Here is a 72,089-nt window from a genome sequence, read left to right on the forward strand (position 1 = left end):
CGGTGTCAACTTGGGTTGAATATACTGATGTAATGGTGTCAGCTGTGGTTAAGTCAATCTGTATTGTGTTGTATTTTGTTGTGAGCTGTTGTGTTGCTGTGTCTTTTAAAGGTGATGTGGTCCCGGGGGTCGTTCCATTTACTACAGTTGTTGTACCAATCGTTGGCATCGTATATGTGGACATCATTGTGATGGATTCTGTCATCATACCAGAAGTCAATATCGTGTCCTACCAAGAAAATCAATTTGACATGAATAGATGATGACTTTCTTCAAATAAAAGTACTGATTTTTTTGTAAGTTATTCTAAATTTCTAACGAAACGTACTTAAGGTCAAGATCTAGTAAATGATTTTAGAGCGTGTTTTCGGTGCTCAAACCATTATGACGTCATAATTGATTTGAAGAATTTTTTCCCGTACTTTACGGCTTAAAAGGTATGTAGAAATATTATGTTGAAAATTAAACAATTTTTTAAAATTCATGTTAAATCATGGGAAAAGTAATCCCGATACCTATATTCAATTTGACCTCATTTTAAAGAGGAGGTCAAGAGCTTCTTTATTTCCATTTTGGGGGAGACTGTAGGCATTCTAGACGTATTTTATTAGTCAAAAAATGGACAAAACTCCGAAATTTGTTCCTCAATTTCTTTATATTTCATTGAAAATGACAGTTTAAAACGTGATTTTTCATTGTGTTTACCAAAAATTTTAGTCGCGGTACACCATATCAAACAAATCTATTGTTATTAAACGTCATTGAAAAAATCTATATCTTAAATTTTATGAACCTGTAGGCACCTTTCATTTACTAGATCTTGACCTTAAATATCTTATGTTTTATTGAAAGTGTTTATCAACAATTTTTGACAGTGTCTTAATAGAGATGTCGCTAGGATTTCCACATACTAATTTTTTTATAAATGGTTTGTACATATTGGAACAGAAAAATGTAAATGTAAATATTTCCCCATTCTTTAAGCACGCGAAGCATATAAATTTTCCATGGAATAAATAGTTCTTTCCACAAAACAATTTATTACATTTTTTTACATAAAATTGTATATATATCAAATTATCAAAGCATGATTAAAGGTAATGAAAATATCTTTAAAACAATCTTAGAATTTACTGACTAAAATTATTAATAATGATTAAATTCTTGAATATTTTGCATGAACTTTCTGGTTTTGAAATCATTTAAAGACAAAAAATGACTTAGGCGTAAATGCTTTTTCAAAAAGTACTGTAATCTATATATATATATATATATATATATATATATATCTTAAACGTAAATAAAAGTTAACCACATGAAAAACATATATATTGTTTCAATTTGTTGCAAATTGGAAAATTTGAATTTTTTTTTATTGCTTACTCTGGTAAACCTATTGCATTCTGCTAAATGGGTTCCATTAGCGGCCATCTGTTGGTCAAATGGTCCATTCCAAAGTCTACACAAACTGTTTCCTATATTGCAGAATTCTATGCCGCGACATCCGGGGAATTTCTTGCACTCGTTTATGCACCACACAGTTGTTATTCTTGTAAAACTTACTTCCTTGGCAACAAGAACACTTGATTCCATCGAAGATGTCCCAACCCAGGTAAATGTATCTTCTCTAAATAAATCGTTTGCCAAACTGATGGTCGAAAATATCAATACACATATTAATTTGGAATAAAGATGAGGAAGAAAACAAATTTCCATTTCTCCTAATGCTTGAGAAGTACTATATATAATTTGTAATTATCAGAGAATATTATCGCATAGTTTTCTTAACTAGTAGCCTAGAAGATTGAAAATGAAATGTGTTCAAATTTTAAAGATGTATACTAATAAATCGTGATGAGGTTTATAATACGATGCATGATAATGGTTTTCTTCAAGATTAACGCCACTAGTAAAGAAAGCATGAATAAACCCAAGTACATTAGTGAATCAATTTTGCTTCTTTTAAAATGCAACGATTAACAAAGTTCTTTGAAGTTGAAATCCAATTCAATATGCAACTCGTAAATCACTACAGAAAAAACACTTGAAATTTGGAAGAAAATTGATTATTTGCTGGTCTTCAGTTTGCAAAATCGTTACGCAAGATCCATTTATTGACCAAGCTTGGGCTACCGGGACAATCTGTCAGCTCAGGACAGCAACACAGCACTGGTGTGTGTGTGTGTGTATATATATATATATATATATATATATATATATATATATATATATATATATATATATATATATATATATATATATATATATATATATATATATATATATATATATATATCAGGCTTGGGGTAATGCTAAATGTAATGCTAAATGTAATGGGAATGCATTCCAATGCATTACATGTTTTCAAAGTAATGCTAGTAATGTGTAATGTCACAAATTTAGCATTACAAGTAATGGTAATGTAATGCATTACTTTCCACAATCTAGTGTTATACTGGCATTACATGGTATTACTTTGCATACATGCGTTTCATGCATGTTTATTTTAATAGAACTTGGATGAATTGAATAACTGAAATTGTATTTGATTAAAAATTGTTTTAGAGAAGAATAATAATTCTTGAGTTAAAAAAATTAAGTTGTATGATTAAAATAAAAATAAAAATCCATTTTTAAATTGTCAATATAACTAGCTATAACAACACAATTTTATAACATTTGAAGAGTGTTGTTATTAAAAAATTTTATGTCATTCGAAAAATTTACTCCAACTAGTTGTGCATTTAAACTGCCTCACTACACGTTGAAATAGTTTCTCAAATAAATCAGCAGAAAATTACTTGATAATGATAGAAAGCGTGATGGTTAGAAGTATATATGTCAAATAGGCGACAAAATGTGCAATTTTAGATAAAAAATGATATTTTCAAAAATGTCATTCAGGAAACATAAACAAAAGCCCCAGGTGGATTCAAACTCATGACCTGCGGTTCACAAGCCTTATACTTTAACCACTGCGCTATACGCAGTATACGATATACATCTGAATCGATTGATACAAACAGTTTAACAAAACACTTATATCGCCATCTTGTGACGTAGTGTCTTAAAAAGTATAAGTCTCGGTGTAGTGAAGTACCTTAATGAATTCTTTACTTTGAAGAATGTGTTAACAGCACACAATGCCCCAAGGATAATATAAGTATCAAAACAATCTATTGTTTTAAGAGGTGCTAAACACCCCAATCCCTACCCTTCTCTTGGCTATGTTGCATTAGAATAGAGAACAGACATACACCCTTAAAAGCAAAAAAGAATGCACTTAAGAGAATGCACTGTCCAAATATGATCTCTGGAAGCTTAAACTTATTTCTAGTATTATAACCCATCTGAAAATAATCTCTCTCTCTTTCTCTCTCTCTCTCTCTCTCTCTCTCTCTCTCTCTCTCTCTCTCTCTCTCTCTCTCTCAAAATATCTGTGTTGTATATAAGTACAATATTTTGGACTGAGAAAATAAAAGATTCATGTATTTTTTTCTATTATTGCCTGAACACTTATATCTTAGATTTTCAAACACGACATGAGTCAGTTAAAAGATGAAACCTTTGAAACTTTGATGATCATAAAGTGTAACAGCAATCTTGTACAAGTCATTGAATTTGAACGTGATAGTGAACATGAACCTGTAAATATGTTTAATCGTGTTTTATATATGAAACGTTTACAATTTTTTTTTCACCTTTTAAATTACTTTTTAAAAACTAATTGACTTTTCACAAAGTTATGGTAATGGTAATGCATTACTTTACTCGTGTAATGGTAATGTTATGCATTACTTTAAGAAAATTTAGTAATGGTAATGGTAATTTAATGCCCAAATTCTGAAGTAATGGTAATGCAATGCATTACTCTACAATATTATTCGCTCCAAGCCTTATATATATATATATATATATATATATATATATATATATATATATATATATATATATATATATATATATATATATATATAGGGAGTTGTGGTATCCTAATAAGATTTTTTGTTGCCATTATACAGTTTCCTGATCATGTGTAGTTAAATCAGCTTGCGTTTTTTGTAGTTCCAATATCTTTGTTTGTGGCGATAAGCATCTGAAGAACCTTCCTTGCTTTAGTAAATATTATTGGACGACAAAAAATTACAGTCAGGCTTTCCAATTTTATATACCAGCACACATTTTGCAAGAGTTCTTGCTGGGTATAAATCACCTGTTCTATTTCTTGCTTCCATTATTAAATGAGACAAATATGAGTTCAGAGAATAAGAACTGATGAATTACGGATCCTTTGCTAGAGGAACAGGAGGCTAAACCATTTGTCCATCACTGTTCCTTGCACAAGGCTACTTGTCCCAAGTAGAAATATTCCACCTGGTGTTTTTCTCGTATTTTTGAAGTCGTGAACATCTTCTATTTCTTGAAAGTTCAAGCAACGATTAGGTCTTCCGTCGTAGCTGCGTCATACTTGTGACGTAATATAAAAAATTGATACCTGACCATGGTACAATATTAGATGTATAAACACTGAGTAAAAGAAACAAAGTACTATACTACATGTATATAAGCAAATAAAGATCTTTAAAAAGTTGGCTGTAGTTTGATTCGCCGATTGTTGTTTTTTGCATGTGCATTTTATTTTGAGAAACTTATTTAATCACACTAATTGAATTATAATATAGACAGAATATGGACGACGATTATATTCACACAGTGGGTATGCCAGGTATGAAGGTAAAAAGACCAAACATTTTACACGTATTTTTTATCGAACGCAAGCGCCAATGAATCTTATAGTATATAATTTATGCGGAGATCCTGGAAATTTTACAGGGGGTTTTGAAGAAGAAAAAAAAACGTTTTTCGAGGAGGGGAGCATCGCGCGGATCAGAAAAATTTTCGGGGTGGAGGTTGAGGGTTTGACAGTTATCAGAGTTTGCCAGGGGATGTCCTAGGCATATTTTTGGTAATTTTATAATGTACATGTAATTAAAAGAAATTTTTGGGGGTGGGATCTGGAACCCTCCCTCTTCCCTTCTAGATCCGCGCATGGGGAATACCGATGCCGGTAATTTTATATTTTTATTTAATTAATCATTTTCAAAATTATCGGAATGCCAATAGTACCTTTAAACGCAGTTAAAGTTAAAATACAAACCATTAAGTCTCGGTGAGAATTTGGCCAACATGCGTCCGCGTACGAAAGAAATGGCAATATTCAAGAAATTCGGATGGACGATCTCGGTCCTAGGTCGTCCATCCGATTCTTTTTCAGACTAAGAGCTACAGACCAGTATAAGAGATTGAGAAACTCTAATGGATTATGTCAATTTATTTTGTCTCAAAGAATCAGGGTTTTTTTTAATCAATAAAGTTTTACTTTTAAAAAAAGCATTAGCATTTTACTATTTAATGGTCTTATAAAATTTGGCATGAAGTTTCAAGATACAACTTTTCATTGCTTTATCCGAAATATTGCATGGAAAAAAAGATTTACATGGCATTTTCTCAACTTACAAAAGGATATGCAAATAACTTAGATTAATCGCTAACAAACAAGCATAAAGAGACTGAGAACTAATTTCTCTCTTCTTTTCTTTTTTTTTTTACATCAAAAGAAATTCAAAAATAATCAAAATGTTTTTTTCTTTACATGCGTTAATGAATATGTAGATTAGCAAGGGGTTCTTTGTCGTGCAAGCATCTACTTAATAGTTTTTTACACGGATCTACAACGATGATAAATATCGAAAAGGCAATATTGTGGGTGAAGGATGAATGTGTATTATGTTTTTGAGGTTTATTTTTGATACATGTAATTATATTTATCTGGATCAATTTTTTGTTGTTGGTTTCTTTTGTTTATTAAAAAGGGGAACACAGAAAATGAGTAATTTCCGATATGAAGTCAAGCATATATTTTCTCATTATCATAGACTTAAAGCATGTTGGAAAAAGAAATACTGTATCAAGCAGTTATTATGTGCAGATCATCATGTTGGAAAAAAGAAATATTGTATCAATTAGTTATTATGTGCAGATCATGCATTCCTCTATGGTTTTCACTATTACATGTATCAGTTACTACACGTACGTACTTAAGGAGAAATATATTTCCAAAGAGATGATATTAGTAACATATAGTTAATTTAACAGTTAAGTTCCAGCTTGTCTTCTGCCAAGCATGTGCGTAATCCTGATTTAGAAATAGGTATCATGGCCGACACAACTACCCAAAGTTCAAGCTCTAGTTAAAATGGTTCTATGTGTGCTTAAAACTTCGAGGATAACCTTTTATTCTGTAAGTCTTACCATTTACAAACAGAATGATGGGGAGGGAAGGTTTAAAAAAAAAACATAGGTCAAAGATTCATTTAAATCATTGATTACATATGAAGATACATTGAATACATTGTGTAGGAAATGGGTTCAAGGGAGAAAAGCAAAAAGCACTTTAGGAAAACCGTTGTGTTAAAGATAAACAGTGGCGGAATATTTCAGGTACACAAAAAGATTAGAATAAAGAACCAGTGCAAACACTACGATCAATCTCCTGGGAATTCAAAATTTACAAAAAATAAAAACGAATCAATCAGAACTATTCAGCCTCTTCCGGTACATCTAAATTCGTTTCTGGACTTTATCGGAACCGGAAATATGTCGGAAATATTTGTGTGGTTAATTCAGAAAAATCAATGTTATCTCTTTGATATGATATAATTTTTGAGAGGTTCCAACAGATTAGTCTTTGCGATGGATGGGTGGTCATGGCGACTTTTTGACCATATGAATAAAAATAAACTGCCTTTGTATCAAATATAGGAAAACACATGTTAAAGTAAAAATATATGGATTTTTTCGCTAAATAATAGTTTGAAGGCAAACAATTGATTTTAAAAAGTTAAAGTTTATTTTATGTTTATAATTTTTTTCAATTCAACCTCTTAAAAATATGGCGGCCAATTACGACAATTATCAATATTTTAAAAGTTCGTCAGAATGTACGTACTTTTGTTAAATTCGTCTGCACATGCAATAAATGTGTGATCAGGTATCATGCGCGGATCCAGAAAATTTTTCCAGGGGGGGTCCGAAGGATAATTGTGTTTGCCAGGGGGGGGGGGGGGGTCCGAGGCATATTTTCGCGATAATTTTACTATGTAAATTTAATAAATTTTCATTTTCCAGGGGGGGTCGGGACCCCCCCGACCCCCCCTCTAGATCCGCGCATGGGTATGGTCCGGAAATTCTTGACCATAAAAAAAAAGGTTCGCTCCTGGATAAAAATTTTTTATGAAAGGTTGTTTAAAAATTGCTTTGATTGTTTTACACACACGTTTAGTATATTTGATGAAAGTGGGCGTTTGTGTTCAAAGAACGATAACCGATCTCAGTTCTCTAATACACAAGCGCGTACAAGAACTGTCCTACAGAGCTTTGTGTTGGGTCTGCTTTCAGATAATGATAACCAACACTTTAGTCCGATGTCAGTTCAACATGTATTTACAATGAGAGTTCCACATAGTTTTGTGTTATGTCTTTTCGTCAATTAAGTCTACCTAATAGTTTGTTTAAATGTCATAAAAACTCCGTTAATGTAGAAACTAAACCGGGAAAAGGTTATTTTTTCTCCAATAGTTAATAGCGTTATAATTGTAGATGGAATTAGATACAATAACGTGCCAAAAGTATGTCAACTTTTCTTTTTTCCCTATATATATATATATTTCATTGAAAACAAGGCTTATGTTTAAAAGGGTTTTTTTATGTTAATTTTATTTTTGATGAAATTTTTATTGATTAAAGTAGATTCAATTTGCACTCTTTGACATACAATGAAATAGTTTTTTTGACAACTCATATGCAACATTTCATATTTCAAACACAACACGAAGATATTTTTCAAGTGCTCTACTATAAATATAATTCCTTTGCAATATTAGAGCCGAAAAATCTTACTTTGGATTGTAAACATCATATCTCAAGAACTGAAGGTGCGTGGGAAAAATAATTAAATATGATGCCAAAAAAGTCAGAGAAATTTTGAATTTATCAATCCAAGTCTTTTTAAAATCGGTCAAGGAGTTATTTTTAAATGAGTCTTTGAAAAAAGTTGGTTTTCAATGAAATATATAGTGAAAAGAATAATAAATTGACATACTTTTGGCACCTGTATTACAGATATTTCCTCTCTGTCAGTCCATAACCCCTCATTTTAATTCAGAAGACCTCTACTCAACAACAAACTCAAAACATTGATTTTTGAAAGAAACACTTCGAAATTTCTCAGCACAATAGACTACCTACAGTAAATTGCCTGTAAATTTGGTTTTTAACGGTAGGTATAAAGAAAGATCATTATTAAATTATGTTTTATTTAGGTTTTTTTTTCAATTCATATTAAAGAACATACATTTCAATTATTATTTCAATTTACAATGCATACATCATGTTTTTTTTCAACTCACAACGTATACATCAAATTTTTCTTCAATTCATAATGTATACATATTTTTCTTAAACTTACTATGTATACATCATTATTTTCAAACTCATGTAATACAATTATGATGTATACATTTACTTAAAACACTGTATACATCATAGAAAATACATATCCAAAAAGTGTTTCTATTAGCACGTAAATCACGGGAAGCCATCAAAGTCTTCGTCTGCGATTTCTTTAGCACTCTCTAGCTCTTGTTGTTCTCTCTCCCGCCTTTCTTCTGCCGATTCTAAATCCTTGTTGTACGATTTCGGAGGAAACCTCATGGCCTTGATCGAGTGATTATGAATGTCGAGGCAAAATGTGATGCGACTGTGGAAGGCGGCCATTGGTTCGCGGGTCGTGTAAACATCGCTGGTTTCTCGTGACTGCACGAAACCTTTCTCGTGGTCAATGTTGGCTTCGATCACCCCATCCCGGATAGCTTTAGCAACGATGTATTCCGCATCCTCCGGGCTATCCAGCATCAGTTTCTGTGCAATATCAGTGAGGGATATCCGCGAGTAAGACAGATTAATCATTCGGATTCCTGTTTTGATCACATTATGTCTCAGTCTAATGATCAGGGTGTAGGTATCCTCACCCTGGAACTTGGCACCAAACTTGGCCAGGACTTCATTGAACTTGGCTAAATTTCCTGTTCGCACAGCCTGGGTCAGCTGAAAATAGGGTGCCAGGGTTTTCCTCATTGAAGGTTGTCTGAACAGGTGTCGGTCAGGGATGTCCCCCATCAATAGCTCTACCGTGATGCAGAGCTTCTGAACAATTTGCTTGAATCCTACAGCACTGTGCTGTGGTGCTTTTCTGAGTGCCTGTTGCAGATACTTCTGTGCCTCTGAGTACTCTAGCTGGGCAGCCTTGATTCGGCCCATGTAGTACAGGAAACGTGCCCACTCGTTATTGGAGGCACTCTCAGGAAACGTGGACTTAGACACAAGCTTATCAGCCTGTTCAAATAAGTTGAAGTTTAGGTAGTTTCTAAGAAGCAAGTTTAGGAGCATAGCTTGGCCCTCAAAATCTGACCTTAGAGTAGAGGTCCTCAGCCTTGCATGTAAAAATGTTCGTATCTTATCAAGTTGCTGGGTCAGCTCATAAGCTCTTGAGTAGTAGAAGTAACACTTGGCAGCAAGCATGTCTAGCGTCCGTCGATTTTGAACTGACACTTTCTGAACTAAAGACTCTGCACACTTGACAGCTTCTGCATATTTCTTCAGATCAATGAGGTAAATCACAACAAGCAAGTGAAGATAGGTTTCTACCTCTGGGAGTAGAACAATAGCCTTCCCTGACTTGGGTCTAAACGGAGTAACTCCGTTTGGTTCTGGCCCCGAATCTACCACAAATTCTAATAATTCCTCTTTCAGAGCCACATTAGAATTCAAGTATCCTTGTAGAAGTTTCCGCAAAACCACTGGATTTAACCGCCGCCTGATTGAGACCAAACCGCGAATGACACGAGAAACATATCGTGGTTCTTTGGTGGCAACCGCTTTCTCAATGTGACGGACATGCTCTCTGATGTCCTCCAGGGTCAAAAGGTCAGGATCCTTTTTGGGCTCCTCTTCGCTGACTCCATTAGAGTTTTCTGTTTTCTCTGCATTCTTTTTGGGACTAGAAGTGTCCTTCATCTCGACATCCATATTCTTAACCATTCTGTCAACAGACTGAAAAAATAAGAAGTCTACTAAAGTTTAATGTTTTATCATTGTAATTAGACAGTATAGTACATATTATTTTTAGGTTACATGTAAAATGTTGTCTATTTTTGGTATATAACTTTAAATAATGTTGTTTTTGAGAATTTTGAATGCTGTGAAATAAAAATTATTTTGGTTCTTTAAGTTCGGCTGAACCCTTCGAAATCAGAACACAAAAAAATTAAAAGATTGGAAAAAATTTAAATTCTTAATCAATCCTACTAAAATCAGCATTTCCTATAAACGAAGGGGTAAAACAAGGATTACTTTAAACATCATAAGGTTTTCACAAAATATAATCTTAATTGCAAGATTCAGTATATCAGTTATCATTACATAGTTATTTTACCTGCTACCATATATAACTGCGTAAGGGGCTAAGCAGGGCTAATTAAAAATGTTTTATTTTAATGGGATTTTATAAAGTTCTAAAATCATGTTGAGAATCTCTCAACTCTTAGGGATTAAACATTGTGGATGTGAATGCCTATCCCTGTATCCTATTAGTGTATACTTTAGAAGTATAGACATGGAATTATCAATGAAATACTGTTAAAAAGGTTGGGACTTGGGACCAATCACCTAAGTGAAATACAAATTATACAATAGCCCATTTGGGATGTTATATGCCAAATGGGATATAAAATTAAAGTACTTATTTACCATAATATACTGTTATTCACAAAACTATATGTACATGTAAATGTATATGTAAATTCCAACCTATTTACCATAATAATAAATATACTGATAATTCACAAAACTAAATGTACATGTAAATTTTTTGAAAATATTGTTACACCATTAATCAAGCCTTCTCGTAATTAACTGCCCTTGTCACCAATTATGAACACTTGATAGACTCAAGACTCCAAAAGATGCACTGCATGTATGTTTAAAAGTAAACGTATTCACTATAGGTAGGGTACCATAGGCAGTTTAGTGATTTGAGTCACATTTGGTGGTTAAATGCCTTAATAATTTACCTATTATCATGATTATACCCATGAAACTTTTTTTTTTCAACTTGGATTCTGTTTTTCTGGATTAAAAGTGCATCATCACATGATTACTACCACGGCAAGTACTTTGCTTCATAATCAAACCTTCATTTAAAAAAATTCTATATGCCAATTTTCCCCATGTGTAAAACTGTTTCAACCAAAGGCCAAAATGAAATCTAACCCAGAATTCGTGTATGAACAAAGTGTTTAGTCTTCAAATAGATACAGTCGTTTTACCGGTAACGAATCAGTATGCGGTTTCGTCGTGCATGCGACTATTATTATCGGAATTCCAAATGTTTTTATTTTTTGTTTAAATCAAATTTCTTTGTCCTTCTTAAATGCAGTATCCGAAAATATAATTAAGGATGAATTACGGAGATAGTAATTTCAACACCCCCTCCATTTTCCTAGTTTCGAATTCGTTTTCCAGTATCGAATCAAGTGCACTCTTTTACTTCTGGCCGAATATTTTGAGGCGAATTAATTTAAAAAATGTACTAGAGGTACATGTTAATAGACTTATAAATGAAGAAAGAAAAATAATTGTGGGAATATGTCATTTAAACAAATAATATGACCGTTATTTTTATCATACCGTTTTCCCGTCAAATTGAAACTGGACTTAAACAGTTTTCATTTGCATTACTTTATGAAACTGAATTTCAATGAAAACACACTACAATAGTAATTGATGATAAGTAGTTGCCATTTGCCTTTGTTTTGCCCGTATATCTATCAATATATCCAGGCAAATAATGCTTCTATCGCAGTGATCCGAAACTAGGAAAACTATACATGGTTCTATTTGAAGTCGTAATTTCATTCAAAGCTCCTTTATTATTTAATATGATGCCTTATCTTATTAAATGGATTATAATTACTAATTATCCACCAAATAAGGGTCAATAACAAACTTATTTTCATAATTAGGCTTAATTGTTTTCACACTTTCGTTTTTTCTGCCTTGCACTTCCGGCAGCTCATACCTGGGTCACCTTTTTAATTTGTAAACATTTCGGTAAATAATTGAGCAAATGTCAAACAACTTCACACACTGATAAAATATTTATTTCTGTATTATAATTACATAGCTAGGATTTTTTAAAAGCTAAACTTCGTCTTTTACCAATATTTTTTCTAAAAATTATTCGATACTGGCAAATATTCGTTACCATTAAAACGACTGTATAGATAAATTTTATTTAAAATTTGAGATTGCCTTATTCCTTGAACTCTTTACTTTCAATTTCTATCATCCAAGCAAATGAAAAACAATTGCAGCGAACCAAAACAATATCATTCAGGCATTAAACCACCAAATGGGACTCAACCCACGAAACGGGGGTTGGTTCCCAACCTGCAAGCTTATGAGACAAGGTGTCTTACAATCTGAAATCAAGTTGTCAATGGGCTGTATATCCAAGGACTGAGGTGCCTGACTACTTCATGACAAACATTTACCGGAGAACGCATGTTATTCTGGTCTATATGTACAGAATATTACGTTAGAGGAGATTTTTTTTGTCATTGTCAATAACACATTTCACTTTCCCAAATTGAAAACAATTGAGTACTGTACCAAATGGATAAACATATCAAAAATTATTCATCAAGGAAGAATAAACGTTCATAATGTCAGAAATTCATTCTAAATGTCGATGTTTACTCATTCACATGTGCGTCTTATCCCCCCCCCCCTTTCATAACCGTGGCAGCTTTTAATCTATCATATTCCCATACTTGTATATAATGTTTTCCAAAATTGGATGGTTAGTTAAATATGAAACTTTTACACACAAATAAACTTTAAAAAATGTATAACACCTACCCAAGGCAATGGCTTATCAACCACTTGCCGTCGGTATGAAAAAGCACAATTGAAAGTTCAAACCGGAAGTGGATGAACAGTCGTCCTTCGAATTGAAAATTACTGCGCAAATCCTATAGAAAAAGTTTTTTAAACAAAACAATAAATACAAATTTTTTGATGTTTTATGAGGACAAAAATTTTAATTAAAAATATAACTAGCCTTCGACATTTGTTTGAACTACATTGTACCTCGTAATACCATCAGCTGTCACCGCCGGAAGTTGTGATATTTACTCATAAGTTGTTTTCAGAAATAAGACGTCAAATCACCATTGTACCTTCAAGTGACATCGGGAAGAAAAAAGAATGTTTTTCAAGATGAATATAGCGCTAGTGTTCATTTTCATGATTTTTGGCAGCGTTTCAGCGGCTGGAAACGGTACGGCAGATACTCCAACCACCTTTAAACCAACCACCCCCAAGGCAGTACCAACCAGCCAGCCTACCCCAGTGTCAACCCCTTCACTCCAAGAAGGTAAAAAGTGTAACACTATCAATAGATGTACACTTGTTAAATCACATTATAACAAGTGAGCACCTTAAAACAGGTATACATATAGGCATATAGATATGAACAAAAAGTGATAAGTGGTTTATATAACTTAAATCCTGAAAGTAAAACCTTTTGAACATTTGCAAGAGTTTTATTTTCAGTGTGTATGAGCAGAAATTCCAGTTGTGAAACTTGTTTAAAGGATGCTAAGGTATTTATAATTACTGTACAATTAAAGTCCTTTGTTCTTGATAGACAATTAATTAAGACCATTTTAACAAGAGCTTGGACTTTGGGTAGTTGTGTCAAACATTGCTGTGAAATAGGCCTGTCTATTTTATTGTTGGCCACTCAGCCATGGCTCGTTCTTTGCAACCAACACAATTTGTCTGCTTTTTGAGCTTAGACTACACAATCAGTGTGCATATTTCGCATTAATCCAGCGTCATTTTTAACTTCTTTTAAAGCAAGAAATAGATAGATACATCGAACAGAAAGTCCAGGGTCTTTTGTAAATGGTTTTATTAAGATTATGCTTCTTAGATGTTAGTCGGTCTTTGTATGTTTGGGGGTTTTTTTTTTGACATGAAGGTTTGATTTGATTACCACACTATCTTTTTAGTGTCTTTGGTGCAAAACCAACAGTAAATGTGTTCCTTATCCAACGGGAGATGTCCTGCCTAAATCATCCTTATGTTCTCTCTCTGAGGCTCGCTGGGGAGTATGTTGGGGTAAGACTATGACCTGTCTCTCCTCTCTCTCTTTCTTTCTCTTCTCTGTCTCTGTCTCTCTCTCTGTGCTTACTTTGGAATGTGTTTGGATAAAATTAGCTTCCGGTCTGAAGCTTCTGATATGAACAAATTTGGATGGACGACTTGGGAGCTACAGTGTCTCCCAAGTTTAAATAGTCCAAAACTAGTGCAATTTTTTGTGCACTGTAAATTTCAGTTTTTTACTTTGGAGGCACTGTAGCTCCCAGGTCGTCCATCCAAATGTTTCAGATTGGGAGCTCCAGACCTGCAGCTATAATAAAATGTCCGCTCTCTTATTTACTATTGCGATAAATTGTCTTTCTATCTCTCTCTGTCTGTTTTGTTTTTAGATTTTGACACAAGAAATCAACAGTTTCTAAAATATAACCTGAATTGTAAGACAATTCTTTTTAATGAACCGATAGTGACCAGGATACTAATTTCTTTCTTTTGTCAGTGAACTTTGAGGCGCTGATCATTGCTATGGGGGTGATTGGAGGAATCATCCTGCTGGCTGTGCTTGTGTGTATCTGTTGTTGCTGCTGCTGCAAGAAAGACAACAAAAACAAGTAAGTCACTGTAGACAACAAAACATATAAGTTACGTAGATGACAATAACATTCCCTTCTATTTATTGATGAAGTCAAATTGCAAGCAAAACTTTGTTGGTTTTATTTGTTATCCCCCTGCATAACTTGTTGCAAAGGGGGATATAGCATCACTGCAATGTGTGTATGTGTGTCTGTTTCAGCCTTATGACAAGATTAAAAAAAAAACCTTGAACACGCCCCCTTCCCAATGTATACTTATTTGGTATCCTCAATTACATGATGCATTTTCCCCAACAATGTTTCAGGTTGGGAATGGATGCTCCACTTTTCGGTGCCCTTGTTAGAAATTAAAATCAACCTTTCAGTATAAAAATAACAATTAAAAGAACAACATACCAGGCATATGGCATGTCCACAAAAGTTTAAAAAGCTTACACTTTTTCATAGGTATGCCAAAGAAGATGAAAAGTGGGATAGAAAGAAGAAAGACAGACAAGAAAAATCAGCAGAAAAGTAAGTATTTATAATATATTTATAGAATATTTAAAGTTCAATCTCCCTCTAATAAGTATTATTTGGTCGTTTTGTTATGGGTATCATTTCAATCAAATTTTGCTCCTGAAAATAAGTACAGTTAGGTCAACATAAAAACACATTTTTTTTTTCCCATAATTTTATCCATTTACAATTTCATATAACACTAAATGGATTTGTCAATGCATGGTTTTTTTGTCATTTTCAGGCGAGCAGAGCGGAAAGCTAAAACTGATGAGATTCGCCGTAAATATGGTAAGCTAAATAATTGAAGGCTATGTTAATGTGATTGTCAAGGACAAAGGATTGATGAGAAGTCTAGGTTTTATTTCACACTAAGTCTCTTTAAAAAATCGTGAATAGTGTAGATAGGGAAAGGACATTGAAAAAAGTCGTGACAACCATTTTGAAAATTTATTTTAGACGATATTTAAAAAAAGAGGTTAGGAGAGTTTGTAATGTAGGCTTACAAATGAAAATGATTTTAAAGGGATCTGAAGTAGAATTAGTGAATTTCATGAAAACTGAACCTCCACATGATCTCAAATTTTATTTATTAAATCACTAATCCTGTTGGCATATGACAGCCTGACCTTGCTACACAATGTACAAAAAAAGTTTAATTCCTAAAATAAATGAATCAGATGATGAATTCCATCAAATAAATAAACTACAATAAAATGATGAAAAACTAAGTTACTAGTACATGTATATGTTTCATGTTTTAATATATGATTTTTGCCACTGCTTTTACTTCACCCCAGGAATTTCATTCAAAGGTAAAATGCGATGCAGGGAATGTTGTTGTATTATACCATTTGTTTTAATACATTTCTTTTGCCAAGAAATTGGATTTATCGTACAACATATGTACTTCATTTCGGGTATTATTAGTGGTGGTATGGGTTTGTTTTTAATTTCTTTTTCACACAAATCAAAACTGTTCAATACACAATAGGACAATTTCACAGATGAAGGTGGGGTTTTTTTTCATTAAAATTTATTTATTTTAGCATGTACTGTAATACTTTTTATCCCATTTTTTTTCTCTGATTCAATATCCCTCTCATTTACCCTGCAAGGTGAGGAAGATAAATGCCATATGATACCTGTAAAATACATTTTAAGCTTAGATTGATTTTTTTTAAGCCATTATATGTCTTCAAGCCCTTTCATAGCTAGTTTTAATTTTGAAAGGAATGGTTATAATTTTTGTTTATTGAATGTTGTCTGTCAAACGGCTCTATTACGGTATTTGAAAAAAAAACTGTTTTCACGATTAGATGAGAATTGTTCTTGCTTCTTGTTTACATGTACATATATCGATGTATAATAATTTACAGGTACTTAAGGTTGTAAAAGCTCTGTTTTTATATAAATAATTATGAAAAAATGAGAAAGGATGAAGAGTCGATGTGTCCTGAATCAAGGACAACATTTAATTTTAGCTTTGGTGTACTACCAGTATTTATCATATAGTTTCTATGAACTTCGGGAAACCTAATTAAAAGTTGTTATTGGGAAAATTATAATTTTATTTCCATTGATTCGATCAACTTTAAATTTGAATTTCTTCAGACAGAGTTTTAATTAGTTACATTGATTGGTGTTAGTACAAAAAGGTTGTAAATGCAAATTTTTAAATATTCAATATAAACAGTAAAACTTGTTTAGTACGTGCATGGATGTAGAGAATTTTAGGATATAGCAAAATTTTGTGGAGCCCCCAGCAAAATTCTCAACAAATCCTTGTGAAATTTTACAGTTATACATGTAACAAACTTTGTTACAAAGAATTTACAGATATAGCAAACTAATTGTAAGTCCTGTAAAAGTGGAAAATAGCAAATTTTACATCCTTTTTTCAACGAAATGACAGAAATGTTTAATAGATTATATTTTCATGTATATGTATCAAGAGGTTCAAATTTTTAAAAAATAGTTTTTAAAAAATGCATTTATATATTGCCTGAATAAACAACAAATGGTGTTCATGACATAAGAGACATGTGCAAAAAGAATTTGCTATATACTTCTTACTAGTAATACGATTTTGTTATTAATATATGGTTAAAAGGAATAATTCCTTTTAACCATGTATAACAAAATCAAATGGTTCCTAGGAATTTGTCATAACTGAGTTTTTCTGTACCTTGAAAGGTCAATGTATTTACATAAGTATTATTACTCTCTATTTATAGGGCTGATGAAAGATGACAATTATCAGAGATTTGATAATGAGGAAGCCTAAGTAAAATGGAACACAAGCTGAAAGCCAGGAGAACTCCACAACATTAAATCGAAGAACAATTGGTGTTGTGTTTAATGTTCCAACTGAAGGAGAGACGATGCAAGAATTTCTATAAAAAAAAAGTTTGGTAGAACTCTGAATTTCTCTTGTGTGATTTGCAATTTTTTCCTGTGTTTTTGGTTTTGATTTAAAAATAAAATACATTTAACTTGACATGAAATTAAAATAACATTGATGTTTTTGTATGTTTTTGAAAAATGAAATTATTTTTGAGTTATCATCACCTTTACAGGGTGTTTTTAAAGTTCATTCCATGATCAAAATCAGTGGAAATAGAATCAAACCTTGATTACTGAAAAATTTGAGATTTTGTTGTCAATTTTTTAAGTTTTTTCTTTTTTGTGGAATTTTTTTTTGGTGGGGGGGGGGGGGTTGTTCTTGAAAAATTTATTGAAGCATCTGTTGTAGAGTTTTGTTTTTTTTTCAATTTTGATGTTGAAATGTAGATATTGATCCTCACCCTGTACATTTATTAGCCATTATCATTTACACCTTAAACATCAATCATTTTCCTTACTTACCTAATCAACATTTATGTATGGTCCATCAGTTTATATCCATTTGCACTGATATTTTTATCCATGAAATGATTAGTTTTTCTTCCTCTGATGGTGCTTTTCTGATGTAACAAGATTTATTTTGCACATGGGTATATTTTTTGAAAAACAGATGTTATTCAATATACATGCATATGAATAAATTTAATTTAGAAAAATGGGAAATATAATGCTCACAGGTGGATAGTGAATAGTTGGTTTAATTTTGTAGCATGTCGGTTTCATTTACCGGTAGTTAAACAATTTATTTTAAATTGTATCAGATTCTGTATATACTTTTTGAATATGTACATGTACCTATATTTTTGTTGTTGTCTATGGGAAAGCTGTTTATCTTTCTCTTCAGTTTTCAGGGCCATGTTTTACAAAATAACTTTCGACTTACGACCAGATACCTCTGGGTTGATTATACATGTATTTATGAATTGATTAAAGTAAATAAAGCGGCCATGTAAATCCATAAATGGTACCAGTAGTTTAAATATTTGCAAAGTTTTCTGTTAAGTTTCAGAATGACAACATTTTAATTTTAACTTGGGTTACTTAAAAATGCGTCAATCAATTTCCAGCTATATATGTTTTGTTCCAAGATACAAACTTTCATCCCAGTGTATATAATACATAAGTGTAGGAGTCGCACCCTTCCTTAATTTGCCCACATTCCGCATTGATTGTGCTTTTGTAGCAACTTCTTTTTTTCAATTTAAACTGGTCTTAGTATTGTTTACTTGTGTTGATGTGATATTTAAAGAGGATCGGTTGATTTGTAAAATGATATTTTCTTGATAATAATTTTTCATAACTGAGAAATGTTTTAACCTGTACATACAACAGATTTTATTTATTATTTTCTCCTGACCAAAATATCAACCAAGAAAAATCCAGTGAAAGGCATGAGGATTATCTAAATTTGTCTTCTAATATACTAGTTTCCTTTTTTTTCCGAATGTAAATTTGTGAATAGTCAGGTGTTGCACAGAGAGAGAGAGAGAGAAAGAGAGAGAGATTGTGTGAATTTTACACTTGTATAATTTATTAAATTATCAGTAAACATTTGAACTTTTTTATGAGAAAAAATTTCCTTGTGTCTTAGATTTTTAATGGCTCAAATTGTCTTTCCTATGAAATTCTATCTGGTACTTTATGAAAATTGAAAGTAAAATTTAAAAGGGATACATATCTTCATTATAATTTAAATATTTTACAATGTAACAAAAGTGATGACATTTTTTTTTTCTTTTTGATGATTTATAATATTATCTCAATAAGAAATAAAATTTAATTATCACCTTTACATGTATCGGTATTTCAAATTGTGAATAATTTTCCTCAAAGTACATTTTTCTAAATGTTGGTGACTTTCTGTGAAATTTTACTTGATTGCGAGTTATGATCACAATAAACATTTTCATCATTTTAGTTCTGAGTTTTGTTTGTGGGTTTTTTAACAAGGATTTGGGCCTCAGGAATAGTGCAACAACAGTACAATGCAGATTCTTTTATGTATGGTTTGCGTATGAAAAAAAAAAATTAAGACAAAAAGGAGAATTAGGAGCAGTTTCTTAATATGTGCCCTAAAATTCATAAGTTGTTTAAATCTCATGAAAATACATATACACAATCAGGAATCTGTGGTAAAAAGTGCCAAGTTTTGCACTCTAAAGCTTTTATGTGATGTCGCATGATATGTTAATTAAATATTGATGTGAATTTCATTGTGGGCGATGGCTGCAGAGGAAAATACAGAAAAAGGCACTTTTTATGAAGATGCAATTCTCCTTGTTAAAGTCTAAAGGAAACTCATTAATTTATTCTTAATGTTTGGGTATTTGATAAAATTAATGCTTCTTTTATTTTTATTTTTTTTTTTATATTCCTAGAAATTGACAATAAAAAAAGAGTTCTGATAGATCTCTGAATTTAAGAATATTTTAATTAAATAGACATTGTTTTTTTTATTATTAAAAAATATACTATGATAATGAATAAAGCACAGTGTCAACTGTCCGTTTCGGAGAAAAAAAAATCCGGAAAAATATGTTCCGTCGTGAAAGTTTTACTAATTATAAACAGCATGGCGGTACGTACAGCGAATGCTTCCTTTGAAAAAGCAAAATGTTTAATTCTAACTCTTAGCAGCTTGTAATTCATGTTAAATACAATAGATTTATTATGTATATAGCCATTAGAATTAGAGATAAGTTTTATTTTGCCTTGTATGTGGTATAAATATCGTGTACCGAATCGCTGATTTTTTTTGTTGTTAGTTAGAATTTCCTCAATTATCCAATAGAATGGGGTAAAGTCCAGAGTTATTTCTGACCACATTTTCATATATCGAGAATTATTTTTTCAGCAAAACAACGGACCTCCGGGACCGCCAAATCCTATGATGAGGCCTCCACCTTACGGGGTAAATGTTTATTTACACTTTAAACAAATGTAAATGCAATCAGACAGGGAATTATTATCATTATTTGAATAATCGTGTTGTTCATATCATTGAATGTTGAGAAATAAACCATGTAAGAAATGCAAATTGGAATTATCAACCATGTGGCCAAAGAAAGTTACTGATGGCCCCAGATTAATTAAAACATTGACTGTTTTTTGCTTATTTCAAACACTGGAAATACATTTGCTTTGTTAAATGTTTTGTTATCCCCGACTTAATTTGATGAATGACCAAGTGCTATCTGCTCCATTTATTTATTCATCTACTAGTCAGTTTATTACCATAGTCATTTTCTACATTAAACATGTACTTGTGTGATCACTGATGGTCAGACCACTTCAAATACTGGCACTAGGTAGCTCAGCTCAGTGGGTTAAGCATCTGACTAGGTTTTTGGTTCGCACATGTACATGTGTTGATGTTCTCACTTGTTGATCAATTTTAGATGCCTCCCGGGGCGAACTTCATGCCCCCACCAATGGGAGCCCCAGACATGCCAGCTCCTCCTATGATGGGAGGGCCCCCTGGTATGTATATGTTGTGGAAGAACATTTTCTTTTACCTTCCATCCATGTAAATTTTTGTGGTACATGTTTAAAAATAATTGTGATAAAAACATGAAAATGGGAACTTTAAATAAATTATTGAAAAAAAGAGAAAAAAGGCACAGATATATCTGTATTTTAAAGCAAAGAAACAATTTTTCTGATGAGCAATCCTTATACATTCATATTTTTTAAAAGAAATGTGTTTGATACATTTATTAGGTTTCCAGCCTCCATCAGGAAATATTCCACCCCCTCACTACCCTCCCCCTGGGGGTATGCCACCTATGGGGATGCCTCCAGCCTTTCCAACCCCAGGAGGCAGTAAGTAAAATGATAGGCACTGACAACTTGATGATGTTGCTTTCAGCTTTTTATTTGAAGGTGTGCTCATTGTTAGCACTGTCAGCTTGTTAAATTATTGACACTGTCAGCTTGTTAAATTATTGACACTGTCATTGACAATGTCAATTCGTTGTTGACACTACTAGATTATTGATTGTTGATATTGTCAGCTTGTTGTTGACACTATCGGCTTATTAGTATCACTGTCAGCTTGTTGTTGACAGATCAGTCCGCGTTTTGTTGAATCTGTCAGTTGTGGCATTATCAGCTTGTTATCGACATTTTCAGGTTGTTGTTGACACAGTCAGCTTAATTTTGACATTCAGCTTATTGTGTGACTGTCAGCTTGTGTTGACACCATCAGCATGTTATTGACATTTTCATCATTGTCAGCTGTTATGACATTATGTTGTTGATGTCTTGTTGTAGGTAACCCACAGGTCCAGTCTGTTTCTCAGTCCAACTCTGCCTCAAATTCACCGCTAGGAGACAAACAGGATAAGGTGAGTTCTTTTGGACTTACAACAGCCATAAATCACAATAACATTTGTAAACAGACCTGTAAAGAAAACAAAAAAATATTTTTCTAGAGGGAATTGCTTTTCATCTTAATAAGACCCTAAAAGGGATTTGATTTAAAAGTGTGATAAGCACCATTAATTTATGCTATGTATTTAATTAAGAACTGAAAGTTTATAAGCCTACGTGGAGAAAGCATTGATATTTGCAAATTGTGTCTTCCACTCTGGTACATGTTTGGTTTGAACATATTTTATTGTATATATAATATACAAAGGGTTCGAACACAAGTTCTTGCAACTTACTAGGTACATGTATGAGTAAAGTTTTTCAATAATAATTATACTGTACTGTATCCATGGTTACAGAAGGTATGGACGGAACACAAGGCCCCCGATGGTCGCACATACTACTACAATCACATCAGCAAGCAGTCCAGCTGGGAAAAACCTGACGACCTGAAATCCAAGGCAGAGGTCAGAGTTCAATTCCTTTTTGTCTGGGTTATATTTGTAGAGGTCAAGGCTAAAAGTCAATCGTTTGTTTTGTTATAACCCTGACCTTGGCAGTACGAAATGGTGACATTTAGATATAAAAACCAGGAATGAGACCATTTCACATGAATCAAGGTTCTATTAAAAGGGCTAGATGTCAGTGACCATTTTTAGACAATATTAATTTCCTTTGAAAGGAGAGCTCCAGCCTCTAAGTACTGGTTTTATAGAAAGAGGTCATTTTGTTTGACCTTGACATGCTTTGTTTTACAGCTGATGCTGTCTAACTGCCCCTGGAAGGAGTACAAGTCAGACTCGGGCAAGATCTACTTCCACAACTCACAGACCAAGGAATCCCGCTGGACCAAGCCCAAGGAACTGGAGGAGTTAGAGGGTAGGCTTGATCTCACCATAATATAGTGATGGCCTTTCCTTAGAAGTCAACCGTCTGCTGTTAATCAAGTTCATTTTTATCTTTATTTCTGAAACGTAAATGTGAATTTTTTTTTAAGAATAATAGATATAACCAAGCATTTTGTTTGAAATCATTTAACTATTGATATTGTTGTAGAAATGGTGGCCAAGAAGACACAAGAAGGGTAAGTTTGATCTTATAACATTTTGAAAAGTCACATGATATTTCACTGTACAAACTCTGATGAGCTTGTTTTTATTTTCCTGATTCTTAATTGTACATAATTCTTGCAGTTCAAAACTTATCAAATTGCTATTCTCTGTGTAACAATAAACTTGCAAATTTCAGCCATAATACATTGATTTATAGATGTAAAATTTTTTTGTCACTGCCTGTTTTAGTGCATTAAGCAGCACAGATCCCGGTCCAGTGATTGCAGCACCCCCCACCACAGTAGCACCGCCCCCTGCAGGCAGCATCACGTTACCGCAGCAACCAGCCAAACCATCGTCCGCCATTCAGGCTGCCATGCAGGCAACACTGGCCTCAATCAAGTTACCACCCCCCACTCCTACAACCAAGATAGAGAAAGAGATGAAAGAAATCAGGTAAGATAAGGAGATCAGACAGGTTTGGTTCTAATTCTGTTAATCCATACTTATTAAAAAAAAAAAACCCACCCCTACCCCCTCATAATTCCTTGCCTATGCTATTCCTCAATCCACCTTCTACTATGACAAAGATAGAGGAAAATGTTGTTATAATAAACATTCATGTGCATTACTACGAGAATTTGTATCATGGAATTGAAGTCTTTTTGTATTGTCATGCAATTTTACAATGACAAAATATTAATGTAATCATCCAATCTCAAACTCTAATGATCATACATATCAGATTGATATCTCATTTATTTCTAGACCTTCTTCATTTTATTTGTTAACTACATGTATATATTTTGCAGTGATGAAGAAGAAGAAAAGCCGAAAAAAGAGGTTGTCCCACTTGTGTTCAAAAATAAAAAAGAGGCGATGGACGCCTTCAAAAGTCTGCTGAAGGAGAAGGTATGTTTATTATTATCATTAAAAAAATTCATATTTGGGCATCTTTTAGTGTTTTGATTTTGCTTAACTTTATCATAGTTCACTGCTAAAAAATCATACCTAAGATTTTAAGGTAAATCTTATTGGTAATTTGCACCGTTAAAGACCAATTTCATAACCGTACGGTTACCGAAAAGTAGGCGGGGCTAAATTAAAATAGGTGTTATTTACCTGAAGTGACCAGGGTCTGTCAAGGTGCTAATAGCTATACACAATGTCATACTCAGAGTGTAAAAAATATTTAAACTATGTAAATTGTGAATAAATTTTATCATCATTTTAAATCTCAATAACAATTTTATTATAAATTCCAGAACATTTAAAACATTGTGTTTGAATTAAATTAACTTTCCCGTTGTTCAGGGTGTGTCCTCCACAGCGAGCTGGGAGCAAGCGCTTAAGCTGATAGTGAACGACCCTCGATACGGGGCGCTCAAACAGCTCAATGAGCGGAAGCAAGCTTTTAATGAGTACAAAACTAAAAGAGCCAAGGAGGAAAAGGTAGGGGCTTAGTTTTGTGTGAATAAAATCTTTTCAAAGTTTCAATTTTGGCATTCAAAACTGCTAACAAATCACTCTGCATTATGTTTAAAATGGACATTTCATGTTTCACTTTATGTACTGCACATTAACTACATCGCACCTAGCTGCAATAATGTAGCCCTCTCCCGATTTTTTTTTTTTTTGGGGGGGGGGGGGGGGGGAGAGGGCTACAACTCCATAGGATCTCCGTAATGGTGCAAGTGCGGGAGTGATTCACTCCCGCAACGATTTCGTCTCAAATCGTATATAAATGACAATAACATCTGCATTTCTTACCTGAACTCAAACATTGTAGATGTCTATGGCATAAATTAATCCAAAAATATCAAATATAGTCCATACATCGATTATTTTTCACGATGTCAACAACACAAGTTGAATTTGTCCGCCATGTTTACTGACCTTGACCGGTTTTATTTTGGGACAGCCAATGAGAATTCAGGAGCGGATCTTGAACTGAATATAGGAATTCCCCTATTTTAAACATAATTAACGCGGTAAATATGAATTTTCCATTATATACCATTTCCTGAAACGATGTTTTAGTGATAGAACGAGGTAAGATCGATTATTTACACTGTCGTTCACGTTATCAAGCCCATCAAAACTCCAAGCGTACATCCCAAAAAATCACGCGAGAACTGTCATGGCTGCTGAAAAAGACGACTGGTAAACATGCTGATGTGTTTTATCTGGTTTTGATTTATATACGGTGAATTTTTTCAACCTGAATTAAAAAATCGTTTTATCTAAAGGAAGTCAAATATAAAATCGAAATTTTTAGACCGAAGTCAGTCGCATTAAAAAATTAATTTTGCACCATTACGGAGATCCTGTGGAATTGTAGCCCTCTCCAGTAAACATCAGATATAAAAAATCGGAGAGGGCTACATTATTGCAGCTACATCGCACCTTGCATTAAAGCTGAACACCGCTCGTAAATAGGCACTGTCCGCCATATTTCTCTTTAATCACTGCTGTCCCTACAACCCTTATATAAGGGACAGACCTCTAAACAGTTCAAAGTACTTCGCTGTAGAGGTCTCACCTGTGTGGACGTACATTTTGTCTCGCCGTGTTACTCGGTTGCGATGAAATTATCAAATTTTACGCACCTTTTTGAAGCCAGGAGAATACTAACATCAAATAAATTGGTCAATGCATTATTTACGAACAGAAAATGAACATAAGATAAGAAAAAAATGCATGAAATCTAAAGAGCACAAAAGGAATACTACATGTCGGCCACGAGGTTCAGGTGTGCAATCGGGTGTAACGAAATTGAAGGGTTTATATACCAGGTATCTGTGGGACGGTGCCTATTTACGAGCGGTGTTCAGCTTTAAGACTTGTCATATTTACATGTAATCAACAAAATTTCATCGAAAAAAACCTCATTTAATATGGGAATACTGTACAATTACTACTATTAAAATACTATAATACCTTCTGACTTTCTAATCTATTTAAATGGTCCCTTTTTAAAGATTTCTTTATTAATTCTGAATTTTTTTTATTTAGGAGGAACAAAGATTAAGAGCAAAACAAGCAAAAGAAGACTTGGAGCATTTCTTGTTGCATGCAGACAAAATGAATTCAAGTGTCAAGTATTGGTAAGTGGTTAAATTAGTAATCCTCTCTCTCTCTCTCTCTCTCTCTCTCTCTCATATAAAAAGTTGTAGTTATAAGATTTGTGAAAATGAAAGTAGAAAAAAGGGTTTGCATTGATTTGTATGCCAGTTAATATAGCCATGCAGATACTTTTATGTATGTGACTGTGTTTATGAATGTACAAGATGGAGATTTGTATTGTATCATGTCGTTTCTAGGAAAGCTGACGACCTGTTTGGAGACCAGGATGTGTGGCGACGAGTTGACGATCGGGATCGGCGGGAAATCTTTGACGACGTTGTGCACATGCTGGCCAAGAAAGAAAAAGTGAGGAAATTCTTTCAGTGACAGCCTTTGAGTTGTAGTTAAAGTTAGGCTTTGGGAAAGAAACGAATGAACTTGCCTCATATGAGAAATAGCTAGCCATTAAAAGTTTTATATCTTTGATTTTGTTCCAGTACAATTTACTTTATTTAAGTTAGTGACTACTGTATACAGGAAAATATTTGTCCATGTTTTATTTTCGCCCTTGTTTGTCAGTGGGGGAATTTAAGACTGGGTGAATTTCAGGGTTTTAAATTACTTCTTTTTAAACATACTGTGTCTGGGCAAATTAAAGACAGGGCGAAACTTTTTGAAAGCATAGAGGGGCGAAAATAACCCTGTATACGGTATTATTGAACTGGCCATGCCTTTACCAAAATTTTCAACTCGCTCAAATTATTAAAAGAAATGCATAAATAAATACTTGGACGTGAGGCTGTGTATTGATTTAAGGAAGGTTGGAGATGTTGGTGCCCTTATTACTGCCTTAAGTTGCTAAAAAATATAGTGTGTATAACTCTTTCTGTTTACCAGGAGGAATCAAAATCTTTGAGAAAGAGGAACACCAAGGTGTTTACGGAGATTCTGGACAGCATGCCGAGTCTGACTCACTGCACTACGTGGTCTGAGGCCTCACAGATGTTGCTGGACAACCCAAGGTTTACAGAGGACCCCGATCTACACAGTGAGTAAAAGTTTAAACAGATATCATAACACAAGAAATGAAGTAGATATCTCAGAAAGTAGACTAAATTAGGATATCAAAGATATTACTGGACAACTCTAGGTTTACTGAGGAACATGATCTACACAGTGAGTAAAGGTTTAAACAGATATCAAAGATAACACAAGATATGAAGTAGATATCTCAGAAAGTAGACAAAATAAGGATATCAAAGATGTTGCTGGAAACCCAAAGTTTACTAGGTACTCCAATCTACACAGTGGTAAAACAGATATCTAAAAAAAAAAACTCAGAATGTGTCAGAGATATTTCAGAAAGTAGAACATAGGTGTATGGTGTTACTAGACAGACTGGATTTAATGTTACATTATACAAATTTTGACAGATATGGACAAAGAGGACGCACTCATATGTTTCGAGGAACACATTCGACTGTTGGAGCAAGAAAATGATGATGAGAAAGAGAGAGAGCGACGGAGAGTGAAACGACAGCAGAGGAAAAATAGGGAGGGATTCCTGGTCAGTTGTCACTTTCATAATCAATTTTGGATGATTTAATGTACCTATTACAGATTTTTTTCTGATCTAATGTCATGAGTATTTGGTCTCTTTTAATTATTCTTTTTGATACTGTAAGTTGTCAAGACGCTTGTAATGTCAATACATTCTATCAATTTATTAACTTTTTATTACCAATCTGAGTTGTTACTTGTGCTTTATTTTGAGTTGTCAGGCCTTTCTTTAATTTTACCGTAGTTTCCTAATTAAGCATGAGGAATTAGTTTCCGCATTAAATTGCAAAAAGCACACCTCGCGGAATTTAAAATCTTGCTTTTATTTTTAGGACATATGTAAAGTAAATGAAACTATGCCAGCAATTCAGTGTTTGCGATTTAATTTTTCTTGCTATTTGATGCAAATGGGTTAAATCGCGGATTTGAGTTATCGCGTAAAATAAGGAATATACAGTACTGGTACTAGTAAACAACTGTATATGAGACTATGAGTGTTCCAAAAATCTCCGCAAGGACAAGGATCAAATTTTGTTTGGTTGGTTAGCTATGATGTATGATATTATGGTAGCTGACCAATTATTACATGGACTTCATTAGAATCTCTCTACTATATTGGGCAGGTTCTACTAGATGAGCTGCATGAGCAGGCAAAGCTGAACTCCATGTCTCTGTGGATGGACCTCTACAGAATCATCAGCCAAGATGTCCGCTTCACCAACATGTTGGGACAACCAGGTAAGAGACTATTGGTCAACCGCAAGGTCAGGGGTCAATGTTATTACAGGGTCATGTTATTGAAAGAGGTCAAAGGTCAAACTGCTTGATGCAAAGCTTTTTAATACTAGTATTTTGAATTCTACATCCCCTAGTTAAACCTTACAGATTAAATATTTGACAATTTCAACATGGCTTTTAATATCAAACTTATTAACAAGATTATTATTTTTTTTTTAAATCTTTTTTTAGGATCCACACCCCTGGACCTCTTTAAGTTTTATGTTGAGGATCTGAAGGCTAGGTTTCATGATGAGAAGAAAATTGTAAAAGAAATTCTGAAGGTAAGAAAAAGTAGGTGACCAAGGGAATACATGTACCGTATTTTCCCGATGACTCGTCGATGCGGACGACTCGTCGAATTGCTCATTTTTAGCCAAAATTTTAACAAAATCCTACGATACGTCGTTTCAGACGACACGTCGAACTTATCGCTTCAAAATGGTGTATAAAACTGCAGTAACATTATCAGTGTATGATGCCACGATGTCCCCGATATTGCTACCAAATATTATTAATGATTAACATTTAAACAATTACTCTTTATACTTATGCATCATATTTTCAAATACCGACAACATCTACAAAGTCGCTTGCATTGTTAAAAATTCCCGATATCGCGTGTTATGCAAAATTAAACTTACTTTGATAGAAATATTTTATTCCCATGCATTAAAATAATCACCCACTCTGACCATCGCCTGTGTATTCGCCATTACGTAACCAGCCACCTGTTGACTCGGCGCGTGGTCAATGTTTGTTTAACAATTTCCGGTGTCAGAGGCATGCACCTGTCTCGTGTCGGACTTCAAAGGGGGATCTCAAGTGCAGAAAGCTTAGCAATTACTATGATTTGATGAAACTTGTTTACTTTGTATCCAGTAATACAGTTACACGCTATTATTTTAAAGAGACACTGTTAGAATAGATCGATCATTTGTACGACTTGATAATGACGATATACGACATACATACGTTTCCTAAATTTTTTATTGAACAATAATCAAAGAATTGGACAATAATTAAATAATGAACTATAATTACTCTTATAACGGTACTCTTTATGTACACAGTGAGTGAAATTGCCGTATAGATGTCAGCCTGAGCAAGATTATTAACACAACCGGGATCAGTCTACTGTATAAACAATAGAGTTGATAATTGCCGATTACGTATTTTAAGATTGATTTTGACCATAAAATATTTTTCATTTATACTTTCCACTAACAACTCTTTACTAATAAAATAATAAAACTTTAAAACATTCCCCGGACCTACTGCAATATTTTTTTCCATCCAGGTTTGGTTTCAATTTTACTGCGCAATATTATCTTCCCACTATAGTGATATATGGAATCATGTGACAATGTGTTTATAAAAACGGAACGGTAAAACTTTTAATTGATTAAAAATACACCATTGTTCAATAACTATTATTAATATGTATTCTAGTGTTAACAGATGAGTGAAAATGATAATAATTAAAGATGAACATTGAATTCAACAACGTAATTTTCAATAACACAGCCAGGTCAAGATGATTAAAATCAAGATTTTTAATTTTTTTTTCCACAATTTTCTGACCTCAAGCCTTAGACAAGTCGATCAAGACGATAAGTCGAGTGATCTGCTTCAGAGAAAAAAAATACCGACTAATCGTCGGGAAAATACGGTATATACAATGGAAACTGCAGCTTTTCTGTTGTATTATGGGAAAAATAATTCTGGCTTTAATTTCTTGTCAATTAATATTGCTTCTTTTGTATTTTATTTGTTCCTCTGTTCTATTCTTGAAAAACTGTAAATAAAATATTTTCTTGTTTAATCTTTTTTCAAAGACATGAGGAAATGTCATTTTGAAGTTTTAAGTCACAAATGCTTTAATTCAGAATTAATATCAGAACTGTTTTACAAAAGCTTGTTCTTCTCTATTGTGGTGCCACTTGGGTTTTGACCACTGACATTTTGCTCTGTTCCAGGAGAAGGGATTTATGGTAGAAGTAAGCACAGTGTTTGAGGACTTCGCCTCACAGATTGCGTCAGACAGAAGAGCCTCTGGTCTGGATACAGGGAACATCAAACTCACCTTTAACAGTGTAAGTCAGAAACACCAAACTCATGTACAACAGTGTGAGTCAGAAACATCAAACTCACCTTTATCAGTTAAGTCAGAAAACATCAAACTCACCTTTATCAGTTAAGTCAGAAAACATCAAACTCACCTTTATCAGTTAAGTCAGAAAACATCAAACTCACCTTTAACAGTGTAAGTCAGAAAACATCAAACTCACGTACAATAGTTGAAATCAGGAAAGACCATTATAATTTCAAAAGTTATTGATAATCTTGAGTAATGTTGGGCATTTTGAAATGTTGAAATGCTGAAAGGTTGCATTCATTATGAAATGTGTATATGTTCTATGTACATGAGCATGTATATAATGATTAATTTTCTTGTGGTTTTTATAGCTTATAGAAAAAGCAGAAGCAAGGGAGAAAGAGAGATTGAAAGAGGAGGCTAGGAAGGTAATGTCCTCTTGTTGTAGACACATTTTAATTCTTATGTCTTATTTAATATCTTCATTTCATTGTATGCAATGAGGATTTTTTTTTTAAAAAAATTACCATTGAATGATCAAATAAAGAGTTAGAAAGCATTCCAAATTCAGTTTCTTTCAATGTTGTTAAATTGGAAATATAATGCGCTTTAAGTTGAAAACCTGAATTATGTTGAACCTACCGTACATTAATTACACTTTGTGACGTTTTTTTATCAGCTGCGCAAGTTGGAGAGTCAGTTTAGAACAGCCTTAAAGCAAATCAGCCCACAGATTGAGCCTGAATCTAAGTGGGAAGATGTGAGTATTTCATTCCATCACTATAATGTTCACTCAGACATGTACAGTACATGCATGTTGCTATTTTGGTAAAATTGAGTCGTGAAACAGTTCATTGCAAATTCTCTTTGATCTACTTACTACAACTTAAACCTTTGCCTAATAGAGTTTACATTTACTGAAAAAGGTTACTTGATGACCTCTGAATCATAAGATTTGGAGGTTATTTAAGAAGTTGAAGGTCTTATTGATTATAACTTTTGTGTACCTACTTGTATTGTGTATTTCTTGTGTCCATCTACCATACGGTATTAAATCATAGAGGACCTGTTCAGCAGAGAGGGGCTCACAAGTGCTGGTCAAAATTTCCTGAGTTCTACAACACAAATTGTAGTGAGCACATGTTAGGGCCCACCCTCCTGAATGGGCCTCAGTATGTAATGTGTGTAAATTCCTAATTAAATGTGAGGAATTGATACCTGCGAATTCAAAATCTCGCTTTAATTTTTTGGGCATACATGAACTACATGAAACTTTGATAAAGATTAGGTGTTTGTGATTTTATGTTCTCGTGATTTAATTGAAAACGACTGAATTGCAGAATTAAGTACTCGCATAAAAAATTGTACAGGTTCCCAGCTAAAGGATCATCAGTATATGATTTCCTCTTTTTAGGTGAAGGAGAAGCTAGAGAAGGACCCAGTGTTTGAGGCGATCACTCTGGAGTCAGAGAGGATCCGGCTGTTCAAGGAATACCAGGCTGTGTTAGAGGATGCCTGCAGTCATCACCATGCCAAGCGGAAGAAGAGGAAGCAGAAACACAAGAGGTCCAGATCACGATCTGTAAGTTTACGATACAGAGTAGTCAGGAACAGAATCATGAGACTTCTGTAAAAGCATAATGTGTTGAGAAGTCAGAAGTATTGTAAGCGTATTATAATTGGCGTGTACGACATTTGGTGAAAAATAGTGTTTTGAAGAAGTTGACATGAATTTGAATTAGAGTATTCCTGAATGTGACTATTCTTATACATATATGCGTAACATATAGGGATGTTTTTGATTTAGTGGAAGCTGCATTCTGCCAGAAACTTTTAATAGAATACACAACCAAATGTAATACGTTTACAGTATAGTGTAGTACTGTTTGCTAATTTAAAGTCATTAGAGAGAGGGCTTGATTAGTTATTGAACTTTTGACCAATCCCGTTGAGTTTATACAAACCCAATCCAACAAAAAAACATTTTGGTCTGGACTTTTGTTTCACCCAGGATTCTTATATATTATGTTCACGTTTATTGAAATTTTAATGAACCATATTGCTGTTGATAATGTGGCATGAAATTTTCAGGCCTTATGAACAAGTACATCTGACAGTGTTGCTTCTGTCTAATTTTTATAGGGGAGTGAATCAGACAATGAAACAGCTTCAGTCAGATCCTCTTCCAAACACAAGTCAAAGAAAAAGAAGAAAACTCGCTCCGAATCTCGCTCACGGTCTCCTAGCAACATACCAGACTCAGATCACGAGGATCGTGAACGAGAGAAGAAAAAGCGCAGCCATCCAGAGTCAGACCAGGAGGAGAGAGAGAAGAAGAAACACAAGAAGAAATCCAAGAAAAAGAAGCATGTTTCTCATAGCGTAAGTTATGGGGAAATTCCTCTGTAATAATGTACAGTCAAACTCGTTTAGTACGAACACGGATATTGCGAATTCATGGATATAGCGAAGTCATCTTGGATCCCCAGCTATGTAAATGTAATGAATTTCTTTTACGGTTATAACGAATTACGGATATAACGAAGAAATTTCTTAGGTCCCAGTGACTTCGTTATAACCGAGTTTTGCTGTATTTAGGGAAAAGCAGTGGGTTTTATATTAGTAAGGCTTGTTTTCCATGTGATATAACTCTTTAAGTCAAAAAAATTCATTTATAGTTTGAAAAGTTTGCAGATTGCTAGTTTTGTTTTTACACTTTGAATTTCATTGAATTCACCAGAATGGTAGAAATAGAAATTGTGTATAATACTGTTTAAGGATAAACTGTGAGTTCATTGGTTGAAGAGAATGCATGGATTATACACAGAATAATGACCCACATCAAATTTTTATTATTCTGTTAAATTAGTTAAATTCGTTATAATATTCTTAAGTGATACTAACTGCATATTGTTTTTTATTAGGCATCCAGTGCCAGTGAAGATGAAGAGAAGCAGAAAAGTTCCAGCCAAAGTAAACCTAAAAAACGCAAGAAAAACAAGGTCAGTTTCATTGCAATATTTCATAAAGTAGAACTCCTTCGCAGTAGGAAGTTATTTTCATTTGTAATACCATATCATTGTTAAGAATTTAGATGTTTATTGATAAGACTAATTCTTTATTGAGACTTGTTCAATGATAATTGCTATTTGTATGACTTGGTAATGACTTGGACTTGGGGAGTGATGACTTAGGTTTACATGTAAAGATCATCGGTATGTTTTAAGTCTTGTTCTTTGTAAACTGTTATTATGACTCATATTCATTGTCATGACTTGTTTATTTACAAGTGTAACTTAAGTTCATTGGTAAGACTTGTTCAGGACTTGGACTTGTTAATTAGTATTTGTTGTGAATTGTTTATTGCCATGACTTGTTATTGGTGAAAAATTTTCATTGGTAGGTTGGTGACAATTTCATAGAAGTGACTTGTTCATGATTAAGACTTGTTCATTTGTAAGTTTGTCATTATTAAAGTTCATTGTCATGACCTTTTCTTTGCTGTTACTTTTTCATTAGCATTTGTTTTGACTGTTTGTTTTCAAGACCTGTGATGTGGCGTTTTCAATTTTTGGACTTGTTCATTGCCAGGACTTTTTCATTTAATTATATATATGTGATTTATTCATTGCCAGGACTTGATCATTTCATGAGTTGTTCTATGTCACGACTTGTTCATAGTCATGACTTAACCAAACATGTAGCTTTGACTTGTTCATTGTCATGACTTAATAATAGTTGTGACTTGTTCATAGTCATGACATGTTCATTGTTGTGAGGTGTTTATATGTTTGAGTTATGATATGTTCATGATTAAGACTTTGTCATCTGTATGTGTTATGACTTCATCATGACTAAGACTTGTCCATTGACGTGATTTGTTCACTGGTGGAATGTCATGACTTGTAATGGCTTGTTCATTGGTTTGTTTCATAACGTGTTCATTGCTGTGATTTGTTAATTAGTAGGTTGTCTTGACTGGTCCATTGTTATGACTTGTTCATGACTATGACTTGTTCATTGGTAGGGTGGAGATAACGGCTCCTCAGACAGTGATCTCAGTGAGGGAGAGTTAGAGAGGAGAAGGAACCAACTTCTACAACAGCTCGAGGCAGATCAGTAAAACATACAGGGGTGGATCCAAGAAAAAACAGAGTGGATCAATGAATTTATAGTAAAATATACAGGAGTGGATCAAAGAAAAAGACATATTGGATCAATGAACTTAAAGAAAAATGTACAGGGGTGGATCAAAGAAAAAGACACGAGTGAATTAGTGGAAAAAAAACAAGATCAATGATCAATGAATTTACAGCAGTAGCTTCCTGTACAGTCGTGATGATGAGTCAATAAAATGAAATGGAAAATATAGGATGTTATTAATAAAGAAAATCTCTGCATTAGTTCAACTGTCTGGATCCATTAAATGTACAGAGGAGAAAGTTACACAGATTAAGGAGGGTCTGCCATTATGTTATCACATTCTGTAAGATAACTCAATTTCCTGTCAGGGAAAGGTTGTAGATAATATTGAAAGAAATTGGTTGATAGGAAAAGAATGTCTTTGTAATAGAGTTGCTAATATCCTATCAATATATAGTGCAAGACAATTTTTGTATATAAAATTTCTATTCTTTTAACTAATGAAATTAAGATATCCACTGCTTACATGTATATGTATTATTTCAATGATCAACAATTATAGTTGATGATATAAATTAAATGTGAATAGTCATCATGCCACAAAAATGATGTCTGGATGAATATATTTCTTGAAGCCTATGATCAGTTTTTCATGCGACTGGAGTTTTGTTTATACATATTTATGTATATGTATCATAAAATATTTCATGGACATTTCGATCAATATCATTGTCATTATCAAATATCACTAATAATTCATTGCAATCAGATCACACATGCAATGAAATAAAAAAAAAAATACTTGCAAGCTTCTTTTTTTATTTGCTAGATGGGGGTACCAGTATTTCTATGTACATGACTGTATTGGTTGTAGGGTACTGTAAAAAGTATTGCGTGGTCTGATGATATTCCGTGCTTGACCTTGCATTAACTTGCTCAAGCAATTTTGCAACTGATGGCACTCCTGATGAAGTAATCTTTTTCACTTAGATGTGAAAAAAAACACATATGAAGTCAACCCCGAATAGTTTTCCTCTTGGATTTAAACTTTCTTGTTCACTTAAAGAAATATTTTTTTTCTGTCATTCACCTGATCAGATGTACAGTGATGAAAATCTAAATATAAAATATTTTTCAATTTCTTAATTTGTAAAATGAATGAAATGTAAAAAATTTGGTCATGAAATTCCAGGTATAAGTGAGAATTTTAAAACAAGTCTAATTTTATCGTAAAATAGGTACACTTAATACGAAAATATTTGTGAAAGGAAAATATTTCAAAATTAAAGAAACAGCATGGTCCACTCACCAGCAATTTATTTTTCAATTATTGCTGCTTATCATTTCAAAAATTTCTGGTTTGATCTCTTGTGTTTCATTCCGTGCACGGATCATAAAAAAATTTACCAAAGGGGGTCTGGACCCCCCTTACCCCACCCCCAATAGATCCACGCATGCAGTCATTCTAATGTAGTAGACCGATACAAAAACATTATTATCATATGTATGTATCAATTATTTAATAGCAAAGATTCTTATTCACAGCATTTTGGAATAAAATATTTTATTAATAAATCAGTCACACAGGAATAGTCTCTATGGATCAGACACAATCAACACACATTGTTAAGGAATGAGTGCATACAAACATACAAATCTTGTAACATACGATTTGAGAAATTATTCTCATGGAATGACAATATTGATTTTTTGGTGTATAAAGAGACAGATACAACTCATAATGGCAGGGAAAGAATATGAATGAAATACAACAGCACTCTTTGTGATCAAATGATCATTTCAAAGCATTAATATCAAAACCAATTGTTTCCTTGTAATGTTAAAAGTAAATACAAAGGTTATGTATTATATTTTAAAAAAAAACACACAAATAAAAATGCCTTTGAACATACAAAGTTAATTAGATAAACTTCAAAAATGTATTAGTGATAAACCATCCTTTATGAAAAATATATACAAATATATACATGTACAGGTTGAGATAGATATTTTTCATAATCCCAAGTAATGTCACAGTGGTACATGAACTGGATGTTCATTTGCTTAACAATAGCTTGAATCTCATATCATTTATTTAATACCGATACAAAAGATACATGTGTTTACTTTTTGCAAAACACATTTATAGGCACATCATGAAAGTATGGCAAAACTCTAGCAATACAATTGCACTTGCATAGTAAAACATACACCCATATTATCACAGTATGTTTATAATTATACAGAAATTCGTTTTCTTGAGAATTTTGTCTCCTCTCGCTCAAAGTTTGGTTTGTGAGGCGTTGCGTTAATTAAAGCTTGATCCACAAACTCGACAGTACACTTGTCGGCGGTATCACAGGGGGCTTGTTCCAGCTCGAACATGATGATGTAGTTGATTGTAGGAGAGGGGGCGAGGAATGGCTTGGGGACGTACAGTCGGACCTGGGGCCCCACGTAGGGCCAGTATCGCCCCACGTTGATCATGGACGATGACATGATTAAATTCTGACCCTGGAAAAAATCATCAGTAGATGTAAATAATTATATGTGATTATTGTGTATATTGGTTCAACTGCAGTTTATTCGAATTGCATTATGAATTTGAATACATAATGAGTAATTTTGATTGAGTATATTTGAATATAGAATGAATAAATTTAAAAACTGTAAACCAACTTTTATTCGCAGTTTGCAAGAGCCTTGTGGATGCGAATCTTTCTCGCCACAAACTAGTCCATATATGTTGTATATTTGTTTTAACGAAAAGGATCGTGATAAGATTAAGTTGCTAACAAGTTTATTCCCAGTAAATCTCAAAATAAAGTTGTACTGAGTAAAAGTTAGTCAACAGTATACAATAGGTAAATTGGAAAGATCAAATACCATTACAGTAAAACGCGCTTATAACGAAGTGCCAGAGATGGCAATTTTCCCTCTTTATAAACGTAAGTTGTTATATCAAAAGCTGTTAGCTTAATAATATGTTTAAAACCCAATGGAAATAAAAATCACTTCACTATAAGTGTGAATTTATCATAAGCATTTTCGCTATAAGTGTGTTTTACTGTACAGTAGTGTTTGTAATTTTCATTACAATAATGTTACATGATAATAATGATGGGTATAGCAACAACTCTCAACAGTTCGGACTATTTTTACACACACATGTACATTTCAAAATGCATATAACTATTATGAGATTTTACCTTTCCCCAGGCACTCATGTCTAGGAAGGTATCCGTTGGTTCCTTGGGGACGTGGAGTTTACCCACATAGAAAGAGGGTGTGGTCAAATTACCATTCCTGAATGGTTTGTCTCTGGAGAAAAAGGTTTTTATTTACATGACTGTATAGTTACACATTTGTATTATAAACACAGATTTATATACACAAATTTTTGATTGATTCAACATTTGCTATCAACTCCCAATAGTGAATATTTGGTTGGTTTAAAGTATTAATTACATGTACTACCTCAATATTAGCCAAATATATCGTTGTATATATACATGTATTTGTACATTCATGTATATTTACCTATATATTCCTGAAAGACTTGAAGGTTTAAAGTTTTCGACCGTGAGTGGAAATATTGACCATCCTGTCAAAATGGAGCCACCAAAGGTGACATTTCTGATCAGGCCCTGAAATAAAAGGAATGTCTCAACCAAATTTGAATAAACAATTATGTAAAATTAATGATATGCATAATTTTAATTTTTTAAAATTCAGTTATAACTTGATCTGGTTCGAGCCAGATCATGTTTTAATGTAAAGATTTTTAAAATAATTTTGTTTAAATTAATATATAATTATATAACAATATATCAATATATATCATATATATATTACACAATGGTGAAGTATTTTTTTCAATATCGATAATTTTCAGTAAAGCAAACCTTTGAATTATTGTTCATCTCAGAGCCGAATCCAATATGGCCCATATTCTCCACCAAGATATCAATAGTTTCGTTGACCTTCAGGGTGATATTCATCGTCTTCTGTCCATTGCGATCAAATATTCCTTGCGGAACCTGTAGTAGTAATTAAATGAAGAATTTGAATAAAAATTTAATTGACTACTGAGTTTGGTTCCAATCATCATCGGAACCCACAGATAGAAAACCTATGGGTTCCGACAATGGTTACCAATGTATAGCCTATGCTGGAAAATATTCACCCCTTGTGTTTTTTCACCCCTTTTCACCATCGTTGTCGGTGGGTGAATTTAAGACTGGGTGAATTAAAATGTCACAATTTATATCTCTTTTAACACTATACAGTTACTGTATTATGGGGGATTTCAAAACTCATGGGCAAAGCTGTTTGCAAGTGTAGAAGGGCAAAAATAACAAGGAGCAAAAATAACCCTGTATACAGTATTACTTAAACAATTACGCAAAGCCAGTTTTGAAGCATGGTAGAATACTAGATCATGTGGTGGCATTTACAGTGTCAATCATTTAGTTACCTGGTCCAGTAGGTTAATTAAGACAATGAACTGATTTTTACACAGGTGCTTACTTACCTGGTTAATCATCAGGTAAGCCCGGTCCCTGACCCCAGACAGATCCAAGGTTTTAGGTTCCGATGGAGTGTCCCCTAGCAAAGTGTGTCTATATAGTACAAAACCCTGCCACTGGAAACAGATAAAAGTACACATCTTTATAGGTTGTTGATTAATGTTAAAAAATTCAGAATATTGTATAGAATCACCTCACCAGTAAGAGTTCAGAGGTTTATCTTTGTTTTAACAACATCAACAAATGCTCAGAGAGAGAGAGAGAGAGGGGGGACAGAGAAGGAGAGAAAGTTTAGAATTCAAGTTACTGGTACATGTATATTGAAACCAAAGAAAGATATTTTTCATTGTTGATTAATAAGTAATGACATTTCGAATAAATTGGAAAATACAATATGGTAAGCTTACCATATTGTATTTTCCAATTTATTCGAAATGTCATTACTTAGGTAACTCATTCAAGCCATACCTGTCCAATGGCCTCCATTGTAAGTGGGTATTGGGATTTGATTGGTCCTTTTGGACAAAGAGTTGCCAAAGCATCTTGAACAGTTGCCATCTGTAAAACAGAAAGATACCGGTAGATACAAAAATCTTTTTCAATACACATGTAAATCTCAGAGACGGACAGATTTAAGGGCTTACAAAGCTCATTTCCACTTTGCCATATGCTGTTTTTGTGGTATTCTTTGGGATTGGCATGCTTGGTAGCTGCTTGTACTAAAAAGACAAAATATGACATTATATATAATTCCTACATACATGTATATAGGTATACTTGAATTATTAAATGCATGTATATATTAATGATATCATATAACTTTCTGAACACACTGCGAGATTTTTTACGAGACCTGAATGTCAGAATTGGTTCTCCAACTGCTAGCAAAGAATTATGATGACAAAATGAAGTGAATTTTATTATTTGATTACTGTAACAATACAATTTTCAATTTCAAAGTTTTACAGTGATTAAAGTACTGAACTCAAAAGAAAATAATTTATCATGTAAATCCTCTCAACCTTAAAATGACCTACTGACCTTAGAAATGACCTGTCTGATAGCAATGTATTTATCAGTTATGTCCCCTGCCTCTGTTAACGGTGCATCATAATCATAGCTAGTGGGCACTGCTTGGTACGGGGCATAATTCGCACCTACAGAAATACCCAAAACAATTAAAAGTTATTAATATAAAAAATATTAGTATGGTGTTAATTTTGCAAAGAATTAAGGTTTAATTTTTTCAATTTAAATTGAAATGGAACAAGTTTTAAATACCTTCTCTTGAAAATACAAAGCATCATGCCTTATATCATTTAATTAATCAATAAATAGGAAAGCCATGCCAATTCCCAAACATAAGGATAAAATGAGGAAGAGACGGCCAAGGGATCAGATACATGTATTTGTACAAGTCATAGTTATTATCTGAATGCAAGGAAATGGCATAATTAAACACTGATCTCTGCAATCTATTCACTTTTAACCAATTAGCCATGCTAAATATATATGCTGAAGGAGCATAATTTTCAAGGGCAAAAAATTTAATTGCTTCAGCTTTTAAAATTGTTTCAAGGGGATTAATTTTTTTGTTTAAAAAATAACCCCACTAAACTTAAAACAAAGTAGGAATTTTGCTGAGGATCTCATTTTCACAGTATGACATTGTTTGAAATCTTGTACACTTGTATACTTTTTTAGTATTTTCCTAAACGAGACATATTCTTAAAGCAGAAAATTTGAAAACTTGCAACAATTAATGCACAATTAAATTCCCCATGGCATAAGATATGTTTTCCTGAAGAAAAAAATATCATTGTGAAAAGCTTTCAAATTAACAAATTTGTGTGAATCTTATATTAAACACTGTATATAAAATGTATATGAATATTTTTTGCTCCATGGCATTTCAATTTTGTGTCATTCTCCTGCTGTGATTGTAAATAGGCAAAACAGTGCTCATTTAAAATGAATTTAAAAGTTATAGACATATCTTTAAACAAAACTTTGTTTGGGTGACTTAAAGGGGCATGGTCACGATTTTGGTCAAATTATATTTTTCTGTTTTTAATATTTACAATGCTTTAGGAATGCATTTCTAATGATCAAATGAAATTTGGGTGTCAGTCAATGAGTTTTAAGCAAGATACAGGGCTCACAATTCTTCATCATGTAAACAAGGCTCGTGTCCTGTTTTTGTTTACATAGGTTCAATATACCAGTAAAAAATCATGTTTCAAGCTGATTTGTCTATCTTCTTGTTCATTCTAAGCATAAATAAACAGTTCTGAACGATTTGCACATTCATTTGAAGTTTAAAACTGGAATTTTCACTTCAACATTTAAAATGTAAACAAATTAAAGCTTTGTTTACATAGCGAATGATTGTAAGCTCTGTAACTCGCTTAAAACTCAACAAATGAAACTCAAATTTTGTTTGCCTATAAAAAATGCCTTACTTAAGCATTGTTAACATTAAAATAAAAAAATTAACTTTTGAACAAAATCGTTACCATGCCCCTTTAAAATCGGATTAAATATTTTACAAGACATTGCGATAGGGCAAAAATAATATTAGGCAATAGGCATACATGTACAGTACTGTACATTTCTTTAATGTCCATTTCTCTCAATTCTAAGTTTCTAACATGTCATACTCTGAAATTGTTGAGCGGACTCTGCAGTGAATGTATACTCACTGCAACAAGTTCATGCAAACCAAAAAATGTATAGCCTTTTTCCTCAATAATACAAGGAAGGAAAAACATTGATGGACAATGTTAAACTGCTACCGGTATTATTGCTGTAATATGTAACTATATAATATAACTGCCAGCTGTTACCAATGCATTAAAGCTAGGATTCTACATTTTGCAGAATACTCATATAAAGACTTTAATTTCCTGATGAATCGCTATATCACGACACCTTTTAGATTCTTAGAGCCTGATTTAGAACCTGCAGCATCATAATCAGCACCTGGAAATTTCCATAGAGACACAGGTAGACACTTCGATAAGAAAACAAAGATGAGAAAACCCAATTGAGAAAATTATTGCGACATTTAAAGAGGAATACTAGCTAGCTATTATAGATTTTTAATTCAATGCGAGGAGTCAATATCTGTGTAAAATTACGAAAAGCTCCCTTATGTAGATTCTAAAATCTTCCAGTTATTTTAAAGTTGTAATACTATTTAATATCTCTGGTACAAAGGTTGAGCGCTTACGATTTCTTCCCAATCTGATGCAAATTAAATGGCTTGATCAGAAGTTTAAAGCACACAGTAAAATGTAAAATAAAGAATCAATAGGAAAAGCACATTGTGTATTATGCAATTTTTTAAACACTTTTTTCACATAATTATATCTAAGAAATGTGATCATTCATGTTAAATGAAATTATCAATACATGGGTACTTTCTGTGTTTATAATTACATGTTTTTCCAAATTGTGGGGGTAAAAATGTATGAAAAAGTAGTAATACAAATGGTTAGAAAGACTGACAGTAATGATATCAATACACTTAGTCTTTCATATTACAATGTAAATAAGTTATGTACTAGCATACCTGTTAACTAGTCTAGTATAAATAGAAAAGTTTTAAATCAGTAAATTTGTCATAATAAAATTACCATTCCAAAAGCCAAAATTGGTTCCTCCTTCAAACATATACCTGTTAAAGAGAAAAAGTTTATTTCAAAATTTCCACTATTGTAAATTGACATACAGTTGTAGATGATTCAGCAAGATTAAAATAACCCACAACTGTACAGTAACATCTGAGCTTTATTTTTCATAATTTCAATTGGATGCAAATGTGTGATATTACATGTATAATAATTCTGCTTTCCCTTTTGCCCCAGCCAACTAATCATCCACTCTTCCATCCCACCAACAATATTACTCCCCCTTCATATTCCCCCCCCCCCCTCCTTAAAATGAAATGACCTTTTCCTAAATGTACCTCTTAAAATTCCATTACTGTAGATTCCTTATTTTACAAGAGTACTTTATTCCGTGATTAAGTCGTTTCCCATCAAATCGCGAGAACATATTATTGTGAATGCCAAATTTTATCATAGTTTCATGTAGTTTACAAATGTCCAGCAAAATAAAAACAAGATTTTAAAATTCGTGATTTTCCTCCAACAACACTACCCTACACCTTCCTCCCTAGACCTACTGACTATTAACTAACCTCCTCCCCCACCCCACCCCTCCCCCCCCCCCCCACAACATTATCCCCCACCCCTTTGCCCCCAAACTGACCATTCATACACCTATGAACTCACATGTTGACATTGGCCCCATAGTCCAGCAGCAGGTCCAGTGCCTTGGAGAAGACGTCTAAGTTGACCGTGGAGTGAGGGTAGCCCCAGTGGTCCAGCCACCCAGGGTAGAACTCTGAGTTCACCTGAAATTAACATCAAATCAAATTAATTTTTGTTAAATTAAACTTCAAAATTCAAATCTTTATCAGAGAGACCAATTCAAGAGAGACCAGTTCATGGCACATCTTTATTGAAAAATGTTTTATGTCTTTATGTAAGTCATGCAATAACAAAAACTACTGCAATAAGGCTACAGGAGATCTAATCTTATTCCAGAATTGTGATTTTAACAAGATTATATATTATTAACAAATACATGTATTAACTTTAATTGCTGCGTAATGTGTCTGCCATTGACAATTTATTTCTTATTTTAATCTTACCAGAGGTCCGAACGGTTCATAGTCCCTCTGTGGCTGGAAAGACTTCTGTGGATTGACTAAAAACAGGAAAATATGCTCCAGTCAGGCGGTGACTAGTAAATAAGCAGAGGTATATGGAAAATATTTTCTTTAGCAATTAAGTTTCTTTGACAAATAATGAACATTTATTGAGCATTTTAACATACAATAACTAATACATGTATTTATGATTGCATGTAGACAAAAATATTTTAAGATTCTGACAAATTAAAGAAATCATGCTTAAAAGTAATATTTTTTAACTTTGTATAGAATATTTAGCTAAGTGTAGGATCATAAATAATGTTAATATCATTGAAATTGAGATGATTATTTGAGTAAGTGCAAAACTACGTTGTTAAGGAAGGTGATAAACTGAATTAAGCGAGATTTCAAAATAACGTACACAGCAGAAGATACACTTCATGTAAGATTGTAATTCATAGATCCATTTAAACAAACTGATCAGAAGAAGAAATTAAATTAACATCCCTTGCAGCATACATAAATCAGTAGGTTCCACCTATCTCCCCTCTGTCAGTGACTCAATCACCATCACCCCATTCAGAAATTGTTGCATGATTGTAAAACTTGTTCTCATAAACTTGATAATTGTATACATCAAAAGAATGGGCACAAGACAGACCAGCACTGAATTCTGTGCATGATGTGGTCAAAGTAAGTATTATAATTATAAGTAAAATGGGGTCTTAAACTTCTGCTGTTATCTTCTACTGTTATCTTCTACTTGTAGAATTGTTTTTGGAAACAAGAACAAGTAGTACAAGTACATCTATTTTATACATCTCCACAAGTCTTTACTCTGACTCATTATGTATTGAGGAAGGCAGAAAGAACTATGAATTTAAAACCTCAAATTTCTCTCGAAATAAACAAAAATATATGTATAAAACAACACTACTTCAGACATAATTATAAAAAAAATCCCTGATTTTAGTCATATTTTGGGCAATTTTAAAAAGCTTACAGGAATTGCCAAAGTCCACGGTGACATATGCCCCTGGTACCGTGCCACATTTAAGGAACCCATCCCCGCTCCCGTCGGTGGTGTAAAGCAAGGCACGGGGCCCCAAATGTTCTCGAGCCTTGTCTCTTAAATGGGCCATGTAGTCATGGTCGCAAGTATAGAAACTGCCGTATTCATTCTCAATCTGTAAGTATACACCAAGGTCAAGGTCATGTTATTCAAGGTCAAAGGTTATTCATCTAATTAATGACTGTAATCAAATGGATAAAGCAATTGCTCTGTCACTTTTGATTATGGACCCTGGTCTGTAATGATACTGAAAGGGGGGAGGGGGAGGTATTTTAAGTTTTTTTTAATCCCAAGACACTGTATCCAGTACATGTATAACTAAAACTTAATTCTAAAGATCCATGGTAGTTGTTTCAGTTTGTATGCAACCACTACAACCCAGTGTGTGTGACAGGATTTTGATTGACCTGGCTCTGCCACTTATGTCAATAGGAACAATAAACAGACATAAAATTTACCAAGACTCAAATCTATTTATCAGTACATGAAGGTAGGGAACACTACTGATTTTGTAGGCAGCAATGAATCTGTTAAGTTTAGTAAGATAGCCTTATGAAAAGAGAACATCTTTTGACATTAAAGCTCTGGAATAATTCATTAGTAATTCTCATCAACTTGCAACATATGTCTTTGAGATGTTATTAATAAGCATTTAAAGTACAGTAAAACTGGTTTTAGAAGACCTGAACCAGCTAGTGTATGAAAAATAGAGCTGAGCATTTGTTAGAAAGTAGATCTACATGCCTAAGATTAAGTACAACAAAACTCTCAGCTGTGCATGCTAACAAAGGAACTGTCACAATAACTAATGGTCTGAGAAAAGATTAAGGAAAACACACTATGTGCAACAATCAATCATTCTCACAGAAAAGGGTGACCCCAAAATCTGTTGTGGCGTAGGCCCCGGGGGTGGGGCCACACTGAAAGTTGGACTGCAGGTCACCGTCCGTGGTGTAAATTATAGACCTGGGCCCCAGGATTTGCCTCGCTTTGATAAATAGATGGGCCATGTAGTCATGGTCACAGGCAAAATAACTACCATACTCGTTCTCAATCTGCAAAGTTGCCACAACAATCAAAAACATGATTTACATGTACTAGTGTAAGTGTCACAATAGGAATTAAGATTAAAACAAAATATGGAGGGAAACAAATCAGAGAATGCTTAGAATAAAAAATATGTTGTAAAACAATGTTTACAAGCTACTGGATTACACAAACAACAATTTTTCTTACAAAAGTCATTCTTACAAAAGTCAGATTTGAAATGATTTGAATTTGAACATATATCAAATGAAACTTAGGATTTTGTATGGTGGAGTGCAGGGAACACATTTGTGGATATTAGGAAGTAATATCTGTAAATATTTCAAAATCCCCAAACTCTAAGTAAGAGAATTCAATACATTGCAAAACAGTGATGCCAATTTTAACAATGTAATACTGAACTTACAGAACATTTTTTTTTTCAATCACGAGCCTCATCAGACAAATATGGGATGCAAGAACAATTTCTCTTATGAGTTTTTATTTGACTTATTGATATTTTGATTATTGATACAAGTATTTATAACAAGTGAAAAGCTGTCAATGTGACAGCAAACCGGGTTTTCTTTTATGTGAACTGTATCCATAATCCATGTCAACCCGTATCCAGTGAAATGGATAAGGTGAAAGGGTACCCTATATGCAATATTTTGCCAAAAAATGACTAAGTTCAAAAGCTGGTATTTTTTTCATAAATTATCGGAAATCTAAATCCTAGCAATATGCACACCTCTGATAAATGTACAATTGATCTGCAAAAGAACAACTTCCTATCTTGAAAACTGTAGGAGGAGTTATCCGTACAATGAGGGTACCCTATATGCAATATTTTGCCAAAAAATGACTAAGTTCAAAAGCTGGTATTTTTTTCATAAATAATCAGAAATCAACTTCCTAGCAATATGCACACCTCTAATATATGTACAATTGATCTGCAAAAGAACAACTTCCTATCTTGAAAACTGTAGGAGGAGTTATCCGTACAATGAGGGTACCCTTTTGGCAGCTGCCCACCCGCCCGCCATTTTCACCATTTTAATAACCGGATTTTTCCGTTGGAAAACCCGGTTAAAAATTAGGTTTTTAACTCCCCCCTCAATTAGTTAGTATGATACATATACCTGCATCATTGAAGTCGACTTTGATGCTGATTATAATTAAAAAGAATTTGGAGAAGTTGTCAGAGATTCTAAATTCATTATGAACGGAGAGTACTGCCTTACCTGAACCATTAGAATTGGGCCCCCGTTTTCGTACATGAGTGGAGTTAACATCGGCAATAGCTTGTCCATCCAAGTGTCCACATACTTAATGTACGCTGTAAATAACAACAAAGAGGGACACAGTGTCTGAAAATCAGTGGACAGTACATTACATTATCGGGGAATACTAAGTATAATAATCTTAGTATATTAAATTTGAGGCTTCATCCATAAACAGAAACGTTAACTTGAATTTTAGATTGAAATAGTCTCCTCTAAACAATTTCAAGAGAGTAAAAATCTATTCAATATGTACTTGGATCCATTTTCCTAAGCACCATCTTGGGATTTTCCTTCAATAACCAGGCTGGGAACCCTCCCTAAAATAACAATAGAATAACAATACAATTGCAATACAATCACAATACTAAAATGCAATGAAATGGTAAAATTTGAAAAATTTGTAAAATTTGTAAAATGGATAATCAATTTTCAAAATCACTTTTCAAATTTTTCTATTACATGTAAAACTATGTATAATTGTTTAATCTATGCTTGATAGAATAATTTTTAATACTTGTTACAAAAAAATTGTAACACTGATAATATAATAACATTACTGCATTCATGGTTTTTTACATACATGTATCATTGTTAATTGTTTGTAATTGGGATATAGTACATGTAATTAACATATTTCAGTTAAAATCAATTTTTCATTGAACATATTTGTCAAAGGATTCCACAAGTTTGAGGTAGAACATGTATTGTTCAAATTTAAAAAATTTGCCAACAAATCTATTCTTAACCTTTTGTAACATTTTGGTTTTATAATGAATAACCATGGTATTTTCAAAAAATAAATAAGACAAGATATTTCTGTATTAAAATAGCAGTTATGGCAAGAAAACAGTACAATACAGAAAAGATTCTTACAAATTCCCATTCTCCACAGATATAGGGGCCAGCTCGAATTAGAACCAGTAAACCCACTTCCTGTGCTAGTTTGATAAACTGCACAAAGTCTCTCTGACCTTCAAAGTTGTACTGCCCTATCTCTGGTTCATGGTAATTCCAGGGAATGTAGCTGTTAAATAAACACAGATGAATGAGAGAGAGAGAGAGAGAGAGAGAGAGAGAGAGAGAGAGAGAGATGGTTGGGTGAGCAAGAGTAGTGAATAGTATATAATGGTACCGTACATAAAAAAATTGGTATGTAATTGTCAACTTATTACAGCAAATCATTTTCTGATGAAAATAAAAGCACTATTATGGATCTTGATAAACTTAAAATATCTGTTGTTAAACTGAGGGCAACAAAAAATAATATTCTAGACTCACAACTGAATAGCATCTAATCCTGCAGCATACATCTTCTCAAGTCGATCTCGCCAGTATTCCTTCGGAACTCTCATGTAATGGATGCTTCCTGACACATAGCGGAAAGCCTTGCCATCTTTCACAAATGTGTTTCCCAGGTAGTCTATCTCGAATGTCCTGTTCTGTGCCTATATATGCAAGGGTTACAGCATATGAATCAAAGATGCCAGCTAAATAAGACTCTCTGCTATTAACCAATAAGTTGTGTATTGATACTGAGCACAGTGATAAGCAGGCAAAGCCCATCTTGCGAAGCGAGGCTTAATATAAGGTGTCATGTTTATGTGTAATAGGGTTTATAAATGACAACAATTATTTATTGTAATTTGTAACATCAGTATTATTTTTCAGTCTCTTCATTTCGGAAATTCTAAATTTGTAATTGGAAAATAATTAGTCTTCTCTGAACTACGGAAAGTTGCATTCACATATGTTTGTAATTTCATCTTGACATCTCCCTTCCCTGAATTTTGGCATCAATGTCATTAATTCTTAAATTATTGTCAAATTATTACAAACGTATTTCTCAGATCTGAGAAATACGTTTCTTTGATTAATCAGGGTTGTCTCTAAAAATTGAAGTAGAAGAAAGAATTGAAAAAGTAGCAGGGGGTCTGGAGGTCTTGCTTATAGCTACATTGTTTTTGAAATGCAATAATAGCCGGGTAATTAAGGCATTATAGGCGGGGGGAATTCCCCGCCTCCCGGGTCTTAGAGACAACCCTGGATTTATTCTTGGTTAGAATTACGGTTTCCTGTCTTCCATATGTGAGCGTTGTAAAATTCTGCTTGCTGATGAAACTTTTTAATTAATTCTATTGGTCAGTTAAGGTGAGAGTAGACGGAGTTGTCAAAGATGAAAAGCGTGCGAGTGAAAATTGTGTTCTTCTTTTCTGACCTTTGTTAAATTGCGTTGTACTTTTGTATGTAATGTGAAATATTGATTTTCGGACTTAATAAATTTTGGAAATTTTAAAAACAGTATTTATTATTCAACATCAAAGTGGATACGTTACAAAGGAAATCAACAAAAACTGTATGGAAAATTGAGTTGAATTAGGGGTACTAGCGGCTAAAAAAAAATTTCCAGCTCATGGGCACCGCAATATTCTCGATCATGAAATGGCTGGAGTTTACCGATGTTTATAGCCCTCAACCTAGCTGATCCCTTCATCCTTGAGACATCACCAGATTACAAACAATTTCAAGCTTTAAAAAAATACTTGATGGCATCATAATGCCATGTCGGGATTTGCATAACACTGCTTCGGTAGGCCTAGACGCAGTTGTTTTATACAGCTTTGATAACACACATTTACTTATAAAACCAATTGTTATCAAACAATTAAGTGTCTGTGCTTGCGTATTTGAAAAAAAAAATTGAGGTGTTTTAAATGTTTTATTTATTTTTACTTTAAATTCAAACACATTTCTTAATCGAAAATAAAGCTTGTGCGTACGTGCATTACCTGAGATAATTGACATGCCGACAGTAAACAAACTATACAACAGGACAGGAAGATCCACCTCCTCGTGGCAGCCATTTTTTCTGTCATGTGATGGGATGTTATTGTTTCCCATGTGACTAGTGACCGTGTAAAAACATGAGTTGGACACGGGCATTATCCGGGTGTGCCTGTTTGACATTTCAATGAACAGGATATTTCGAATAGAAATAATTTGACTTTTTGTTGCATTGTTCATATTATGACCAAGTTCTGCGAACTTTTAGAATTCAATACCAAAATACCAAACCTACGAGGGAGGGCGATAAAATTAAAACAAACTCAAACCAGAGAGTCTCAGACATGTTAATTATTTATGTCCCTGCTCAAACAAATTATTTTTATACAAATACAGTGAGTATACAAACTACATAGGCCTATAGATTATCGCTTTAAGGACGACGGACCTAATTCGCTTTGCACAGATATATCGCGCACCTAAAACAAGTGATCGTTACGAATATAGAATTCTCAAAATCACATGCAATCACTAAACTCAATGAAAAATCGCTTATGATGCAATATAAAGCTGTTTGAAACGTCACCAATACACACTTAAGAAAATATATTGCAGGTAGTGGACGACTTTGTTACATGTATTATTTAACACGCTGAAATACCCTAAAAAATTACATCCAATCATTAGAATGCAAAAGTCCAGGTGATCTGTTTTGAAAAGCCCCCCTCTATCGTTTCAGGTTTCAATACACAACTAAAAATAAAAAGTCTATAGGGATTTTGCATTGGAAAAGACATATAAGTACCCCGGATGATAAAGTTGAAAAATTAAGCGAGGTGTTCCGAGTATTTCCAAAAGGAGAAAAGATGTAAACATTTCCCATTTTGAATCTCTGTACGATGACTTGGGACAGACAGTCGTAAAGACTGACCACAGTAGAAAGGAGGGCGACGTTCCGTATTTTGAACAATGTAAATTGTAGTTTTGTCTCTTAATAATGATTTTTCGTCTGAAAGAATTGACGTTTACGTTAACCGAGAAATTGTGACTGAAACATTTTGATCTGGTAATACTTTTTTAGCAAAAAATTGAGACGACAGTTGAAAAAAGGTGACAATCCTAAAGAAAAGGCGGATATTTCATGACGGCCGGGCGGATATAATGTGACGATAATTTGATTCGAGATAATGTCGGACATTTTGTACGGCGGACAAAATGTAAAGATTTTTCAAAAAAGGCGATATTTCGAAGCGGTGGACAAAATAAACGGAAAAGGCGTACTTTTGGTGGCGGCTGAGAAAATGTGACGATTTTGCCGGAATAAAGGCGGACTTTTCGTAACGGCGGACATAATGTGAAGATTTTTTCCCCAAAAACCCTGAATCATTGTAAAAAGAAAACAAAACACGCCAATGATAGGTTTTGTACGATTGTTTTATGGGAAAAAATGTAGGTTTTACGGCACAGCACTAAATTATAACCAATATTATGAATTTAACTGACATACATATGTAAATAAATAATTAATGAATAATAAATGAATACATGTATGCTTTCTATAAAATGAGATAGAACAAAACTACCCCGCGGGGTCCAAAGTACATAAAAATATACAAAGTATAGGCAAAACATCTCAGTTTGATCAAAACCGCTGCTAAAATTATATGGTCTTCTCAATTAAATATTTATTCATTCGGTTCTCGGAAAAACTGGCCTTCCCAACTGTTTTATACAGTTTGCACGGAAAACGACAGTTTGCATCAAAACAAAACATTGGATTCTAGCAGCTTAAGCATTGTTCAAACTATCGATATGTGTAAAATTTGAAGTTCAATACATACGGGGTAGTGTTGTTCTAGTCGGATTTTATATCGTAAACAACGACAGAGGAAATAGAAGCAAATTTACATAACTTTTAGCGAATGATTGATAAAACTATCATCTCTCCCAGTATTTTTATTTTTGATTCTCAATAAATCACACCAAAATACTTTATTCGAGTCCTAAGATTACTTATATTTTGAATATGTTAACAATGCTCTCCGATTAAATTTACACGACATTCAACTTTCAGTCCTGGCGTCATCAATGTGTTAATCTACGTAATACAATCTGATTTGTGAACAAATTGTCTCCAGTATTTTTTGTTTGTTTTTGGTCTACGTTTCGTTGCTTAAAAATTTGAATATGTACATAATTACATGTAACTCAGATTCCATATACTTCCATAACACCTCCGCGAAACTCGTATATTTAACAAATGTTATGACAAAAATAGGAACTCTTTGTAAAGCAGATTGGTTACCTGAAATTATCTCCTTTTTGTTTATACCAATCAATCAAAGTTAATATGTTATACATGTAAAATATGTTCAACTAAGATGTTTTGAAATAAGGGTTTGGAATACCCCGAATGACTGTTTATGTAATGATATACTTGGGACAATGTTAGTTCAAATTTTGAAACCTGTAGTGTTTTGTTTTTTTTTTTGTTTTTGTTTTTTTTTAAATGGAGACTACGTACTGCAGTGACTTTAATAAGAAATCTGGCATTTTTTCTAACAAGCAGGCTAACCGCTTTCGAGTACTTTCAGTTCTTTGATTTTAAAGGGGGCATTAACATAATCACGTGATGGTAACGCTAGACCAAGAAGTAAAAATACAAACTACGTCATGTTAAACTTGTACAGATTTATAATTTGTTCACGAAGAAGTGGTACACAACACGAAGTAAGTATTTGTATTTTATCTGCAGGAAACTGTTTAACTAGCAACTGGTCTATAGTATATAAAATCAGGGACGTATATATACGTCCCTGATAAAATCAAGCCCAGGCGTAGAAATGTCTAGTAGGTCAAAATCTAGAACTTAAAATGATACACTTGCAACTTTAAGATTTCACATTTTTTGCCGTAAAATTAAGCCTTATAAGCGAATGTTCAACAACTAAAACTAAAATTAAAATAATTAAATTATTATGTCTTACAGAAATCTTTTTATGAAAAATTCCATCAAGGTCCCTGAGCATGGACCCCCGACGTAGTGCCCAGGATGTGTTACGGTGTGATCTCTGTGAGACCCCGGTCCCCCCTACAGAGTGTATGTGCTGTGACATTTGTGACAACTATCTGTGTAGCCCATGTGTAGGTAAACATCTCTCAGATCTATCCAAAGAACACAAAGTGGTGCTATTTGAAAAGCGGGGATCAACCACGAAATGTCAAAAACATTCCTCAAAAATATGTGAACTTTTCTGTAAACAATGCGAAATTCCTATTTGTGTTAAGTGTGTTTCTTCTAAAGAACACATAGGTCATGAATTTATTGACATAGTGGAAACACTAGAAAACCAAAAAGAAATCATTCTCAATGATTTACAAGAACTAGAAAAATCAATCGATCCTAAATATCAGGAGATTGCATCTATCATCCCGGTTCAGAAAGCTGATCTGAATGAAAACTCCAAGAAACTGACAAAAGCTATTGATAAACATGGAGAAGATTTGCACAGAGAAATAGACACCATGATCAAGAGACTGAAATCAGATCTTGATGAAATGGACTCCAATTATATGACTGTACTAAATAAACAGGAAAATGAAATCAAGCGCACTATTTCTGAAATCAAACAGAGCATTGCTGATCTGAAGAAGTTACTAAACTCAAATGATGTCAGTCTCGTCTCTGCCTATAAATCCAGGAATGCCGAATTTAGAAGATTGCCTTCTAAACTCACAGCTACCTTACCAAAATTTACCCCTGAGAAAATAAACAAAGAACAGCTTCATGAACAGTTTGGTTCTCTGTCAGCGTTATCTATCAAAACTGACAAACATGGATACACAACGGATTCTCCGGCTGCTGAGTCCTCTCCCCCGAACAGACAGTTCATTAATGAACTACGGGTCATCACAGAAATAAACACTGAGTTTGGAGGTGGTCATCCATTAATACGCCTTGTGTCCTGTCAGATTGATGACGAGATTTGGATGTGTGGTGAAGACAAAATGATGAGACTCTACAACTTGCAAGGCAAACTAGTGAATTCAGTCCAAACCAAGTCAGGGAACAATCCATGGGACATAGCAGTGACAAGGAGTGGGGATCTAGTTTATACAGATAAAGATGATAGAACTGTAAACATAATAAAGAATACACAGATACAGACATTGATCAGACTAAGGGGATGGAAACCTCAGGGTGTCTGTTGTACCTTATCTGGTGAATTCCTGGTTGTCGTAAACAGTGATAATAATAGACAAACAAAAGTTGTGCGTTACTTTGGCTCCACAGAGAAACAGAGTATTCAATACAATGACAAAGGACAACCTCTCTATTCAACAGGTGTATTAAAATACATCTGCGAAAACAGGAACCTAGATATCTGTGTGTCAGATTTTGACGCCCGTGCAGTAGTGGTGGTCAACCAGGCCGGGAAACTCCGGTTTACCTACACTGGTAATATTTCTAATCCTATCTTGGGAAGTCCACGTGACATCACTACAGATAGCCAGAGTCGCATCCTAATAGCAGGCAGTATCAACTGTATCCACATCCTGGACCAGGACGGACAGTTCCTCTGCTACATTGACAACTGTCAATTACAGAGTCTATGGGGTTTATGTGTGGACTCCAGGGACAACCTCTTTGTGGCCGAGCTATACACAGGCAAAGTGAAGAAAATACAATATTACAAATAAACCATGTGTTACTGTCAACATAGTTAGTGTGGTGGTGATTATAAATGTGATAATTAAATGAGCCTTTGTAACATATATTCTTGTATAACAGATATAAACAAACTGAGTGTATAATGATATAACTTGTGTAAACAGACGGATTGTTTTGTGTAAATGTGATAAGCGAAAGCGAAATGTTTTTATTCATTGAATGTATTTTATTAATATATACATATCTGCAGATTAAAATGTTGAATTTATAAACTAAACAAAAATAAAATTTGTTTATACATATCTAAAATGTATACAGATTAAATTTAATCATCACAATGTTGCATTACTTAATATGATTTACATACCATTAAGCTATTTGTTATATATATTTTTTAATTGTTTGTATCAAATACTTATAATTGTAAATTCATGCATTATCTAGTAAAGACTCTAAGGAACTCTGCAATAACGGTATTCAAGGACTGATGAAAGTAAAATCAAGTTATCTTTACATGAAGTAAAGAAAGACAAGCCTAAAAAATGAAAGATCATAGATCCTCTGCTGTTTCTGAATAATTGTTCAATCGTATAAATAATATCAAATTCATCTTCCCGAGTCAAGGGTTACTGATCCCCTCCGCTCTACATAAACCTATGTAAAACGGAGCGGATCAGAAACCCTTGACTTGGGAAGATGTATCAACTTAGGAAGGGAATACTTTGCACTGTATACCTCATTCATTGTCTTAACAAGAGGCCCATGGGCCACATTGCTCACCAGAAGAACAATAGACATAATGAAATCAAATTTATGGAGTCATATACAAAATAGATCCTGTAAAAAAAATGGTCCCCAGCTTTTCTGGCAAAACGTTCTTAAATATTTTGAAAAATACAAACAAATTTTCAATGATTTTTAATTATCTTCCTTAAAAGGACTTGGTCACGATTTGACTTAAAAATTTTCAAATTTTATTTTTCCATTTTCAATGTTTACACTGATAAATATAGAAGTTTATAATGCTATGTCAAAGATTGAAAGTCAAATATCAAGTTATAAGCAATATACGGAGTCCATAATTCTTTGTTTTGTTAACAAAGCTCGAATATTGTCATTTGTTACATATGTGTTGTATTGGTGTAAGTTTCAATTAAAGGTATCTTTCTTTTTTTGATAGAAGTATTTATGAAGATATTGAATTAGTTTAAATTGATTTTACATGTCACTTTGTCTAAGAAATGGTAATTCTCTACATTAAATTATTTGTAAACAACTAAAAGATCGACTCAAGCTTTGTTTACATAACAATCAATTCTTACCTATGTATCTCGCTTGTAACTTAATGGACTTCAACATTCAATATTTTTGTCAATCATTTAAAATGCACCAGTACACCATTTTATACATACAAATTAAAAATAAAATTTTTGATCTCAAATCGTGTGCAAGTCCCTCTAGAAAAGGGTGTGGCCATTCATTTAATTCACATGAATCTTCTTCACTCAAGTTTAATTGAAATCGGCCCAGTGGTTCTTGAGAATAAGTTGAACACGTAAAAAAGTTACAGACACACAGATGGAAAGATGGATGCTGGATAAAAAGTGATCACAAAAGCTTACTTGAGCTTTCAGCTTCGGTGAGCTATAAAAGGAAAAAAAATTACCAAAACATAGTTAATTTTCATTTTGAATAATTATTCAATTTCAATAACTTTGAATGTGTTAAACATAATTTTTAAACAAAGACAGTTGAGTTGCATCATTCATACAAGTCGACTAAAGTTGTATGGATGATTCAATTTGGAAAAGTCTCAATATTATAAATTGATTTAAAGTAATTACCTGGAAAAATGTATGCCAAAGTAACAGGATGGGAGAAATAATTACGATCAAGACAGGGGTGCAAACCTGGGCCCATGAATCTCTTGTCAGATGTTCTACCAGCTGAGCTATCTGGCGCCAGTATTTGAACCCGTCTGACCATCACACTAACTGCAAATGTAATTGAAAATTGAATTGTCATTTACACTCAAGAAAAAAAAATAAGTTATCCCTCTTTCAAAGAAACCCAAGTGCTAATTTATTGAAACTCCGACTTAAATAGTTAATGTAGGGGAGGACCGGTGCACGGTTTAATATGTAATCTACATTATAAACTCATCTGAGCTGAAAGCTCAAGTGAGCTTTTCTGATCATGCACTTTTTGTCTGGCGTCCGTCTGTATGTCTGTAACCTTTTTACATGTTTGTATTCATATCCAGAACCACTGGGCCAATTTTAACCAAACTTCCCATAAGATATTATTTGATGAAGTGGATTCCTGTTTGTTAAAATGAAGGGACACATTCTATTTTCTAAGGAAGATAATTAAGAATTTTTGAAAAATATGTTGATTTAAAAAAAAAATCTTTAAATCAATTTGCCAGAAAAGCTGAAACTTGTGTGGAAACATCCTCAGGTACTGTAATTCAAACTTGCACGTTCATGTCTTGATTCTCGAGGGCAGGATATTAGGTCACAATGTTGGTTAAAAGTTTACATAGGAAAATGTAGTGAAAAATATTTTACAATATTCTTCTAAAAACATTTGCGTAGAAAAACTTGAAATTTAGTGAAAGCCTTTTCAGATAGTGTAGATTCAAATTCATTAAAATCATAATCATCAGAGTTTGCCATAGGGTGGGCCACTTTGGGGGAGGGGGGTGTTAAGATTTACAAAGAAAAAGAATTTAGATTATTCTCAAAAACTCAAATGTTAAGATATATGGAATTACTTATATGCGAGCATTTTGACATATTGTTGATTCTTTAAAATTGTTTAGACTTTAAAGAACGCTTTGTTTCTCATTCAAACTGATTCAACTATGACCCTTTAAAAGTTACTGGTAAGTTTATACCAAAACAAGAAATTAATATCCCATAAATAATGATATACACTAGTATTTCAATTTACAAATTAAGTGAAAAAATACTGAGATCATATTATACACATATTTCATAAAACAAAATTGTTTAGACTTTGGCCTTTCGAACACACAATTAGTTCAATGTTCGAATTGTTTTATGTAGTATTATATCTCATGTATATAAACAGTTATTCTTCTGAAGAACTGCAATGCTGAATATGTGATTTGACTATATTAACATCAACCTGCTAAACAAACACCCCAGGATAAAGATAAAAATTTCTGGAAGAAAAATTACGAAATCTTTTTATACAGGATTTGTTAAATAAATTAAATGCTTACTTTTGTGAGTTGGTGATATGCGGGATATGAAGGTGGCGACGTTGCAGAAAAAATACATAACGCACGTTAGGTAAATTTTTTCGCCAATGATCCCTACCAGGAAACCCGCATCATCAAAGAAAGTATTGTATCATTTATACATATATTTTCATTTTTCTTATAACGAATTGATCAATATATTGTAAACGGTATTAAGTAGAATTAACTAAATAATTGTTACTGTACATCATTACATTATATAATGTAATTCTTTTATAAAAGAAAAAGCCAAATTGACTTCTAGAAATTCTACTATATTGCACTGATTGTTTAAGGCTGATTTAGATTTCATTAAAAAAAGCAATCAGGTTTTTTTTTAAATTATACAGAGGATTGACCATACTGCTGCACGTTTATATCTATATTTACATTCTACTATGTTTTTCCATTAAATTCGGTAATGTTTAAATGCCTCTAAATGCAACACCTATTCACTGCGTATGAATTTACAAGTAATTTACATAAGTAGTTCTCAAACAGTGATTTCTATGTTATCGGTGAAAAAATATATTTTATAAATGTTGTCAAAACACCATGTTTTACAGTTATTCTTAAAAAAAAAACCTGAATTTATTTTTAAAAGCAAAATTTTAAAAGTTATTTTTCATTGATTATATTTTCAGGCTCGTCGATCTTATCTCAACAGTCTATTAAATAACCAGTTTAAACCGGTTTTATAAAACAGCTGTTTTTGGTGTTAGCCTACGAATTTACTCCCTCCGTTATCAGCAATTTACATCGATTTATTTAAGTAGATAATTAATTTCATCAGTAAAGGAATGTAAATATAAGCATTGAATGATTTACTTTTGACGTCGTCGTGTCAATAACTGCCGTCAGGTGAGCAGACAAATTATCATAACGCACTAACGCGCGTTATTCAATTTGTCTGCTCACCTGACGGCAGTTATTGACACGACGACGTCAAAAATAAATCATTCAATGCTATAGTAACTATACTGGTACTGTACCAGTTATTGGCTTAGACCAGTTTTCGGCTAAACTGAGAGTTCAGGTTTATAGCAAGCGAATATCCGAGATTTTTCAATTCATTCGTCTGTTTCGAATAAAGAAAAGTAAGTTTGCTCGAAAACTTTCTTGAAAATGCTTTAAACACAAGCTTAAGCGATCATTGTTTACCGCTGATTTACATCTTTGCACTTTCAGCAGTGGGGGATGTGACAGAATAAGTTAAAAATAAAATATTACCTCTTTGTAATACGTTATTATATCCCTTGTTTGATTTGACATATAAAATCAATACATATAACATGCATAAACAAAGGGAATTCACTAAATTCCGAGAGATTCATAGCGCAGTTGAACGCCTGATTATACAATTATGTATTGAATTGTGAACGATTTTGTGTATTACCGTAAGATAACAAACGAATAATTGTATGAGGTTTGTTTATGTATCATAACCCCGACGACCTTTAGTCTGACACCACAAGGGGCATAATTCAAATTACATTTTGCAGAGTATGAAATCAACATGTACGGGGATTTTACTAAGTTATTATCACAAAGCCGATAACTGGTACACTCGGCAAATTCGGGGTGTGCTAAAAATCACAAAACAAGTGGTTTTGGGGCTCTAAATAATGATATAATCTAACAGATGGATAAAAAAGGAGTTCACCATTTAAAGTATGTCAATTGTTATCCAAAATTATCAAGAAATAAGGAAATACGAAAAGAAAACGTTAAATTTTAGCCGATAACTGGTACAGTGCCAGTATGGACTATTTTGTGAGTGTAATCTCTCATTTAGAACTTTTTTCCAATCACTGGAAAATTGTATGCCATCTGGCTCCAAATATTAGAAAAAAAAACTAGTTTTCCTCTATCTACATGTACAACAACGACATACGTACATACACTAAAACAGTACCAGTACAGTGTGGGATTTGTTGAAGAGATGGGGAAACGAGCTGGTGGTCTGGGTTTGGCAGGATTTTAAAACGCCTTTTTGAAGTATTCTAGCTATATATGCCATATGATTGAATCAATGAACAACAACAAAAACGGGTTTTTCTGCAGTTTTACTATAATATTTTTGAAAATATTGATCACCGAAGTTTCGGGCAGGGGTGACCCCCTTCTAAATTTTTCGCATTGGGTCAAATGCTGCAGCATTTATAAGTTTTATTGCCATATTAAAATATGGGGACACCTTAATTTACAACTTTCAGTTAGAGTATGAAAACTGAGTTCTTCCTCTTTGAAAATATTGTAACAACGAAATAAAGTATCTTACTGCCTAATCATACTTTACCCCCCCCCCCCTGCACCCCAACCAATAGTTTGGAGCCTAAAGCATTTGTATGTATTTATCATTCATTTTCAGATGTCATGCACATTAATATTTCCTCTTCCAGTGCGTGTTATTCAATTTTTAAAGAATATCTGTGATTAAAGTTGCATGCAAAAAAACCGCTATTGGTTGAAAAAAGCTAAGATAAAAATGTTTCGAAGATTTTTTTAATACAAGAATCACCTGATGTACCAAAGTGATTTCAACACCTTTGTTGACATTAACCCTACATTTTTAATTTTACACAAAAAACTACAAAGAAAGAGCTCTCAACATTTTATTGTCATTTTCTTTCATTACAACATTTTAATCTTGAGTAATAATTGTCAAATCCCCATTTGTGACTTTCGTTCCCTCTCTGTCTTGCATAAGAACCAAATTTCTTTGTATACAAATTGTGAATGAAGTTCAAATGAATGAAGAAATGCCTGAATTTTCCTAGCTTTAGATCTGTCAAATTTTATTTGGGAACATTTTCTAGAAACCTGAATTGTTCTTAATTACTTCACAAAAATAATTTTTTTTAATTCAAATTGTGTAACTTAATAAATGTAGCTCTTGGTGCAAGGAAAAAATAATGAACATTTAATGAAAACATAACAATGGAATTAATATAAATGTAGACGAAGTGAAAGTCTTTGAACATACCCAGCAGCAACAACAATAATACAAGAAAATTGTGCCACAGTCGTCATTGAAATAAAACATCAAAAGAAAAGAAGAGTAGACTCACAAACTTACTGTGCTAATTGCAAATCAAATACATGTGAGGGTTGCATAGTTTCACCCTTGATTAATCTTTAGCTACCCCTTCCCAAATGAAATATCTAATTCATGATATTTTAAATAAAGCTTTTCAAACAGAACTTCTTTAAATCAGTATAACCTTGGCCACAAGCAACAAGAAAGATTATATTTTCTCATTTAAACTGTTTCAACTATGACCCTTTAAAAGTTACTGGTAAGTTTATACCAAAACAAGAAATTAATATCCCATAAATAATGATATACACTAGTATTTGAATTTACATATTAAGTGAAAAAATACTGAGATCATGTTATACACATATTTACTAAAAACAAAATTTAATTACGAGCAAGGGAAGATCACACAATCACACAACCTTATTTGGGAAATTTACCCATTTCCTTAAAACCCGAAAACCATGAAAATAATGACCTGAGGTGATGAAGCACTTGACATGTATATATACAGTATACTTAGATGTGTAAAGTTTTTCTTAAGTCTTCAGCAGGTCTATTCAATTAATTGAGCTATATAATTTCTTTACAATGTTTACAACTATCTAAATGATGCTACTGTTGTAAATTATATCACAGCACTTGTCACATGTGAAACAGCCAATCAGACTGCTTATTATGTGTCATTCAATCACAATAAGGCTACAAATCACATTCATCCAATCAAAAACACTGTAACAAGATCTGTCTGACAGTCTTGTTTGTAAGCCAAAAAGAACAAGATAACATTCATCAACAAACAATGGTATGGCTACATTCTCTCTTGGTATGAAACGCTTTACAAATGAACAAACTTTGAACAGATGATGTCAACTGGAATAATTATAAACAACAAAATATGAATAGTACAAGCAAACTATATGCTGATATAAGAATCAGACACGTTCATATTTTTTCCTCATCCAAATCTCTCTATATTTAAAGAGGTAGAAGATGCACATACCAGGCTTAGTTACTTATTAAAATGCCCAATATACATAAACATTTCTCGTTTTACACTAAACAGTCTTAATCTGGAAATAAAAATACCTTTTTCTAATTTGAACATATTTTAAATGCAATAAAGAAATGACCATATGCTTGAATGCACATGTATCTAATTTTCTTGTGAAAAAAATACGCTTTTTTTGGTGAGTATACATTTTAAATTTAAATGAATGAAGAGTTGCCATGTCAACTGCCAATCAAATCACAGACATTCCTGTTCCTTGGTGATGGTGTCTAGCGACTCGTTATAAAATCCAAGTAACGCTGGGAACAGAAAGCACAGTCCTGTAACTTCCTGTAATGCCTGATAAATAAATGATGCCGTTCTCTCTTGGCCCGAGCTGTTAGATGGTAAAGTTTCCAGATGATACCCCTCCCACCCCCTGCCTGATCACTACTCCCTCAGAACGGGGAAACCCTTAAAGGGGACTATAGAATCCAAGTGACTGGCCTCTATTTGATAGAGATATTGGTGAGCCATGCATGGCCATCATCCAGTTATTATGGCATCGCTGGTTACATGTACTGTTTTCTTCCTTTGAACAAAATCCTCCATTTTAATCAAGGTTTTTCGACACAAAATCACCTAAATAAGAGAAAAACTTCTTGTATACTATGATCACTCGCTAATGTAAAATATTTGTTAATTTTTCAACATCTATCATATTATTTAATTACTTCATTTGAAATATTCATTGTCTTCAGTTTTACATTACATTTTCAATTAATAAATTTTCATCAAGAATCTACATTGATCATGTGTATAGATAGCGCTAAAAAAATCATCAAATTGTTTCAATATGAGATAATTTAAGATATCTGACAGTCACAACACCAAACATCCTCTGTTCATTATCAACCAAAATCAGACGGTGAACCTGACCAAAAAAAAAGAAAAGAATAAATCAACAAAAGTCCAAATCAACATCCCAACATATAACGCCGTTCAATCTAGATTAACTGCCATTTCTAGTTTCAGTACTTAAAACATTGCTCTTTGTACGGATGCCCTTGAGCGATTTAAGGGATGCCTGGTACTAATTATGAACACTTCAAGTTTATCAAGTTATCTTTAAGGATTTATTGAAAACTAAAAAAGCTCCCCGTTCTTTCAAATTACCTATCATAACAAATGAGAGTATAGCACAATGTCCTTTACCGGCACCACCTCCCTCCCCATAGAAAATGAAACAATTGTCGTTTCATTTGCTAAAATGTATATGGTTCAAGATTTTTCTAAAGGACATACCCGATTAGATTTGAAAAATGAGTCGTACGTTTAAAGCTAATTTTGTCAAAATTTTTAGATTCATTTGGTTATATTTTAGTCCATTTGGGTAAATAGATGCACCAGCGCAGCTCTAATTTATATATAATCAGGCCATAAATTCAAAATATTTTCAAAAATTAATAGCTTTAAATCCAGTGGATAAAAAAAGAAAAGCAAGTCGAACTCGATGAGTGCTAATACCTGTGTTGAATGAATGGTACAGTAGGATATGCGCAAAAAGTCCAGTCTACTCTTTCCTACCCTATATTTATTGGAATATTAAATCCGATTATAAGAGTCAAATTAAAAATCAAGTACGGATATGTACCTGTTTATCAAAAGTAAAACTACTCATAATTTATCTACAGTGCATCGTTATGGAGCTACACAGAAAGTTTTATAATAATTTGCCAAGCCAATTAATAAAAAGCTTGGAAAACGAAGAGAAAACAAAATGGGGACAGAATAACTGACAAATTAATTAGGACTATATAGCCCCCCACCCCACCCCCCTTTGAAATGTATATATTGAAAACAGATTATTGAGTACAAAATCCGAACACAATTTAAAGAAAATTTCATGTTTTTTATCATTTTCGCTAGCTAATGTAAGACATCACGAATACCCCAAACACCCTCACGGAAAAGGAAATGCTAGGTGGTGAGAGAGAGAGAGAGAGAGAGAGAGAGAGAGAGAGAGAGAGAGAGAGTCGATGTAAATCACAGGTGCGCTAACACCGTTAAGATTAAAGCTTGCTAGTTGGTCTGCCCTACCCTAGCTACCTCCTCTCTTTTCTCGTTTTAGAGGCTTAATTATTGCCTATATATATATATATATATATATATATATATATATATATATATATATATATATATGCTTGTAATGCCTTGTATCAAATTAAATCAATTTCAAATTCTAAATCAAAATTGAATTTGATACTACAAAACTCTCTCTCTCTCTCTCATATCGACAATTAATGGCATTGCCATACCCTACAATACACTATTCCTATCTGGATTGTTGTCGTTGAGGTTGTAAATCATTATATCTTCTATGGTTTAAAACTTTATCATAACCTATATTTTGACATGTCGATTATTTCATTGAATTTCGTTTCATAGCTAAAACCACACTCAGTTTTAATTATTTAGATTAAACAGATCTTTCTTCGCGAGCCGATTTTTACACAGTTGGGGCGAATACACTTCGGGTTAAAATTGTTCGGGGGAAATACATACAGGGCAAACAAAACTACTTAGATTCGCAAAGCCAACAGTGTTATCACTAATTTAATTGTTTATACTGTGTGGGGTTAATTCATAAATGTTAGTTTAACCATTTTATAACCACTATATAAGAGCTATTAAGACATTTCTTTGTAGGAAAGAGCATGTACGAATGATCTTTATTTAGAACAGATTGATGTTGCTGGGATACAGGTTTCAGATCCATGATTTGATTGGTTAATTTAGATATTGAATCTCGAATTTCGAATCTTGAATCTCGTATATCGAATCTCGTATGATCCTTCTCGGCTTTCGTACAAGCCTGTATGAAACACACATTAATTATAAGTACACTTAAAAATTTAGCTGCAATCGATTAAACTACCATTACAAGTAATCGAAAATCTATTCGATTACAGATTACTGTCAATAATTTAAGGAGTGATTATTACGATCTATTACAAATACCCTAAACCTGTATGAAACACACATTGATATATTGACAGGTTGATGTTAACTGTTGATGATTTATACAAGGTTGGTATTTCTTTTAAGATTTCTTTCTTTCAGGTTATGACCTAGAGCGCTAGGAACTGTTCATTTATGTTTAAAACAAATTAGCAGATAGAAAAATTAGCTTGATAGAAAGCTTTTACCAGTAAAGGAACCAATGAAAACAAGAACATGGCACAAGACTTGTTTACATAACAAAGAATTGTATGATATGTATCTTGCGTATACTTTACTACGGCAGACAGTCAAATTTTAATTGCTCAATAAAAACGCATTGCTAATAAAGCATTGTAAGCAATTTAAATAGAAAAATGAAATATGACCAAAATCGTTACCATGTTCCTTAAAAGTATTTGTAGAAGGAAAAGACAGATAGGAGATAAACACACCACAGCCCCAGACTTAACTGGCACATAAAGTTATTACAATATTTTGTTTAAATCCGATCATGTATTGAAAATATCACTTCTTATTTCATATATTCATTCAATTTCAATTTAATATGATTTTTACTTTTAGATAATATATTGAGGTGTAGATGTTAGATATTTAGAAACATACAGAAAGAAATAACCAGTTTATTAGATGTTCAACAGCCGTGGACATTTAGAAATGTCTAAAAAAAAAAATAATAACATTTGAATGCTAGTAGGTAATGGTTTAGGTTCGTTTACATCCAGGAAAGGATAACTCTGGCAAGAAAAAAGGTTTTTGGGGGAAAAAGCTAAATAGGAAAAAAATAATTGTTAATGGCTATTTCAAAAATTATAAATTAAACCACTAGCTGCAAGGCTATAACAAATGGCATATAATTAACTTAATTTGTCAAGATTTTAAGTTATAGTTAATATAATTATATTTTCACATTGTTTACCCAGTCATAATATTTTTAGAGTACAAGTGATATATTATGATAGTTTACGACGCATTGCTGTCCAAATTAGAGATAAAGGGGGTGTCACCTTAATCATGTGATGGTAACACTATACCAAAACGTAAAAATACAAGGATCACCTGTTGATTTGCACAGATTTGTAATTTGTTCGTAAGGAAAAAGTACACACAATGTAGTAAGTATCTGTATTTTAATTATTACAGGAATCTACCGTTTAATCTTTTAAGGTAAATTAAACCAAATTTTGACCAAATCTAGGAAGGTCATAATGTGGAATGCAAACGGATTTACATTAATTTTTTTATTACGTGAATTTAGTATAAAAAATTAACGTGGAAAACAAACCTACGCTGGAATTAATGAATTTTTTTCTTCTAGATTTCTATTTAAAAATCCCGTCAAGATGTCTATAAGCATGGACCCCCGGCGTAGTGACCAGGATGTGTTACGGTGTGATCTGTGTGAGACCCCGGTCCCCCTTACATAGTGTATGTACTGTGACATCTGTGTTGTGACATTTGTGACAACTATCTGTGTAGACCATGTGTAGGGAAGCATCTCTTAGATGTATCCAAAGAACACAAAGTGGTGCCATTTGAAAAACGGGGATCTACTACGAAATGTCAAAAACACTTTTCAAAAATATGTGAACTTTTCTGTGAAAAAGCAACATTTCTATCTGTGTAAAGTGTGCTTCCTCTAAAGAACACATAGGTCATGAATTTATTGACATGGTGGAAACACTAGAAAACCAAAAAGAAATCATACTCAATGATTTACAAGAACTAGAAAAATCAATCTATCCTAAATATCAGGAGATTGCATCTATCATCCCCGTTCAGAAAGCTGATCTGAATGAAAACTCAAAAAAACTTACAAAAGCTATTGAGAAACATGAAGAAAACTTGCGGAGAGAAATAGACACCATTATCAAAAAAATGAAATCAGATCTTGATGAAATGGACTCTAAACACTTGGCTTTACTAAATAAACATGAAAATGAAATCAAGCGCACAATTTCTGATATCAAACAAAGCATTGCTGATCTGAAGAAGTTACTTAACACCAATGATGTCAGTCTCGTCTCTGCCTACAAATCAAGGAATGCTGAATTCAGAAGATTGTCTCCTAAACTCAAAGTTAAATTACCAAGTTTTACTCCTAAAAAAATCAACAAAGAACATATTTATCAACAGTTTGGTTCTCTATCAGCGTTATCAATCAAAACAGAAGAACGCGGATACACAACAGATTATCTGGCTGCTGAGTCCTCTCCCCTGAACAGACAGTTCATTGATGAACCACGGGTCGTCATAGATATAAACACTGAGTTTGGACGTGCTAATCGTTTATTTCGTGTATCCTGTCAGATTGATGATGAAATTTGGACATGTGGTAATGACAGAAAGATGAGAGTCTACAACTTACAAGGCGAACTAGCGAAGTCAGTCCAAACCAAGTCAGGAAACAGGCCAGAGGACATAGCAGTGACAAGGAGAGGCGATCTAGTTTATACCGATTACAATGAAAGAACTGCGAATATAGTGAAGAATACACAGATACAGACAGTGATAAGACTACAGGGGTGGAGACCTAGTGGTGTCTGTAATACCTCCTCCGATGACCTCCTGATTGTTATGGACAGTGAAGATGGTAAACAAACAAAAGTTGTGCGTTACTCTGGCTTTGCAGAGAAACAAAGTATTCAGTTCAATGCCCAAGGACATCTTCTCTATTCTGATGGATTATTTAACTCTGAATACATTAGTGAGAACAGGAACCTAGATATCTGTGTGTCAGACTGTTACGCCCGTGCAATAGTGGTGGTCAATCAGGCTGGGAAACTCCGGTTTACCTACACTGGTCCACCCTCTACTACCAAGGGATCTTTTAATCCACGCGGCATCACAACAGACAGCCAGGGTCGGATCCTGATAGCAGATAGTGACCACCACAATATCCATATCCTGGACCAGGACGGACAGTTCCTCCGCTACATTGACAACTGTCATTTACAAAAACCATGGGGTTTATGTGTGGATACCAGAGACAGCCTTTTTGTGGCTGAGTTATACACACGTAAAGTGAAGAAAATACAATATTACAAGTAAACAATATGTGTTAATGGCAACATAGTCACTGTGGCGGTGTTTATATATGTAAAAAAAGTATATGGATCTGTTAAATGTATTCTTGAATTACATGTGGACAACTGACTGTATATAAATAACTATATTGCTGATGTAAACAGACTGATTGGTGTATGTACATGTAAATATATGAATGAAAATTATTTTTATTCATTTGATATAAACAGTTTTTTTTTAAATATATCTGCAGATTGAAATGTGTTTATTAACAAAATGTTAATCAAGTTAAAAATGTCAACAGATTGAATTAAACTGTGTTTACATAAATTTAAAATAAACACAAAGATAGTGTGTGTGCATGTGGATTTTTGTTTTCTATAGGTAAATAAAATGATGTTATATCAAGTTTATTTATTGAAAATGTTTTCCGTTGTCAAATGAACTTGGATATTCATGAATACCGTTTTGACACAATATCGTATATCATATGTTAAATCATATGTTCATTTCATACAGTATTATAAGAAACAATGTTTATCAATACAATAATATAAAATACAATATTGCATCCTATCATACTTACAATACATTATATAATACAATAAAATACCGTAATAAATAATGATGCAATATAATATTGTGACATATGTATCATGTTATACATTGTTGAATTTGATCACATAATACAATAGCATAATATATGATACAATATAGTATTATATGATTCAATATCATATTACATAATACATCACAATATTGTAACATATGATATCTTTTTGTATGATATTGTATGGTACTGTATCATGTTTGATACATGTATCATATAATACAATATATTTTGATACATCATTGTTTCATATATATTGGCTCCGATTCAGCATTCAAGCCTGTCAGGTGCATCAGTATCATAAGACGCACCATCAATGCAAGTTTTGGGAAGTAAGGACCAGTAATAACCAAGATATTTTTTTAGCATCCTTGATAATGCTCTGCATCTGAAGCTACCTCTGCGATTCATTTATATTATAGTTTAATCAACTATGCAAGTTTGATATAGTACTGTTATCTATTAAACATGAGACCTGTTCCAAAAAACTTAACCTCATCCAGCATCCGAAACCTATGGCTCAGATTCAGCATTCAAGCCTGTCTGGAGTATCAGTATCATCAACGCATCATCCATGAAAGTTTGGTGAAGTTTGGACTTGTAATAACAAAGATATAATCATCAGAGGTCACCTGTTCCAAAAAATTTAACCAGCTCAAAAAATCTTAACCTCTTCCAGCATCCGAAACTTATTCAGATTCAGCATTTAAACCCGATAATCATAAGTACTTTTGCGCCAAAACTACATCCATTCGTTAGAATGAAAAAGTCCAGATGATCTGTTTTGAAAAGCCCCCCTTCCGCTTCAGGTTTCAATACACAACCAAAAAAAGAAAGTCTATGGGGATTTTGCATTGGAAAGGACATAAACGTATACCCCGGATAATAAATTTAAAAAATTGCGCGAGGTGTTCCGAGTATTTCCGAAAGGAGAAAAGATGTAAACATTTCCCATTTTGAATCTCTGAACGATGACTTGGAACAGACAGTCGTAAAGACTGACCACGGTACAAGGAGGGTGAGGTTCCGTATTTTGAACAATGTAAATTGTAGTTTTGTCTCTTTATAATGATTTTTCGTCTGAAGGAATTGACGTTTACGTTAACCGAGAAATCGTGACTGAAATAATTTGATCTGGTAATACTTTTTAAGCCAAAAATTGGTACGACAGTTGAATAAAAGGTGACATCCTACAGAAAAGGCGGATATTTCGTGACGGCGGATATAATGTGACGATGATTTGATTCAAGATAATGTCGGACATTTTGTACGGCGGACAAAATGTTAAGATTTTTCAAAAAAAGGCGATATTTCGAAGCGGTGGACAAAATAAAACGGAAAAGGCGTACTTTTGGTGGTGGCGGACAGAATGTGACGATTTTAATTGTCGAAATAAAGGCGACTTTTCGTAACGGCGGACATAATGTAAAGATTCCCCCCCCCCCCCCAAAAAAAAAGCCCGAATCATTGTAAAAAGAAAACAAAACTCGCCAATGATAGGTTTTGTACGATTGTTTTATGGGAAAAATGTAGGTTTTACTGCACAGCACTAAATTATAACCAATATTATGAATTTAACTGACATAAATAAATATGTAAATAAATAATCAATGAATAATAAATAAATAAATACATGTATGCTTTCTATAAATTAGATAGAACAAAACTACCCGGCGGGGTCCAAAATACATAAAAACATACAAAGTAAAGGCAAAACATCTCAGTTTGCAATTGATCAAAACCGCTGCTAGAATCCTATGTTCTTCTCAATTAAATATTTATTGATTTGATTGAATTGAACATATTTTATTGCATTATATATTACAATGGGATTGGGCACAAGTTATAAAAACTTAATTCGCCCTTTCCCTATTATTAATTCGGTTCTCGGAAAATCCTTCCCAACTTTTATACAGTTTGCACGGAAAACGGCAGTTTGCATCAAAACAAAACAAAACATTGGATTCTAGCAGCTTAAGCATTGTTCAAACTATCATTATGTGTAAAATTTGAAGTTCAATTCATACGAGGTGGTGTTGTTCTAGTCGGATTTTATATCGTAAACAAAGACAGAGGAAATAAAAGCAAATTTACATAACTTTTAGCGAATGATTGATAAAACTATCATCTCTCCCAGTATTTTTATTTTTAATTCTCAATAAATCACACCTTATACTTTATTCGAGTCCTTGTATTACTTATATTTTGAATCTGTTTACAATGCTCTCCGATTAAATTTACACGACATTCAACTTTCAGTCATGGCTTCACCAATGTGTTAATCTACGCAATGCAATCTGATTTGTGAACAACTTGTCTCCAGTATTATTTGTTTGTTTTTGGTCTACGTTTCGTTGCTTAAAAATTTGAATATATATACATAATTACATGTAACTCAGATTCCATATACTTCCATAACACCTCCGCGAAATTCGTATATTTTTCAAATATTATGACAAAAATAGGAACTCTTTGTAAAGCAGATTTGTTACCTGAAATTATCTCCTTTCTGTTTATACCAATCAATTAAAGTTAATATGTTATGCATGTAAAATATTTTTCAACGAAGATGTAAATTTAAAATAGGGGTTTGGAGTACCCCAAATGACTGTTTATGTAATAATATACTCGGGACAATGTCAATTCAAATTTTGAAACCTGTATTAAATTTTACATAATTAGCCTATACATCCTAACAATGAGTATATGACCTCAGATGGACTTAAAATGTGACTATTAACGTGATATTTCTTAATCATTTTTGAGAAGGAAAAAAAAACACTGGTACTTCATGAAAGAGAATATATCGGGTAGTCTAACAGTGGTTTTTTTTTCTTTTTTCTTTTATTTTTAATGAAGACTGCGTACTGCAGTGACTTTAATAAGAAATCTGGCATTTTTTCTAACAAGCAGGCTAACCGCTCGAGTACTTTCAGTTCTTTGATTTTAAAGGGGGCATTAACATAATCACGTGATGGTAACGCTAGACCAAGAAGTAAAAATACAAACTACGTCATGTTAAACTTGTACAGATTTATAATTTGTTCACGAAGAAGTGGTACACAACACGAAGTAAGTATTTGTATTTTATCTGCAGGAAACTGTTTAACTAGCAACTGGTCTATAGTATATAAAAACAAGACCAAACGTAGAAATGTCTAGTAGGTCATAATCTAGAACTTAAAATGATACACTT

The 72,089-nt window shown here is 33.2% G+C and overlaps 6 protein-coding genes across 11 annotated transcripts in view; 4 read left to right on the forward strand and 2 right to left on the reverse strand.

Annotated features, from left to right (window-relative positions):
• Nucleotides 1–8,357: 8,357 nt before the first annotated feature.
• LOC105322349 (26S proteasome non-ATPase regulatory subunit 3) lies at nt 8,358–13,168 on the reverse strand. Its single transcript, XM_034454295.2, has 2 exons — nt 13,039–13,168; nt 8,358–10,170 (listed from the first exon to the last, which is right to left on the reverse strand). Exon 2 carries the CDS (start codon nt 10,156–10,158, stop codon nt 8,647–8,649), a length of 1,512 nt encoding a protein of 503 aa, XP_034310186.1. The 5' UTR covers nt 10,159–10,170; nt 13,039–13,168; the 3' UTR covers nt 8,358–8,646.
• A 109-nt stretch (nt 13,169–13,277) lies between these two features.
• Nucleotides 13,278–19,697, forward strand: LOC105326932 (pituitary tumor-transforming gene 1 protein-interacting protein). 2 transcript variants are annotated; one of them, XM_011427174.4, is made up of 8 exons: nt 13,278–13,555; nt 13,735–13,784; nt 14,196–14,304; nt 14,783–14,894; nt 15,324–15,389; nt 15,619–15,665; nt 16,175–16,189; nt 17,612–19,697. In XM_011427174.4, the coding sequence occupies exons 1-8, from the start codon at nt 13,387–13,389 to the stop codon at nt 17,659–17,661; spliced, it is 618 nt and encodes a 205-aa protein (XP_011425476.3). In that variant the 5' UTR covers nt 13,278–13,386; the 3' UTR covers nt 17,662–19,697. The 2 variants fall into 2 exon arrangements, with proteins under 2 accessions (XP_011425476.3, XP_011425477.3); XM_011427175.4 differs by lacking the exon at nt 16,175–16,189 and having other exon boundaries at nt 13,281–13,555.
• A 635-nt stretch (nt 19,698–20,332) lies between these two features.
• Nucleotides 20,333–35,565, forward strand: LOC105340762 (pre-mRNA-processing factor 40 homolog B). Of its 2 annotated transcripts, none has more exons than XM_066072743.1 (24): nt 20,333–20,358; nt 20,635–20,691; nt 21,179–21,260; nt 21,501–21,602; nt 22,053–22,126; nt 22,511–22,618; nt 22,910–23,030; nt 23,208–23,235; nt 23,453–23,659; nt 24,016–24,115; nt 24,518–24,655; nt 26,219–26,310; nt 26,527–26,635; nt 27,167–27,317; nt 27,703–27,836; nt 28,453–28,567; nt 28,799–28,890; nt 30,586–30,702; nt 31,076–31,132; nt 31,384–31,464; nt 32,119–32,286; nt 32,847–33,086; nt 33,629–33,706; nt 34,732–35,565. In XM_066072743.1, the coding sequence occupies exons 1-24, from the start codon at nt 20,353–20,355 to the stop codon at nt 34,825–34,827; spliced, it is 2,553 nt and encodes an 850-aa protein (XP_065928815.1). In that variant the 5' UTR covers nt 20,333–20,352; the 3' UTR covers nt 34,828–35,565. The 2 variants fall into 2 exon arrangements, with proteins under 2 accessions (XP_065928815.1, XP_065928816.1); XM_066072744.1 differs by having other exon boundaries at nt 22,514–22,618.
• Nucleotides 35,566–36,394: 829 nt separating this feature from the next.
• Nucleotides 36,395–50,416, reverse strand: LOC105340763 (beta-galactosidase). 4 transcript variants are annotated; one of them, XM_066072746.1, is made up of 18 exons: nt 50,270–50,416; nt 48,762–48,928; nt 48,357–48,507; nt 47,737–47,800; nt 47,442–47,536; nt 45,103–45,286; nt 44,097–44,152; nt 43,675–43,796; nt 43,015–43,055; nt 42,308–42,358; nt 40,418–40,533; nt 40,021–40,095; nt 39,845–39,934; nt 39,382–39,492; nt 38,753–38,887; nt 38,388–38,494; nt 38,057–38,168; nt 36,395–37,361 (listed from the first exon to the last, which is right to left on the reverse strand). In XM_066072746.1, the coding sequence occupies exons 1-18, from the start codon at nt 50,354–50,356 to the stop codon at nt 37,086–37,088; spliced, it is 2,040 nt and encodes a 679-aa protein (XP_065928818.1). In that variant the 5' UTR covers nt 50,357–50,416; the 3' UTR covers nt 36,395–37,085. The 4 variants fall into 4 exon arrangements, with proteins under 4 accessions (XP_065928818.1, XP_065928817.1, XP_065928821.1 ...); XM_066072745.1 differs by lacking the exon at nt 45,103–45,286 and adding an exon at nt 46,037–46,226; XM_066072749.1 differs by lacking the exon at nt 42,308–42,358.
• Nucleotides 50,417–52,878: 2,462 nt separating this feature from the next.
• On the forward strand, nt 52,879–55,278 carry LOC109621220 (E3 ubiquitin-protein ligase TRIM71-like). The gene is made up of 2 exons (XM_034454891.2): nt 52,879–52,994; nt 53,254–55,278. Exon 2 carries the CDS (start codon nt 53,292–53,294, stop codon nt 54,963–54,965), a length of 1,674 nt encoding a protein of 557 aa, XP_034310782.2. The 5' UTR covers nt 52,879–52,994; nt 53,254–53,291; the 3' UTR covers nt 54,966–55,278.
• Nucleotides 55,279–71,868: 16,590 nt separating this feature from the next.
• The window catches only part of LOC117684099 (E3 ubiquitin-protein ligase TRIM71-like), a 2,072-nt gene continuing 1,851 nt past the window's right edge, over nt 71,869–72,089 (forward strand). Inside the window, exon 1 of the mRNA XM_066073360.1 lies at nt 71,869–71,965. The gene's annotated coding sequence lies outside the window, so the exon portion shown is untranslated. The remainder of the gene's footprint in view (nt 71,966–72,089) is intronic.

Source organism: Magallana gigas, chromosome 10, assembly GCF_963853765.1.
Source record: "Magallana gigas chromosome 10, xbMagGiga1.1, whole genome shotgun sequence".
NCBI lineage: Eukaryota > Metazoa > Mollusca > Bivalvia > Ostreida > Ostreidae > Magallana > Magallana gigas.

Excerpts from the sequence above, each read along its gene's own strand:
- LOC105326932 (XM_011427174.4), top strand. The coding sequence starts at position 13,387 with ATGTTTTTCAAGATGAATATAGCGCTAGTGTTCATTTTCATGATTTTT. Across the intron at positions 13,556-13,734 it reads AACCCCTTCACTCCAAGAAG|TGTGTATGAGCAGAAATTCC; the intron begins GTAAAAAGTGTA and ends TTTTATTTTCAG. Across the intron at positions 14,895-15,323 it reads AAGAAAGACAACAAAAACAA|GTATGCCAAAGAAGATGAAA; the intron begins GTAAGTCACTGT and ends ACTTTTTCATAG.
- LOC105340763 (XM_066072745.1), bottom strand. The coding sequence starts at position 50,356 with ATGACAGAAAAAATGGCTGCCACGAGGAGGTGGATCTTCCTGTCCTGT. Across the intron at positions 42,359-43,014 it reads CAATTTTGGCTTTTGGAATG|GTGCTGATTATGATGCTGCA; the intron begins GTAATTTTATTA and ends GGAAATTTCCAG. Across the intron at positions 39,935-40,020 it reads GCAAAGTGGAAATGAGCTTT|ATGGCAACTGTTCAAGATGC; the intron begins GTAAGCCCTTAA and ends TCTGTTTTACAG.
- LOC105322349 (XM_034454295.2), bottom strand. The coding sequence starts at position 10,158 with ATGGTTAAGAATATGGATGTCGAGATGAAGGACACTTCTAGTCCCAAA.
- LOC109621220 (XM_034454891.2), top strand. The coding sequence starts at position 53,292 with ATGGACCCCCGACGTAGTGCCCAGGATGTGTTACGGTGTGATCTCTGT.
- LOC105340762 (XM_066072743.1), top strand. Across the intron at positions 21,261-21,500 it reads TATGATGGGAGGGCCCCCTG|GTTTCCAGCCTCCATCAGGA; the intron begins GTATGTATATGT and ends TACATTTATTAG. Across the intron at positions 27,837-28,452 it reads AAAATAGGGAGGGATTCCTG|GTTCTACTAGATGAGCTGCA; the intron begins GTCAGTTGTCAC and ends TATATTGGGCAG.